The 69656-nt window shown below is 57.0% G+C and overlaps 6 protein-coding genes across 6 annotated transcripts; 2 read left to right on the top strand and 4 right to left on the bottom strand.

The window, feature by feature from the left end:
• Positions 1–1417: 1417 nt before the first annotated feature.
• Positions 1418–7761, bottom strand: VOLCADRAFT_118962 (uncharacterized protein; the record flags this gene model as incomplete). The annotated part of the gene is made up of 14 exons (XM_002955092.1): positions 1418–1511; positions 1978–2135; positions 2548–2619; positions 3039–3131; positions 3583–3684; positions 4019–4162; positions 4748–4977; positions 5570–5722; positions 6207–6255; positions 6632–6721; positions 6931–6999; positions 7173–7200; positions 7312–7337; positions 7514–7761. Coding segments are annotated over 14 exons (1554 nt in total), but the record flags the coding sequence as incomplete, so codon positions are not given.
• A 1190-nt stretch (positions 7762–8951) lies between these two features.
• On the top strand, positions 8952–12688 carry VOLCADRAFT_33691 (uncharacterized protein; the record flags this gene model as incomplete). The annotated part of the gene is made up of 8 exons (XM_002955034.1): positions 8952–9009; positions 9442–9514; positions 9933–10064; positions 10604–10646; positions 10861–11001; positions 11787–11870; positions 12488–12508; positions 12674–12688. Coding segments are annotated over 8 exons (567 nt in total), but the record flags the coding sequence as incomplete, so codon positions are not given.
• A 12744-nt stretch (positions 12689–25432) lies between these two features.
• Positions 25433–30222, bottom strand: VOLCADRAFT_65498 (uncharacterized protein; the record flags this gene model as incomplete). Its single annotated transcript, XM_002955093.1, has 10 exons — positions 25433–25531; positions 26170–26310; positions 26548–26755; positions 27010–27062; positions 28000–28077; positions 28615–28755; positions 28876–28993; positions 29100–29212; positions 29747–29884; positions 30100–30222. 10 exons carry the CDS (start codon positions 30220–30222, stop codon positions 25433–25435), a joined length of 1212 nt encoding a protein of 403 aa, XP_002955139.1.
• A 3437-nt stretch (positions 30223–33659) lies between these two features.
• On the bottom strand, positions 33660–56980 carry VOLCADRAFT_121384 (uncharacterized protein; the record flags this gene model as incomplete). Its single annotated transcript, XM_002955094.1, has 34 exons — positions 33660–34699; positions 35139–35742; positions 36128–36376; positions 36623–38605; positions 38946–39941; positions 40313–40639; positions 40860–41105; positions 41275–41487; positions 41643–42116; positions 42492–42617; positions 43092–43202; positions 43312–43521; positions 44149–44705; positions 45158–45293; positions 45620–46000; positions 46371–46550; positions 46753–47040; positions 47524–47628; positions 47771–47917; positions 48165–48215; positions 48390–48587; positions 48776–48811; positions 48995–49276; positions 49644–50018; positions 50362–50616; positions 51569–51652; positions 51885–51974; positions 52181–52228; positions 52366–52507; positions 52878–53203; positions 53500–53547; positions 54047–54271; positions 54719–54825; positions 56935–56980. 34 exons carry the CDS (start codon positions 56978–56980, stop codon positions 33660–33662), a joined length of 10686 nt encoding a protein of 3561 aa, XP_002955140.1.
• A 9080-nt stretch (positions 56981–66060) lies between these two features.
• Positions 66061–67287, bottom strand: VOLCADRAFT_47320 (uncharacterized protein; the record flags this gene model as incomplete). The annotated part of the gene is made up of 3 exons (XM_002955095.1): positions 66061–66215; positions 66435–66546; positions 67183–67287. Coding segments are annotated over 3 exons (372 nt in total), but the record flags the coding sequence as incomplete, so codon positions are not given.
• A 1748-nt stretch (positions 67288–69035) lies between these two features.
• On the top strand, positions 69036–69476 carry VOLCADRAFT_96019 (uncharacterized protein; the record flags this gene model as incomplete). The annotated part of the gene is made up of 1 exon (XM_002955035.1): positions 69036–69476. The coding sequence occupies one exon, from the start codon at positions 69036–69038 to the stop codon at positions 69474–69476; it is 441 nt and encodes a 146-aa protein (XP_002955081.1).
• Positions 69477–69656: the final 180 nt, after the last annotated feature.

Genomic DNA, 69656 nt, shown 5'->3' on the forward strand with positions numbered 1-69656 from the left:
ACCTGGCGTGACATGAGGTGGTGGTGATTTTCGGGACTTTCAGCTTGGCGGCATTGGCTGCGGTGATGGCGCTGCGGCGCCGCTGTGATGGCTTTGTTGATGATGCTGGTGGTGGTCGTAGGGTGGTTGTAGGGTAAAATGCAATGATGGTTGGCTTCATGGTGTGTCTGGTAAGGATTACCGCTGTGGAGGCTGAAGGTGATGATGATTGTGGTTGTTGTTGTTGTTGTGGTGGTGGTGGTGGTGGTGATGGACTTCGGTTGCTGGGGCTGGCGGTAGACGGAGAAGCTCATTTCAGCTTCAATAGGACCACAAGGAGCGGCAGCAGCAGCAATGGCAGTGGCAGCAGTAGTAGCAGTAGCAGTCACAAGGGGGGTTTAGTAGTTAGGAAAGGGCTACACCAGCTGTCCCCAGCCTTCCTTCCATTCCCCCTTCCCTCCTGTTCATCTACAGTACCATCCTGCTACCGGCCACACCAACTAAGACACCGGAAAGTGGGTCTAACACACAGACACAGGTTGACACCACAACGCCAACGCCAACAGCTTTGCAAGTAAAATTATAACACAAGCAACGAACGAACAAACAACCAAACCAGATACACTAACGACTCCAACAAACTGCAACCACCAGCCGTCAATCATCAGCGACAACCCAACACGTGCTGCACGCGGCGGCCAACATCCCCCCCACAACGGCTCTTGCCCGGTGTTTCGTTGTTGACAGTTAACAATAACGGTTCGTTAGTTAAAACCCGGGAAAGCCCCATCGATCCCTAAATGTCACTCTAACCTTTTTAAAGTGGAATGAAGCCCTTTGCATCGTTTTGAAGTCACTTAGTAGGGGGGAAATTCAAATTTTGAGGTGAGCTGCCCCAGGCCGGGTTTGGAACCTAACACCTCCCGAATTGAATAAGCCGTGTGAATGTTGGGAGGAGGACAGTGCAACACACGCATCTCCAGGTCCTACGGGTCCGTGTTTGAAAACATCACATGACACAGGCACCCTCACACCGACATACATATGTACATACGCGCACACGTATGTGTGTATGTATGTCGCAGTATGAGCGACGGGTTGCAGCTTGCAGACATACACACAGAGTCAGACACATGCGAGACACACCAGCATCTGCGCTTCCTCCGAATACTCCCCTAAAACAATGAGACGCGCCCTAAACCCCTTAAAACCCTAGGCATCCCCCGCCGGGTTTTCCCCTCGCTGATTCCCCCCGTTGCTGTTGGGTTTTCCTCCCGTTGCTACCTTGGTCCGTTGGGTAACAGAGGGTCACGTGCAACACCCTGTAAGTGAATCCCTTCAGGATCCGAAAAGCTACAGCCCCTACTCGCGTAGTGAGTCTTGTTGTACCCCTTTGTTCTGCCCCTGCTGCTGCTACTGCTGGTCTGAGTTTTGTTGGTCAGGCGATGAAGGCGGTAAAGCTGTCGGTGTCGGTGGCAATGATGGTGATGGCAATGATGATGATGACGACGGGGCGGCGGCCGGGGTGGCCGCTGCGGCCGGGGGCAGCCCCCCCGCCACGTCGACGGAGGTGAGACGCAAGACGCCCACAGCGCATGTGAAGCCGTGGAGGTGTGTGGTGTTGTCCACGCGCCCAATCTCACCTGCGGGCCGCGCAGCGACCGCGGATGCACCCGGAACAGACCCATGGGTCAGGAGGCCGCAAAGGTAGCCACGGAAGGCGCCGCATTGACAGAGACCCACGGGTCGCGGTGGATACACATCTCCTAAGTCCCACGATCTCTAAAACGCACTGGAAGTGAAGACGGGACGATGGACCCATGGGATTGCCCGAGAAGTGCCAATGTATGACGCAAAGCTGGACAGTAACGCCTGCTCGTCCCCCAGCACCGCAAAACTATTAGAAAGGAAATGCGGTAGTGCTGGTTAAACCACATGGTCAGACACATCCCGTCTCCGCAGTCCCCCCCTGCCTTCCTCTCCCTCCCCAGAACCCACTTCCCACCATTGCACTGAAAACCCGCGCACGGCACCGGCACGTACGACGACATTGTACGGGCGTCGTACGAGTCCTCGCCGTACAGTCCAGACCCGCGGCCGTTGCATGTGAACATGAACATGCCGAAGGGCGGTGGGGGCTGCTCCGCAGCGCCCCCCTGAAGCATTGCCTGAAGGAATAGTTTGGATGTATGTATGCTTGTATATTTGTATGTATATATGTACGTATTATGCATGTATGTGTGTGTGAATGAGACGAGAAGCAACGAATTAGGACACCACCATTTTGCGCCGGGACGGGATGGGACGATCGAAAGTTCACTAGAAGGTCCCAGCGACCCTCAAATCAATACATCAATATAAATAGATTAATATCATTATCAATATCAGTACAGGCGGCCTAGGAGTCATCCGGAAGCTCCCGCCAGAAAAACCCAGAACCCACTTCACACCCCGAACCCCCAGTGCAGTGTCGAAACCCCCCCGGTCTTACCCCCGAACCCCCCAACCTTCCCCCCTTGAAAAGGCAAAGGAAACGCAACACCCTGCACGGGGTAATGCCGTACATACCTGCAGCTGCTTGCGCTTGTACGACAGGCCGTGCGAAGTGAGATCTTCCTGAGCGCCCTGCTTGTCTCGTACCTGCACAAAAACACAAAAATGTTGCTGCAACAACAAAAACAGTCGCCACCACCATCATCACCCCGACTACCCGGGTGTTTCCTAGTTGAGGGGTTTGTTTTTCAAAAGCAAAAACGTCCTATCAGCTGGCTGAATGTGGTTGATAGATATTTTATATCGGAGGAGCTGAGGGGCGGGGAGATGACATGGCTGGGTAGCTGCTGCTTCAGAGCGATGCACCATATACATCACAGCGATCCCATTCCCCAGGGCCACAACTGAGCCCCGTACATCAGGGGGCTCAGAAAGGTAAGTTGTGTAATCATGGGGCTCAGAAAGGTAAGTGAGTGCAGGAGGTGATGATGTGATGAGCTTGTTGGAAAGGTGATGTGCATTAGCCCACGCGTACGACGATGCCGTACGCTGTGCCGTACACCCACCATGAATCGTATTCTCTGTCCCACCCTCAAGTACTCCCCCACCACCAGGCTCTGTTCGGAATCAAATCCGCGAAGCGCCCGAATGAGAAAGTCCTACGCTCGTACATCCGTACGCACGTCCGTACAGGTGCGAGAGGAGCGGTGTCGTGTGTGTGTGTATGGCGGGGGGGAAGGAGGGGAGAGGGGCGGCGGGGGAAGCCATGAAGGAGGTCGTACAGCGGGGGATGGTGTCAGGGCTCTCCAAAGGCAAGAGACATACATACATACATACAAACATACATACATACAGCACACCCCACGGCTCGCAATTACGAGGGTAGAGGTCGTTATGAGCCCTCCAGGCATCACCACGTTATCCCGGCTCCCCCCCCCTTAACCCTAACACATCACGAATATCGGCAAACCTCCAATCAACACCCCCGAGCCAAGCCCGCAACCCCTCCCGCCGTCCCCCCGCCCTTCCCCCCGCCCTTCCCCCCGCCCTCCCCCCCCACCAAACTAAGCTTCCCCCCCATTACACACATACACGCACACGCACACCCACGTGCGGCTCCAGGGAGGCCTTCAGCCCCTCCGGGGCGACTCCCACCGTCAGGTTGGCCACCGTCTTACGAAGCTGAGCCTCGCTCATACCGCTGAGCACGGACTGAGAGCAGGGGGGGGGTTGCGGGGGGAAATGTGCGGGTTTGCGGGGCTGTTCATATGGTTCCCTAACTCCTTGCGCGCATGTATGCGTGTGTGTCTGTATGTATACCTGCCTTTGTGTGCGTGACACGCGGCGCGTGGTGTGTATGTGTATGGATTCTACAACCCTACCCCCCAATGCAACACCCGCGGGTAGTGCGGGGGGCCCTCCCCCTTCCCGCACCTCTCCCCATCCTCCTCCCCATCCTCCCATCCTCGCGAATTTCTATTTTCCAACCCTCCCCTTCACCCTGACGACCCGGCAATGTACGGCACGGTACAGCAATGTACGGCACCTGCAGCTCTATTTGAAACGCCTCCAGTGCCCTTAGCGATCTCCCCCGGGCTACACTCGGGGCGGACAGCGCCGTGACGCGGGAGGGGTTAGCCGGGTCAACGTGGTCAACGGTCCAGGTGGTGGAGGTGAGGGGGCGGCAACCCTGGAGGGGGGGAGGGAGGAAATACACATGGAATGGTGGGGGCGGGGAGGGGAGGGGGGAGGGAAGGGGAGGAGGGAGGGGAGGGGGGAGGGAAGGGGAGGAGGGAGGGGAGGGGGGAGGGAAGGGGGGATGGGAGGGAAGTGGGGAGGAGAGGAAGGGGGGAGGGGAGGGATGTGGGGAAGAGAGGAAGGGGGGAGGGGAGGGAAGGGGGGAGGGAAGTGAGGAGGGGAGGGGGGAGAGGAAGGGGAAGGGGAAGTGGGGGAGGGGAGGGGAGAGGAAGTGAGAGAAAGGCGTTGGCAAGGGTACGGGTAGAACGGGGAGGAGGGGGTGAGAGGGCAGGGCGGAGCGAATGGTGGTGCGCGGGACGTGTTTTTTTGTGTGTACGAGGACACGTACGACAAGTTCTGTCAATGTTTTAAGGCATCCACCACCACCACCAGCTGGCCCGCTGGCTCTACTTTTCACGAGTCTGCCTACTCTCACTGTAACAACCACACACACAACCACACACACACACACACCCCAAAACAGACACCAACACGCCCACACACCAACACACACACACACCCCACCACGACCACCTACCTGTGCAATCATTAGGTCCATCTGAACCTCCCCGAAAATGGACATAACGACTACGCCGCGTGTGAAAACCCCTATACCATCACCACCACCATCACCACCACCACCACCACCACCACCACCACCACCGCCGGCTCTGCTACTGCTGCTGCTACTGCCGGGCTCACTGGCGGTGTCAATGGTAGTAGCGGCGGCGGTGGCAACAGCAGATGTGGCAGGTAGTGCCGTACTTGCTGTTGCGGCGGCGGCGGACCAGCAGAATGTGGCTGTACGGGAGCCCCCGAATGAGGAGGAGGAGCTGAGGCCACCTGGCGGGTTAGTTGGTTGGTTGGTTGTTGGGTTTCTCTTTTGACAGTTGAGTTAGTTATTAGACGGTTTGTCGGTTAGTTATTGAAATTGTACGAATGATAAAACAATAAGGAAGTGGCAGTTGAGGTTACTGTGGCTATTACTGTGGCTACCATTCACTGGTATATGAGTGTCGGTCATTTCCAACAATGGCCGTACCGTGCCACGCAAAATGCCGTACAACCCAACACGAAATTTCATCCTGGTCCCCAGGATGGTCCCCAAACTGTTGTCCCCTTCCTCCACCTCCCCCTTTACGTGTATATAAATATAAATATAAAATAAATGAAGTAAAAAATGTATGTATGTATGTATGTATGTATGTATGTATGTATGTATGTATGTATGTATGTATGTATGTATGTATGTATGTATGTATGTATGTATGTATGTATGTATGTATGTATGTATGTATGTATGTATGTATGTATGTATGTATGTCCAATGCCGCCAGCGCTGTCACGGCACCGCCCTCACCAATCTTTGCGGCCGTGGGAAAGGCGAAATCCAGTCCCCCCAGTAGATCCTGTACGGCAGCGAAGGAGGGATCTGACAGCACCACCAGCGACAGGGGGCTTTCCGGGAAGGCGGGTACTCCGAGTACGGCAGACCAGCGATCCGGAGGCGCATCTATTCGTATGTACGTATGTATGTACGTATATGCGGGAGGTGGGTGGGTGGGCCGGGTAAAAAGCTGTTAGGAGATGGAGAAGAAGGATAGGAACGAAGCCGTACGTACGGCGGGTGGGCAAGGCGGTTATGACGGTTAAGTGGGGAACGTCAAATTATACGGGCAGCGAACGTCAAAGAAGAACAAATGCTAACCGAAAGCTGGAGATAAATAAATAAAAAAAGGAGACAGACTGCCAGCTGGCCCAAAATAATAGTAACAAACAAATAAATAATAAATAAATAAATAAATAAATAAATAAATAAATAATAATAAATAAATAATAATAAATAAATAAATATACCCAACTGGCCCAAGTAGCTCCGGAACCTTGAGATGGGGATGGAAGGAGAAATTGCCGTCCCAGGGCCCTATGACCCCTCTCCCGTGCCTCAGGGCCCCCGGAGGGCCCTATGACGAAATATGCCGAAAAAAGGGCCTTACCTCCGTCAGGTACGTTCGTCTCGTCCAAGTGCCGTACAATCACTTCGGCCTGCGCGGAAGCAAGGCGTCGCCTGCTTTATATATGGGACCATGATGTCCGCTCGCTCACTCTCACTCCCCCCACACACGCGCAAAGACAGGACAAAACTACAAATACCGAAGCGCACACGCACATACATATATACTTACAAAAACGCATGCACGCGCACGCAGATGGGGGACATAAGCGCGGAAGAGGGCGATTCGGGAAGTGAAAGTTCGAAACCCTAAAGTTTGCCCTTCATTATTACTAATTACTAATTACGAAACGAAATTAACTTTTAGCCGACTCAACTGAGTCCAATTCAAACACTCTAGACTAGAATTTAATAATAACACAGCCAAATTCAAATTCAAATAACTTGAGGGGAATTATTCGTGCCTACCTGTGGAATGGATACCAGAGAAAGGCTGAGGGCGGGTTGAGCCTCAACCTCCAGAGCACCCTCCTCATCCACCCCGATGACTCCAAAACCCTAGAGAGAAGATTACGAATGGGTACGGCAATCAATGTACGACGTACGACATCACACAATAACGCCGGCTGGACCCACCCGGGTTTCGGACCGGGTTTAGGTTTTCTAATGGTACGCGAGCACGAAGCTGCCCCGCGGTGCCGTACAATGTACGAGCGCCCCCGAGTACCATGTCGAGCCCTCAATTCCCCCCCTCTCCCCGAACCCACCGTACATCCAAACACGTTTTTGAGGCCGGGTAACTCCGCCCGCAACGCCTGCACAAGAGACCCGAAGTCCTGCGGGGCGGTGTGTCAGGTAGGTGTGTATTTCTGGTTGGGGTGGGAGAGAGGGAGAGAAACACGTGCACGGAAGCAAGGAACTAACTATTGCCGCCGTCCAGAGTTACATCGGGGGGGGTGGGGGAGGCCAGCAACACCAAAGCCAAGGAAGGGCAAACGATGCCACTGACCGGATGTCCCAAAAAGTTGCAAAAAGTGCTGGAGGGGGGCCGGGAGGGAGGGGGGGAAAGAGGGAGGGAGGGGGAAAAGACGAACCACACACGATTGAAGCTGCTGCCAGGGCAAGAGTGTATGAAACGTAGAACTGACCGAAAGGCGTCCGTGGCGACCGCGACCTCGGGAGGGAGGGGGGAGGGAGGGAACGGTGCGAATGGTGTAACGCGGGCGTTATGTCATGACCTTGAAGACCACGCTTGTGTCGTGCGGGTGTCCTTACACGGAGATGAGGCCAAGACGGCACAGGAGATACCGCCGTATTGCCATGCCGTACATATGGTACGGCATGCCGTACCTCCAAATATTCAGAGGAGACGTACACCATGGCCACGTCGATGACGTCAGGCAGGGGCCCTCCCTGAGTGCGAATATGCGTCAGGCAGTCGAAGAGAGCCTGTAGCAGCAACGGCTTGCGTGAAATGTACGTCTTCCAGAAAGGAAGCCGGGCAGTAGTGCCGGAGGATGCGGCGGCGGCGACGGCTGTAGCATCCGAGTTTGCGGCGCTTGCGCAGGCTATAGAAGCGCGTGGTTTCAGGGCTTGTTCTCGCGGCGCGGGAAGGGAAGAAGGGATGGGGGGGTGGCACCGGACGTAGAGGTGTTGTCGTCGTCGCTGGCTGGGGCGGCTGCTACTGCTGCTGCTGCTGCTGCTGCTGCTGCCGGCGGCCGATGCTGCTAGGAAATGCTGCTGCCGTGTCGGAGGTGGGGAGCACGGTTTGGCGGCAGGCAAGCCGGCGGAGGCGGAGGAATGTGTTGGGAGCAAGGCCGAGAAGGTTCTCTGTCGTTTGGCGGAGGTAAAGGCGGTCGTGGGCATCCAGCCGGGACGTGCGGTGTAGCCAATAGAGGTGGTAAGGAGACGAGGGCTTGCGCCAGGCCTGGAGAGCTGACCCAGATCGGTTCTCATTATGTGACGTAAGTTTAAATTTTATAGCTGGTACATGCGCTAGACTTCCGGCCAGGTTGTTGCGCGATGAAGGTTGCCAGCCTTTGGCCTGCAACGTAGCCACGGAGCGGAAACCCTAGGTGCTAAAAAGCCATCCAAATAGAAAGCTCGTATCTCCAGTAATAAGGTGAGTACAAAGCCACGCGTAGAGCCCATTCTGGCGTGCGATAGGCGAAAGTCCGTGCATTCCGTACAGGCTATTAAACGCAGTAAGCGTACAACAATTCAGACCATTGCGCATCAGTTACAATCGTTTCCTTTTTAAACAACTGACTGTTAACCATTTCAAAATTTAGGATTGCACATTAGAGTTCAGTTGATCGCTTGACTGACCTCAACCGCTTTTAACGAATTACCAGAGTATCTGATAGCCGGATAATAATCTAAGCTGAAAGGTTACTTGCAACGTGTATTTGTATGTGCCGGTTCCCAACCCTGGATGACTCCGGTGTTAAGGCGCTGTCGACTCTCCTCTGTGTTCAACCTCTATATTGGACTCCTAGACTCTTATGAGGGCTCACAGGATTTGATGCGGTCTTTGTTGACCGCATCTGGCCCAGCACCCGCCAGCACGAGCCGTCACACGCTTGCCAGGGTCGTGGAGTTTCAAAGCCGGACCTTTGCTGCCATCGCCCAGCCAGAATTGGGAATCTTGCGGCAGATGGAGCCTCAAAGCGCGCAGCAGCAACAACAGCAGCAGGTCCAGCAGCAGGCCACCATGTATGAGCCGCTGCAGCAGGGCATCGAGGTCGCACCCGCGTCCCCGCAGCGGACGTCAACGGGTTTTAAGAAAACATTTTACAAAAGGAAGCTGCCCTCTCCACCTGCCATAGAATTTTCCTCGCCGGAAGGTGCGCAGCCTAAACCGGCCCATGTGCCCGAAAACGAAGTCGACCTTTTTGAGTATTGTTGGAAGTATGGCGCACGGACCAGAAAAGACATATAACCCTCCTGCCTTCACGCATGATATTCTCTACTTACGACTTAGCTGCTAAGGGAAGGAGGTCCACCTGGACCCACCTGAACCTTTCAGTACATCCGTCATCCGGAAGGAAGAACACGCAGTTGCATCCACCATCGTGTTTCGGCCATGTAATTGCTCTCTCTATTTATCTATCTACCTATCTATCTCTCCATGTCCATCTCATTTGCTAAAAGTAACTTGGGTCATTCGCAAACGAGTTGTTCTCTGTCTATTTCTTATCTACGTTTGACGACTAGTCTGCGGATTTTCACTCCTCCATGCCTCTTCCCCCGTTCTCTCTTTCCTCCCCCTGCCCCAGGAAGGCAGCTGTTCCAGGAGGCCCTTCTGGAAGGCTCCATGGTGGGCTTCTTCAAACTTATGGAACAATTTAAGTGAGTGGTTTCGGAGCAAGGAAAGCCCAGATTCCCGGAAGCCCAGTGGGTAATTCTTCGCGGGCGGGTGGCGGTTGGGGAACTAGAATCACGGGGCATTCATGAGTTGGGGACACTTAAAAGCTGACCGGAGGGAACGGGGTGAGATGGGACGAAATCATCATCATCATCATCATCATTATCACCAACGCCACCACTAACACCACCACAATGTTTCATCACCATCTTCATCATAACCACCATCATAACCACCTTCATCATAACCACCTTCATCATAACCATCACCTTCACCATCTTCACCATAATCATCGTCATAAACACCATCATCCTGTAATGCCCCCCCTCTTGTACGCTCTTGCCCTGGCAGCAGCTTCACTCGTTCGTGGTTCGTCTTTCCCCCCCTCCACCCGCCCGCCAGTACGCAGGACGAGCCGGCCTTCTGCGGTCTGGCCTCCCTGGCTATGGTGCTTAACGCGCTGTCCATTGACCCCCGTCGCACATGGAAGGGCTCATGGCGCTGGTTCCATGAAGCCATGCTGGACTGCTGCAGGTTGGATTTGAAGGCGAGGGGCGTGAGGGGGCGTGAGGGGGGAAATGGGGTGTGTGGGGTAACTAAGATGTGTGCGTGTGTATGTATGTCCCTCCATCCCGTCAATCGAGATGCTTTCTGCATGTTGGGGGGAAGAGGGCCGGTCGGTGCGTTGCCGGTGTTGTGCATGCGGCGGCATGTGTAGCAGCTCGCTGTGCGTATCAGGACCCCCTGCTGCTGCTGCTGCTACTGCTGCTGCTACTGCTGCCGCCCCTGCTACTGCCCCTGCTACTGCTGCTGCCTGAGCGCTGGGGGACTCTGCTTCAACCTTCCCTCGCGCCGACTCGCCTCGCATTGTATAACTGGCAATGTTATCCTACATCCTACGCGCGACATACATATATACATACATACGCACATTACCTTGCGGTGTGTTTCGGCTTCGGCCCCCGGCTCTCGCGGCCCACAGTGTAATCTAAGTCATACATACATACGCACATCTTACGACTCAGTTTATTGTTAAGCACGCACTCACCCCTCCGTGCCGCCGGGCCCATCAGGCCGCTGGATGCCGTGAAGAAGGAGGGCATTACTCTGTACCAGGTAATTGGTATACGACAAATTGGGCGTGTGGGTTGCAGGTTCTGTTACTGTGATAGAGTTAAGTAATTGGTTCCTGTTACGGTGGTTATTGCCGTTGTTCGTTAGCGGTTGTTCTTTAAAGGTTACTGTGTTGGCGATTATGCTTTGGAGTTTGGTGATGTCTTGAAAGGTGCGAATCCTATGCACTCACACGTACACGTACACTCTCCCACAGGCTTCCTGCCTGGCTCGCTGTAACGGCGCCCGCGTGGAGCTGCGACCGTACGGCAGTACGACTTTGGAGCAGTTCCGTGCCGAGGTCCAGTCCGTGTGCCGAAGTGGGGAGGAGCACATTGTGGTGTCGTACAGCCGCAAGGTGAGACAACGAAACCCTTGTCCTCAACACGCTCTAACACATCATTGGACGAGATGGGGGGGGTGAGGAAGAATCCCGATCCATAACCACCCATGCACACAAACATACATACAAACATACATACGGCAGGCTGCTGGCAGAGGTTGAGGCCTGAGTTCTGCTCCCGGAGTGGCCGGGTTCAAATCCGCCTGCCGACCTCTCGGGTGTGTGGGAGGTTTAGAAATGGGAGGTGGCCCCCCATCTTGTGGACGGTGTAGGACGTGATAATATCAACTTGCAAGCTGACCAGGAACTAAGTTGAGGCGCCGTTGATCCGCTAGATTTGGTTGGATGCTGGTGGTGAGTTGCCGAACCCAACGAATATATTCTGAAATCGGATGGGGTGACGGATTAGGGTGCCCCTCTAGCAGGGGAGAGCAGCGAACTGCCTCGGGAAAGGGGGCCGCTGGTGAAGCTATACCACCCTGTAACAACATACATACATACATACACAAGTACACAAAACACATGACGTTCCGCTACCATGCAACTCATCCCTCTGCTCGTCCACCGCGGTCGCTCATGCATCATGCTCTATGCGTTTTTGTGTTTTTTTGACTCCTAAGCTCGGTTCTACAACTACCAACCCATCTATTCCCCCACGATACACGCCCGGGTTAAATGCTGTGGGCTTATCTCCTCTTCCTACTCCCCCTCCCCCCTCTTCCCCCCGCTTCTTCCCCCCTCCCCCCGCCTCAATCGTGTGTGGTTCGTCTTTCCCCCCTTCCCCGCCTTTCCCCGTTCAGGCCTTCCTCCAGACGGGGGACGGGCACTTCAGCCCCTTAGGCGGCTATCACCGTGACAGGGACCTGGTGCTGGTGCTGGATGTGGTGCGTGCGGGTGCAGGAGGGGGGGAGGGGGAGGGGTGAGGGGGGGAGGGGATGTTAGTGACGGCGTGTGTGTATGGGGGGATAGGGTTGGGAAAGTTGGAGGGATGCGGCAGCTGGGGGTTTAGGCGCCGCGTCGGGATTGGGCGCACGACTTGGGGGCTGGGGTGGGCGAGTGGGGGGGGGAAGAGGGGAGAGAACAGCACTGCATGGACTTATGGACCTGGGAGCTGTGCCAGTGCTGGCTGATCTGATTTAACCACGTTGTGTGCTCCGGGCTGGTTGGTTTTACCTGATCTGATGCCTCACCCCTCACCTCACCTCACCTCACCTCCCATCACCTCCCATCACCTCCCATCACCTCCCATCACCTCCCATCACCTCCCCTCCCATCGCACGGCTCTGTGGAATGTGGTCGTGGAATAATCCAACCCGGGCTGCTCGCATCTTCTGGCTGGCTGGCTACTGCGGCTACTGCGGCGGCTGCTACTTCTACGGCTTGGGGCATGTCGGCTCTGTGTATTACTTCCCCCTGATGGCGGCGGCTCCCTCCTCCCCCCTCTCCCCTCTCCATCCCCCTCTCCCCCCCTCTTCCCTCCTCCTCCGGACTCCCCCGTCAGGCCCGATTCAAATATCCGCCGGTAAGACGGACTGACATGCTGACATACTGATTGCCAGCTGTGTGTGTTTTGTTACCGGGGTACACGCCTTACACGTACGACACCCTACGACATGTGTCCCTCCGCGCCCTTTCCCTTTCTCATGTTCCCCCCTCCACCCCTCCGCGTCCGCGCCGTGTTTTGCAGCACTGGGTGCCGCTATCCGTGTTGTACGACGCCATGTCGTACATTGACCCTGAGACGGGTCGTCCACGCGGCTACATGCGGCTAGCCTCCAATCCGTTGTTGGACTCCGTGCTGCTGACGTTGGACTTGCGGAGTGACGGGTGGCGTCCCGCCGACCGGTTCGTGCGGGTGGAGACACCTGCATTGGTGGAGGTGGGCGGGTGTGTGTGTGTGAGAGAGAGAGTCTGTTGTTGGTTGGTTGGTTGGTTGATGTTTTGTGGGTATGTAACAGACCGCCGCCATTATTTGATTTCTGCGAACCGTTGTTCATCCGGGGGGTGATGACGTCACTTTTTACGTAGCGGTACGACGGAAACTGTTTCACCTCCTGTTTCACCGGTCCCCAACCGCCACCGTCCCCATCGCCCCTCTCAAACGCTTTATCACCCCGCCGGGTGCCCCCTCAATACACACATACATACACACGCACACACATACATCATTCCAGGCTTTGGCAAATCAAGGCGATCTGACAGGGGAGGATGTCGTACGCCGGGTCGTTGATGCGATGCCGCTGGCCTCCCTGGACGCGTTCCTGATTGTACGGTCAGGGGCGCCGCTGGCGGCGCCGGCGGCAGCTAGCACGGCAGAAGCCTCCGCTGCTGCTGCTGCCGCCGCCGCCGCCGCCCCTAGGGTTGCGGCGCCGCTGGCCCCCTGCGCTGCCCCGCCCGAAGCCCTAGCCGCCGTAGCCGCCGCTACCGCGTGTGCCGCCGCAGCCTCCACATCCCGTCCTCTTTCGCACTGCGATGGGGATGTGGCAGCGGCTGTCGCCACTGGGGCTGCTGACGGTACGGCAGCGGCAGCGGCGGAGGGGCCGAGGATTCGGATCAGCCCCGTGGCAATATCTGCCGCCGCCAGAAAACGCTGTGGTGGCGGCGACGGCAGCAGCAGCGCCGCGGCCGCCAAGTCTTCCTCCTCGTGCGGCGGCAGTTGCGGCTCTAGTGCACCTGACGGCGGCGGAGCTGACGGCGGCGGCGGTGGTGGTTGCGACAGCAGCAGCAAGAGCAGTTTGATGGCGGCGGCAGCGGCGGTGTTCACGGCGCAGGACCGTTGCATTCCGTTGGCTCAACGGCAGCAGCTGTTGGACGAGCTGCGGGGAATGCCGCTGCACTCTCTGATTACCACCCATCTAGCTGCTACTGCCGCTGCTGCCGCCACTGCACCTCCCAATAGCAATACGGGGCCCTCAGGCCCACCACAGCAGGATGCGCCGCCGCCGCCGCCGCTACTGCCGCCGCCACAACATCAGCAGCGGCAAGATTATCAGCAGCAGCTGGGGCAGCAGGGGCATGTTGCGGCGGCCTCGGTGAACCTGGCGGACAAGGTGACGATGTCGCTGCTGATGCAGCAGCGCGGCGTGTGGCCGGTTCCGGAGCGGTGGCGAAACCCTGAGGCTGGTCGGCAGTGGTGGGCCTTACTTGGTCAGGGGGGTTACACTGTGGTGGAGGCGGAGGCGGCGTACCTGCGAGAGCAGCTTCAGCACATTGACGAGGTGTTACAGGTGGGGCTGTTAGGGGTTTAGGGGTTTAGAGTTTAGGTAGTAGTTGGTCGGTAGAGGGTGGAGGATAGGATAGGGATAGGGAAACGTGCCCTGTCTTGTCCTCCCTTTCTTCCCTCCCACCCCGCATACGACCCCTCATCGCTTAGGACTCACTCACTAGGGGCAGTTTCGGACTTTGGACGCCTTCCGGCAGGCAGCAGTTCATTTCTGGTTTCGTTGCTTATGATCACCTCCACCATCACCACCACCACTACCACCTCACGCACAGTCGTGTTTGCGCATCTCCCCCTTGTCCCCCCCTCCTTCCTTCCCCCTTCGTGGTGTATCTTCATTTCCTTCGAAACCTCTTTTACCACCTTCCCTCCACACCACCACCATGCATGTAAGTGTCTGTCTGTCTGTCTGTCCTTCGTTCTGTCCCGCTGATGGCGCTGCAGAGTGGCGACATGGGCGGTACGTGTGGCGAGCACAGCTCCCGTCTCGACTGTGCAGCTCACGGACACTGACTGGCTGACGGGGGGTTGGTTGCGGAGGTGGGCGAGGTGCGGCTGCGTTGCCCTCCAAGGGACGTCATCGCCTCGTGTGCGGTAGGAGGCAGCTACCTACATACATAGACACACATAGACACACACACGCACACACACACACGCGCGCGCGCACGCACAGAGAGAAAAGTAGCGGCACACGCAGTCGTTCCGAACATTATTTTCCACAGCGGCAGAGGCCGCTGGCCTCGGCATACCTCCCCATCCAACGGTCTCTTCCCTCCCTAGGGCGACACACCTCTTTCTATAGGTGCGCACCGCTTTACGCGCCAACGCCCCCCCTGTTGTGTGTCGTACCGGTGGGTATTTTTTACCTGTTTCCGTACCTGAGCTGAGCTGCTTGGGCAAGGCGTTTGGTAGCCGGCGAAGTAGGTAGCGGAATAGACTGCAGCGGACAGAGCTGGGAAGATGAATACGCCGGGAACTAGTAACGGCTGACGCGGCAGTGGAACGCTTTCCTTGGATGTGATGTGATGTGGGGGGGGGGCCAAGGAGGTGGCTAGATGGATGCGTATGTGTGTGGGGGGGGGCCCAGCAGAGGGAGCGGATACTGGGACAACACTGGGGACCCGCTCAGTATTCGGGAGTAAGAGAAACTGAAGAATTGGTTTGGCCTCATACATGAATGAAAAACACACTGTCCTGGGATACTCTGCTAGCCTGAACTCCTAGCCCGCTTTGCCAACCCCACCCCGCTGCCGTTGCCTACCTAGAGGGTGAGGTAGAGCGAGTAATGCCGTAAATGTTGTGCGGAGCGTTGGGGAGTTTATTTATGAAGTGAGTGATTCATCCTGTAGAGCTGCTTGGAGGGTATATGGACCCAATGTAGCCGAAATAAATAAAGGAGGTATGAAGGGTGGGATAGGGAATTGCTGTTTAGGTTTTTAGGGTTTTACGTGTGCTGGTCGCGTGCAGGGGGGCCAGGGACCGGATGCAGAGAGGAGGCTGTTGCAGATAAGGTGTGGGGTTGTGTGCGGCGCAGAGCACAACACAGCGCAGCGAGCGCGGTGCGACGGAAGGCTCTCTGGCACGCGGCGAGACTGGTCATGTGGGGTAGCGGCCTGGCTGACGCCGCTTTCATCAGTCGTATGGTGTGGCGGGGCACCGGGCGCTGGCACTGAGAGGAAAAAAAGGGGAGCTGCTGCTGTTGGCGTGTGCTGTGCAGTGCTGTGCTATGTAAAGTTGCCTGCGCGGGGACGTGCTGGGCTCAGCCGGCAGTCCAGCCGCGTGTCAACCTGACTCGGGTGCCAGCGGGTTTGCGGGTGACAGTGGTGACAGTGGAGCTGGCTACAGCCATTTTTTGAGAACGCGCACGTGCGCACGTTTGTACGAGAGCAGGACATCAGGTCCGCCTTGGATGCGAAGGATGCGGAGAACGAACATGCCATGCTCACGACGACGACTCCTCTGACATAAATATACTTAGTTGCACCCTACTTAAAACCTAGGACTGAGCGCGGCAGTCAGTTGTGGGCCCCGATCGATGGCCCCCCACCGTAGGGGGTGATCACGCTGCCGGGGTATATATTCCCTTGGGATCTATCTGTTGCTCTTCTCGCTATAATCCGCCTACTAGTACTACTACTAGTTAGCAAAGCAGTTTATTAAGTAGCGCTGCTGGGGCAGGCTGGAGAGCACGTTTGAGAGCTGACCACGCATGGAGTTGACTTCGCCAAACAACAACCACACGAAAAGGAAACAGAATACTCTAAACTGAGGACGAATCGGAGGAATGCGATTGTGCAAGGTGGCGTTATTATCATACAAGCCATTGAAAGTGCAAAAGGAGTTACGTGGGCCCACATGCTGCACTCAATCGGGCTATCGCATTCTTTTCTGAAGCGTGCTGGCCTTAGCCGCCTATCAGGTTGCTGCCTATCTAGCCTAGATCGTCACCATATCATCATAATTATCATCATCATTATTATTATAATTGCGTTATGCACTGGGCAGTTTGGAAAGGATAGCCTTGGTGACCGCGGCAGTATTCTTGGCGGAGAAGGCCAGGAAGACCTGCACCACGTTGACAAAGTCCGCCTCGCCGCCGGCCAGGTCGGACAGCGCGCGGATGACCAGACACTCCTTGGCCGCAGAGGCGCACACGTGCATAAAAGCCGCACCCTCCATCTCGAACGCCTGAGAAATGCCGTACATATATGCATCGATGTTGGTGGTTCGAAATCAGTCAAACAGGGCAAATAGGTGCCGGCGTCGTCGAAGCTGAATAGAAATGGTTGAGCTCCCTATCGTTATGCAAAACCTACGTACGACAGGTGTTTGGGCTCTCTAAACAGAGACAGAATCGTCGCCAAATTCATTTGTATATCATGGTACACGCCAGCCAGGATCAATCATTCAGTGCAAATTAGCATGCATGGTCAACCACCTGACGTTGTGATCGTGCCGCGCGCAGGGCTTGTGGCTGGGTGCAGCGATGTGGCTTGAATTATTCGCGCAGCGTGGAGCGGGGCCCAGCCGCCGAAAGGCCTCTCGCAAATTACGTTTCGCATCAAACAATATTTTCACAATTACCATGAGGTGAACTCATAGTCATAGGAGTGACATTTAAGTGATTGGCTTTGCGGTAGTCCAGTTGGGTAGTCTACAGCTGCGACCCCATCTGCGCCTCACCTGCGCTCTGAACAACCTGTACAGTGCCTGGCGATACTCCTTGTTGTCTAGGAAGGTGGAGCTGGACGCGCCAGGATTGGGGGAAACCACCAGCTGGGGCTGATAGCCCAGATCCATTTCCTGCGTGCACATGCGTACACATAGCCGAGTTGAGTTAGCGAAAAAACATGTCATGCCGAATTGTATGGATGACGAATGCATTCCCTGCTGCCAGCAGCCGGCATGGAACCTGTCGTGGTACGTCTGTGCGTTTGTTAATGCGTCTGATGACCGTCTGATGTGTTTCTGATGGCTGGCTGGCTCGGTTGGATGGAGGGATGGATGGATGGCGGGATGTTTCATTTGTGTGCGTGGATGGCATGACAGCACAATGTTCAAAGAAAGTCACAGACAGATAGCGAGTTCTCAGCCAGCCATCAGCGCCTTCGCGAGTCCTTTCCTTTCTTTTTCTCTGACAATTTCCGACACTTTCTGACACAAAGGCAGACATAATAGAATTTCTTGCAAGACTTTCTTGCTGACTACATAGATGTTCACGGACCTTGCCGTTGATGACGGCGCTGCGCAGCAGAGGCAGCTTCTCCGCTTGCACCTGCAGCAGTCGTAGCAACAGTACAGTGGTGGTGGGGTAGTGGCGGCAGCAGCATCTCAATCATGCGCTCAAACGATGTCGTGTAACAACTGGCAACACATGACACCAGCAGCACCACATGACACAAGCAGACGAACACCTCCCTCCCCTGCCCCCCATTCATATTTCCATTCCTGCATACCCACCTGCTTGGCAATCTTCCAAAGGGTTTCGGAGACGGGCATGTAGAACTTTGTAGGTGGAAAGTCCTGGAACACATCGCTGGGGTCGATCAGCACCTCACTCTCCATGGGAATGGCGAAACCGGAATAGAAGCCCACACCAGGGATGCCTGCGGACGCATGGCGGGGTCAGGCCACGAGCGTTGAGCGCGGGTTGGGTTGGGTGATGGATGGGTTGGGTTGGGGGCGGGGTGGGGAGGCTGGGCAGGCAGGGCGGGCAGGGGCGAGGCGAGGCGAGGCGAGGGGGGAGAGGTATGTGGTGCGAGGACAGGGAAAGGAAAGGGGCCCCCGGGGGGAACACAAACGAAAGGGGTTTTGTGTTGGGCCGGGTTGCGTTAAACACATACAGTACACAGTACACAAACGTCTCACCAGCCACTGCAGCAGCTTCCTCATCGGTTGCAGCAGGCGCATTTGGCAGGGGGGCAGTCAGCGCAATGGGTACATCACTCTGGGTCACGAACTTGTTGGGGAAGTCGCGCCCCACCTCGTAAAAGGTCCTGCAGGCAGGCGGGTGAGACGCAACAGCGGCCCGCGGGTGGAAGGGGAAGCTCCACGCTACGGCAACAGCACATGCATGATGTGCGTGCTATGCTATATGGTATTGCGTATGTATTCGGTATGTATGTATGTATGTGTGCATGATATGGTACATATCTGAGCAGCGCGGAGTGCCGGCCATCAATGGGCCGCAGGCTATGTACGCATACCTCTTTTAAATGGTTGTCATCATATGCGGGACGGGGCAGATGTGCCGTTAGGGAAGACGAAGTTGGCATCATTAGCAGATACGATGCATTACATGCAATGTTCTTGGTGAACTCGGTCCTAGTGGTTAGCTTGTTGGAAAGCATTGATGACGTCCTTTTCATTGCGGCGCTGTTACTCGACTACTTTACAACCGGGTTTGCATCTAAGTGCGGGCTGTGGGCTGCATCACATTGGAGCTACTCGGCCGCCGGTGGTTCATAAGGCCCTCATGTGCGGCCCTCATGTGCAGCAGCCAAGACCTCGAGCTCCCTTTGGCGGGCAGCCGGGCTGTCCGATCCGTACGGGTGGCTGACGTACGGCTGGTACGGATGTGTCCTGCTGGGTTGATAAAAGTTCCTTCCCTCTGAGCATCCCTTTATCCTCTATTGATACTGTGCCCTCTTGTCCCTGTCCGGGTGAGCTAACTCCTCAGTATTGTGCATTAAGAGTATTGTGCAGAAGCGTGCAAGTCGTCGGTTTCGACAGCAATTATTCGACCCACATCATCAGCGTCGAGTGCGGTTTTATGCAGTGACGATTAGCGCGGCGATTAGCGCCTACATCCATTTCAAGCTGAGCACCAATGCCACACCTGGTGGTCTTGTTGTTTCTCTGGCTGGGGACGGAGCGAATGAGCTTCTGGTGGTGAATGTTGAACCAAGATTTGGGCACCACCACATCGCCCACACGGAGGGCGGGGTTCACGCCACCGGCCACACCCTGAACGAAATGATAATGTAAGCCAATCAAAGCGCATGGGCGACGCATGTAAGCCAATGATTGGCCCTAAAAACAGTCATACCAGGCGAGAGGTTTACTCGTCGCCATTGCTTGGCGGAATCAATCTGACGTCTTAACATTCGCCGTACGCTTCCCGTACGTTTATCGGAGGCGGGTGACAGCAAATGGTGTACGTCGACTGTCATGTCGTACTGGCAGATGCCATACATATGCGTCGCACGTACTGCAGTAGCTGGCCGCTGCAAAGGCCTATTTAGATGCTGGCGGAGCGCCTTGCGACTATTATTGGAAATGACCGACACTCATATACCAGTGAATGGTAGCCACAGTAATAGGACCCAATGGGGGTCCGGCGCTTTGCTGGTTTAACACAGCTGCTACAGCTACCTGAAAGATAAGGTACTTGACGTCGAACGTATCCAGCAGCATTTGGGTGGTCATAGCGGCGTTGGTCATGCCAATGCCGGAGGTCACCACAGCTACGCTGTGGCCGGCCAGCGCGCCGATGGTGAAGGTGCGCCCGAACCTGATTAATAGGCGAAGATCAAATTTGTGTGAGGTGGGAGGGGCAGGGCGGCAGGTAGAGTTGAACGTACGGATGTAGTGTTTCTGTACGTCTCTTCATTCCTTGCAAGACCAAAAACATCGTTCTGCTGTTCTTGAACTCGGTAGCTAGCTAGCAGGTCTATGGCTATATTCACAATTATAAACGTCTGTACATACGTACATACGTACGTACTTGGTGGCATTGTACGGCGCCGGCTCGGGATCGAGGGCATTGTACAAGGCTTGAAACTCGCCCAGTACGGCCACCACTATGCCCACGTCAATCTTTGGTAGCTCTGTTCCGCCACCAAGGAATCAAATCAATCAAGTGCAGCAAGCGGTCAAGAGCATTATACATACTTACAAACACATAATTGTGATGGGCGAGGAAGGGAGATGCGGTCATTGGCTGCTGATTGAAAGGATGCATGCACATGGCTTACATGCACGAGACAGCAGCTGACTGTCACACGTGCGTACGGGACGTACAATAGCAGAGGACGAAATGGCCGTCATGCGTGCCTACACACACATACATACATACATAATACATACATACATACATACACCCAACCAACGCGCGTGACACGACCGATGAAAGTATCGTGTTACTGTAACAGCAGCAGCGGATCTGCTTCACCTCGCTCCGAATACACACGCGAAGAGGCAAGTACCATATCCCCAAGGGGCAGCGGTTTTGCCGCTGTTGTGGTACTAATAGCCGAATCGAGGATGAAAAACGCGTGTTATTGGAATGCCCAGCCTATAATGAGATTCCTGCTGAAGAGGGATTCGATCATCAACAGAGCATGTTGGAGGCCATGGAATGGGAAGCAGTACGTCTGGCGAGGATGTTGGAACGTATGTGCGCTCATTGAAACTTAGTTACCCCCGTTGGGCGCTAGTCTGGGCTGATGTGCGGTGTTTCCTGCTCTGCGTGGCTTTTAGGCCTATAGATTTTGCCCTTGGGCCTTCGGCTCGTGTGGGTAGTTTTTCAGGTATGGGGTCACGCACCCCCAACCATGTGTAACACACACACACACATATACGTTCCTACCTACCTAACTAACTACATACATACACCCCACAGTTCATTAATTCACCACCTTCCTAGCCACTTACCCACACTCGCCAGGTTAATCATTTGCACTGCAGCAGCAGACCGCTGGATGAAAAACGCGGCACTAAGCAGCGCCATGGCCACGAAAGCGAACCGCAGCATAATAGCAGCAGGTGGCGGCGATGACAGTGATCTCCTCATCCTGCTTACTTGGCTATGTGGCAGGAGGCGGCGGCGCGGATACCGCAACAAGCGTAGGAGGGGGGTCACAGGAGGAGAGGGGGCACCGAGTTGCGAGGGAGGTTAGCGGGGGCAAGCCTCCGCCAGAGCTTTGAAGCAGCTTCACCTGGCTTGGAGCCCTGGGAGCTAGTTTGGCATCCACCAGGGTTTGTGGTTATGTGTGATGCTCCATGGCATTGCTGCCCAAGCACAGTCACATCGACACCACACGCACGCATTCGCGCCGGGCGCGCGCGCGTGGCACACACAACTATAGGTCTCTTCAGCATAGGCAGAGGCATAAATGGTATAAGGTTTGTAATAATTGTTCAGACCCAATCACTGTGATGTGTGTGGCTTCGTTTGCCGGCTCTGCGGATATGCAGCAGAAAGAACGCGAACAGACAGCAGACTAATTAGGAAGCACGCAAATCACCCACCCAATGGTTAAATGGATGGTCAATCCTGATATCAGTAACTTTGCAGTTTGCGAGAATATATTCCTTTCTTGAGTTTTCCTGGAATCGAAATTTGGATGCTTGCGACACACGAGCGAGACAGTTTGACTGCCTCCGAAACAGATATCTACTCAAAATCTTTCAAACCAATAATATTAGCTTTGGAAATTGGTTTGAAAAATGCGGTTTGCAAGGCGAGCGTCTAGGATGCGTTTGGTGCAGTACGGATGGAGGTATTAAGGCGGCTTCGGGCCCGCCCCCCAATCCGGCGGGCAACAGGATTCCGTGCACAATAACGCCCTGTTTCCGGCTCCGTAGAGGTAGCAATCCTTTGTTACTACCGTTATGCAGCCACCTAAACACGAACTCTAACAGGCGTATAATAGCAGTCCGTAGCTAGAAAGTCGAGTATACGGAAAAAACCTGAGCGGCGATGAGGATTTAATCGCCACATGAGCTTGCAGCCATTAAGTTGATTTACAACAGAAATCCTTGTGTGGATGTTTTCTGAAAGCCATTGCAGGTGCACATGCGAATGCGTATTGGCATGCATGTACCGCCGCCATCGCCGGTCTCTGACGGAGCCACCACCCCAATGCGAGCTATATGGGGTTTCTGCGCTTTGTGACAGGGGTGCCGAATTAACGGCGAGATGAATCATTGGTGCTATGCACACGATACTGTTTGACAACGCCTGGCAGTCCAACATGCATTTTACGTGGCGGACACCTTGCCATAGCGCCGGTAGCGTCTGTCTACATTGCGATACATAATGCTAACTTTGTCTAAGCAAACGGTCTATTTATGAGGCTTGAACAGTTCCTCACAGCTAGGAGCGAGCCTCTGTCTGTTGTCTGTCCTGGGTGATGTCATCGACGTGCCAATGTTTTGTCGTTTCGCGCCGCCGCGCCGCGTCACGCAGCAGCACAAGACCTTAACAGTGAACTACGTGAACGCAAGTTGCGTGCCAGACCCAAGCCCTTAGAAATTTGATGTAAGCTTCGCATGACCATTTTTTTCTCATCAGTATAAACTTTCATTCATTATCACCTGACACCGGATTGGGAAGGTCAGACCCCTTTGACGAATTGAGTTTCCTCCAGAGCTTCTACTCAACGACTCCTGTAATGTTTTGCAGTTCGTTAACGCGCGCTTCTGAAACCATGTCGTATCTTCGGAGCTAGTGGAGCTTGAACTTGCGTGTACAACGTGTGAGGTTATGGCGCGCTAATATGACTATTTAAGCGGACCAAATTATGAACATTGTAAGTCTAAGTTGAGTTTGAAAACCGATCATCTGTGCCTACGCAAGTTTTTCGGCAAGTAAAGCCGGCTTACGCTTCCCAGTTGTTAGGTGTGGCCTGGTTCCCTTTCAATTGGTATCAGAGCCTAGGTGATCCTCCTCGCCGAGCTCTTCGTCTTCGTCGTCGTCGTCGCGCCATCGCGCCATCGCGCCATCGCGCCATCGTCTTCGTCTTCGTCTTCTTCTTCCCCGATGGCTCTCGTTCCCACGGACGCCAACCGCGACCGATCCCGTTCGCGGTCCGCGGAACTCCCGAGCAACGTCCACGAGTCTCCGTTTACGACGCTCACGCCCATCCCCACTATGGTCAACCCCGTCCCTACCGTCCCCATCGTCGACTCCGTCCCCACCACCTCCCGTACCGCAAGCCGCTCTCCCTCCCGCTCCCCCTCCCGCTCCCCGGCCCGCACCGACTACTCCAATCGCCAACGTCAGGACCACGACCGCGGACGCACCTTTCCTTCCCGCTCAAACAGCCCCCACCCGCGTCGCGATGGTCAGCACCGTCGCGCCGACCCACTCCGCCACCGCTCCCCTCGTCCCCGCTAACGTGGCCCTCGGGCCACCACCGGCAGAACAGGTTAGTCACAGCGTGCCGGTGCGTTTTGCTGTGCAACAGTCAACCGAGCCTGACACCCCGCCGCCGCCGTTCAACGTTTCGCGCCTCAACCAGATCGCCAGTAAGCCCGCCCGCCGTGTAGGTTGTATGCGTGCTCGTGTTGCTGCAGCCTCCACGACAAGACGAGCAGAAGTTATTCGAAAGATGTGTAAGGTGGTGCTGCTGAGTTTGTAGCTTGGAACTTTTTTGGCGGGGGCCGCAGCGCGAAGCGCGTGCGGCCGTGAGGCTGCGTTCGTAACGAACAAACGCAATATCTCGCACCACTAAAGCGCAATATTGAAAGCCGCTAACATTTTATATTGTATGGCATTTCGCCTGTAGCTGACAAAATTCATATGAGCACAAACATGTTTGGCTGCCTCCGTGGACCGAGGTCAACGTTTCTCGCGCTATATTTGGGTCCATACGATGTCGTGATCCCAAACTTAAGGACATGCAGTTGACTTCGACATGCGAATTGAACATGCAACTGCGCGATCATCTCTCTGCGACCATTGCGGCTTGCCGTGCCGAAGTGCGGTTTGGGAGGCTTTCGAAACGTACCAATAGACTGGAGTGCCGTAACCCTACCGTACAATGGAAACCTAACGCCGCAGGAACTTCCAGGGAAGAAACGGCCAACCCTGGGGCGACAGTTTCTCGGCAAAATTGGGTAACAGCAATGTGAGAGGATTTTCCTTTTCTGGCGAATATTTTCTTTTGTATTTAATATTAACGTGATCTTAATCCGGGGGGGCTGTGGGATGCCATTAGGCCGCCCCGCACATCATCGCAGTGATACGGCACTGGCGGAAGATAGGCGCCAGTGCTGCTGCTGCCGGAAGGAGTTGAACCTGGAATCATCGGAGGGCTTTTGATGTTACGGATGTGCTAGAGGTCTTTTCTCTCTGTTGGCTAATGCAGAGCAAATTGAACCCTCATCGAAAACTCCGAGACTATGACTCATCGGAAATAGTTGCCGCTGCTGGTGCCGCTGCTGGTGCTGGTGCTACTGCTGCTACTGCTGCTATTGCTGCTATTGCTGCTGCTGCTGATGATGATGATGATGGTGCGCACGCACGCCCAAAGCTACATGTGCATTGCACACACTCCATCTCTAAATGGCGGTCAGATCAACGTGACGACGACGTGACGTGACACCACCAGCTCACACACACAGGGGGACGGAGTGCAGCAGCAACGACATAACGTGTAGCATAACGTGTCCATTTCGTGCCCTCCTCCTCGCGCCGTCTGCCAGCATGTCACATCACATGCATTTCCTACAAGGGCACTCCATTCCCGCACTGGGTTCTCTTTCCTTTCCGTTCCTCTTCTTTCCGTGCTGCGATGGACTTTTCGATGTGGCCGCGACGACCTAACTCTTGTCCGTCCGTCCGTCCGTCCGTCCGTCCAGTCAACCTCGCCGTTGTCGGCCCAACTAGTACCATCGTCGTCGTACCATCCGCCTCGCTCTAGACCCCCCGACATCTGGACTGTAGCAGGTCTGTACGACTGGGTACGGCAGGGTTTGTACAAAAACATTAAAAGTTTTCTAAGGTTGTGCGTTTGGCTGCCGTACTTGCAGGCGGACGGCCGGGGCCCCATGTGCTTGAACCAGGGGTTCCAGTTGGTCCAGTTTGTCGTACATGCCCTGTTGACGGTGGTGTGACGGTAGTGGGAATTTTGCATGAACGTGGGGGGGGCCGGGGGGTAACCCGGCGGGCGGGCGGGCGGGCGGTGGTGAATGGAGACAACCCTCTCGTGTCGCACCCCGAGGAGGTCAAAGGTGTGCATCAGCGCATAAAGAAAAAAACCCTAAAATCCTGGAGGGAAGGAGGTCGGAACCTCTTGACCAAGAGGTTTGCTTTGCAAGTACGGAAGAGTTGGTGAGAAAAGGGAAAAGACCAAAGACCAGTCCCAGCCGTGAGGATGTATTTGCCCTTTCGACCCCTTGGCGCCTAACGACTAATTCTGAAGGGCCAGTTGCTTAATTAAAGCTTGCGGCAACATCGGATCTGACCCGTACATGTTACCATTTTGGGACAGGACAGGACTGGACAGGAAAAAGGACAGGAAAAAGGACAGGGGCGCCCATATCGAGGCCAAGCCCTACTACTACAGCCGTCTTCTTCCTAGAGCGCTGCAGCGCCCTCGACTGTGCTGTATCCTGCATGGAGAAAACCCTAAGGCTTCTGCTGAGTGCAGGGGACCCCAGCAATCGCTGGATGCATACAGAAATGCACATATGTACATAAACAGACATCCATACATACGTACGTACATACATACCAGCAGCCCGCCCGTGTGTACGAAAAGTACCGTACGGCCGCGCCATTCCTCCGCTCTGGCGCGGATGTCCGCCAGCAGCGCGTGGACGGCCTTGCCGCTGTACACCGGATCCAGTACGACACCAGTCGCCGCCGCGACCTCCTGCGGCGGTGCATGCGTCATACCACAGGAATTATGGTACGGCTGTACGGCATGTGATCCTAGGAGATATATCCCCTAGCGGGCCCATATTGGTCTTCTAAAGAATGTGCGGTCTTCCTTTCCATCACCACCGTCATCCTGATCGATTAACCACCCCAGGCTAACCACCCCAACGACAACCACAACCGTTAACCCCCGCCCCCCCCCCGCCCCAGCAGCCCCCGTGGCGGGGCCCACCTGCACGGTCCGCAGCTCAGCCTCCGTGCTGATGGCGTACCCGGCACCCCGGGCCTGTATCACGTACAGCAGGTCTCGAGCTCTCCGGCCCCCCAGCAGCTCCCCACCGGGGGCAGCCCCCAGGCCCCCCAGAAGACCGTCAATGTAGTCGTAAAAGTACTCGGGTGTGTCGCAAACGCCAAAGGCAAGTACTCGGCCGCCCAGTGGACTGTGCATGTATGCATGTATGCATGTATGTATGTATGCATGTATGTATGTATGCATGTAACAGGCACCGGGCACGTTGCCCACATGAGCATCAGCTTCACATTCAATGAGGTGACAGATCAACTAGAAACGCAAAAAGGAGGGAGACACACACACCCCTGGGGCAGGCAGCCCACCTCGGATCCCTCCTGCTGCTGCCAATGTCCAATGCCCCACTAAACCGCACCCCGGCAGTCCTCCCCACCCAACCCCTACCTTAACGCAGAGCCCAGCGCTAAGCCCGCGGTCGTCCCCCCACTGCCACACGCCTACAGACAGACAGACAGACAGACAGACAGACAGACACGCAAAGCCAGCCATCCAACAGGTTGCTGAACATGCAACTCTAATCTCCCCGGTGCTGGCCGTGAATTTCACGATTAAGGTTAAGTAATCGCACTCCCGCATTTCCAAATCGAGGACAGGCCAGCGAGGCAGCGGGAGATGAGCTGGCAGCACCGGGAAGGCCAGCTTCATTAGGCATCATTAAACCGGCCTAATTAACACCGATCGACCGACCGACTGGCCAATTAAAGGGCGGCCCCTGTCCATGCAGACGTGACACAAACCGCGAGGGCAGCAATGATATGTTGATGTAGGCGTGTACATGTGAGCAGGTCGGTCGGATTCCCTGGTCGGTCTGCATCGCCCTGGGTCGCGGCGTGAGTGGGGGAGTAACCATCGCAGGCCTTCACTTCGTTTATCCTTCGTTCCCGCCCTCATCCACGTCTGGCTCCCAACACACACACGGGTGATGAAGACGTTTGTAAGGCCCCTTCCCTCCGGGCCTCCCGGGGGGGCCTTGGGGTATCTAATGAGGAGAGTACTTCGCACCACCACATCATCGATTACCATATCAGCTGGCTGAGGCGCACCGGCAGCATTGCCAATGGCTGTTTAGAGGTGGGGCAGACCGTCATCAGCCGAACAGGTAGCGGAGTAGCTGGTCGCTGAAAAGGACTCTCGACTTGCTGGGAATGCGTCTCTTGCACTATAGCTTTATATTTGACGGAATGTGCCGTACTGTATGTGCCATATACTGTGTGCCACACAGTTGCTGCAGGCGGCCAATGGGGCTTAGGAGCAGTCCTAAGGGGAAACGGAGCAGCACTATTCCCACAGCTCTACAGCCACTCCCCACTCCCCACTGTGCTTAGTCGCTGCGGCTGTAAGGGCAGCAGTAGTTTTGCCTGCCATTGCACCCACCATCGCAATGTCCGTAATCATGGGAGCAGCTGGGTCGTCTCCGCCCAGCTGCAGCAGGTACTTCAGCTGCTGGCTGCTCTGCTGCAAGATCTCATTCACGGCCTTGCAGGTCGTGGGATCGAGTCGGGTCGGGTTGAGTCGAGGTCCATATGAATAAAAACAGAGGGGAGGAAGGAATAAACACCGAACAACAACATGTTGATGGTGGGTTTCACGTGCAGTGGGCGCTTATTTGATAAAAGGTATGATGGCACTCCCGCACGAAGGTCATCATGCACGGCTGGGCTGGGCCCCCTTGTACACGTACAGAGCAATACGTTGTGCTGGTGGACGGGGGCTCCCCGTGACAGGTTGGCCCTCGGGCTCTGGTCTCCGGCCTCTAAAATTTACCCCTCCGACGCAACGGTTGAATATTCCGTCAAGTAATCCAAACAGGACCTGGACGTAAGCTAAGTTACGATCATCATAGATACGTTTTCGGGCTGTTTAAGAGTTGGTGTGCCACACACGTGTGATGACGTGTGATGAGGTTGATATGAGATGGGTGATGGCGGTCCAATCGCAAGCGACTAACGGAAGTTTCCTAACCGAAACCACCCAACCGAAACCACCAACCTCCAGGTAGCCCCAGACACCAAGGGAGTTAGATCCGCCAACGGGTATGATGTACGGCTTCCTGCCGGTGGATTTCAAATCCGATCGCAGCTGCTCCAGGAGGGCACCGCTTCCTAGAGTAGCGTACTCCTCCTTTGTTACCTGTCCACAGTTGGAATCCGATTCTGGACTTTAGATCATACCAATCAAGCCATACAGCTAGCACCCAGATGCGCAGTCAGCCACACAGCCAGCCACACAGCCAGCCACACAGGTGCCCACCAGGTGGAGCTGCGCTCCCGCCAGCCTCTCCACCAGCAGGTTCCCAACAAGACCGGGATCTGAGTCCACTAACTGACGGCTTGTGCGCAAAATGAGATGGCAGTCCAAACCTAGATATCTGCACAAAAGCCAGATACACATATGTAAACGTGTGTGAAGTGTGTTTTTATTTACATGTATCTGTCCGTGTAGTTGCTACGGCCGTATGTCCGTCTGTCGGTTACCTGGCCGCCACGGCGGTAGCACGGGCATGGTTTGACTGGATTCCCCCAATCGTAACCACGCAGTCGTAACCCCCCTGGACCGCTTCCGCCATCAAAAACTCCAATTTGCGGACCTGCGTGCATTACATGCGTTACATCCAGATCGTGTGACGCAGCACCAATGTGGTGATGAAGGTGATGACGTCACAGCATCAGTAAGACCTTGTGCCTTGTTGTAATCTCGACACCTTTTGTGCACCTTCCAAGACCTACCGGCCGCAGCACCTAAGGACATGGAGCTGCTGAGCGCGTGAGCTACCTTGTTTATCGGTACCTTCCTTTATCGTAACTGTAACTTTCACCGATTTAAAGATTATTCTTCTCGCCGCATTTATTCCATCGTCGCTTTGTAAACGCTGCTTCGCTATGTATTCGCCTTACCGAGTTACCAGATCATCAGAGTTTTGGACAGGGCCGGGAATTAGGGTTTTGGACTTTTTTGGAAGTGGATCAGGATTGTGATGCAAGTCAGGGCTACGGCTCTTAGATGGTTTCCAATTTCAGCAAATGAAAATTGTGAGATGGGCATGGACAGAAGGATGGGAGAAAGACAGTTATCTAGCTCCTTGGTTGTAGCACGTCGTGCATGATCCCACGCAACCCCCCACCACCTTATTGCCGCTCATCTGCATCCCGCTCAGGTCGTCGCGCTTAATTAGGACACGGACGCCCTCCGGTAGGCCAGGCAGCCGCCATTCGTGGATGGGCGTGGGCAGGATGCCCAACCGAAAACGGTGGGTCGGCACCTTCACATGATGCATGACCGCAAAGGAACGTGTAGAAGGAAAGAGTTTACATTTTGAAAATATATTTGCCAACCCCCCATAGACACGAAGCCCTCATGCATTCCAAAGGAAAGGACTTGAGGCCAATCTGCTCGGCCAGGCAGGCCGGAGACGCGCTCACAATGCAAAAAGAACGTAGACTGTATACGGACGTCGATGAAGGTTGCGTCCCTCACCAGTGGAATGTGCGATGCCCAAGTCGGCGGGCTGTAGGGCTCCAGTTGAAGAAAGCTGGTAGAAGCAGGGGGCGGTGTCGCACCGCTTGCGGCCGCTGCTGCTTGGGATTGCCAGCCTTTCATATTCTCGAAACAGCTTTTAGTTGACAGATTTCTATATGTCAGGGATTTTTGGAATGGAGCTGGCGTATGCGATGCTGAGCTAAACTTGCGAGGCTGTCGGAGGATGCTAAACGGTTGTGATCCGAAAGCTCGCGACATACCTGTTTCAATGTGTCTATGTACGCTTGTGAACAGCTACAATGTTTTCGCGATGGCGAACTTATAACGCTTGTATAGGTAGATGCAAATGACAAGTTGGTATTATCGCACAGCGCATGTCAAGGCATCTACTACCTAAGCATGCGTTTTCTGATAAAAATGATGACGCATTCGCTTCGCGCTGTATTGGAATCAATGTTCCGTGTTTGAGTGCAACATGCTACATTGCGGTTAGATCCGTACACATGCTAAATCCGCATGTAATCCCAATGCGCAATGGGCGTCCTGCTGTCCCTGGACTAAACATCTCTTCACTTCCTGCTTTAGGTGTGTTGATATCTTCTTGGGTACCGCCGATGGCGTTCTGACCAGAAGCTGGCCAGGGTTCTATCTGCTGATTTGCGCTCTAGCATCGGAGTCACCTCTTCAATCACTTTCTTCCTGATCGTCTTCACGAGGCCTTTACAATGTGCTTGGAGATTCTCGTCGAGAATCTCTCCCAGCACCTGCCTTTGCTGTGCAGCATCCCTTAGGCAGCGGGCAGCTAGACACCCTAGCTGCCCATTCACAGCTCTCAAAAGTACAGCACATCTTTGAGGCACCGCCCATAACGAGTATCCTTGGTTAATGTAGTCCAAAAGGATGCTTATCATGCTTTTTGCATGAACTGACTCGAATCTTTGATCACTAGTGAAGGGGGAAACCCATGTTTTCACTTCAAATCGTTGAAAAAACTGCTGGATTAGCGCTTTTCCCAGCCGCAGCTGCTGTGCATGCATCCTTTGGGCAGCAGGCAGCTAGACAACCCTCCCCATTCACAGCTCTCAAGGGGCCTCCATGCCTCCCCTCCAGCTCTTGCTTAGGGAGCTTGGGCAGATGTCGTTGCAGCTGCACTGGGCCGAATCCGTCTTCCGTGTCTGGAATAGCCTGGTGAAGGATACAAGCAACGTCTATTGTAGTTCGTTCACACGCAAGGAAATGATATGGGCACTGGAAAACGGACATGCAGTGCGACGGTTGGGGCGCTCAGGTCATTCGGGTTCTCGACCACCTGGGGAAAGTCTGGGGTGATGAAACGATAGAGGGTGTGGCATCGACACGAAGGTCAGGCGCAATTCGGCATGCTAGCTCGATGTCGAAGCGCTGATGGACACCATCCGGGAACACGTCGATGACGACTGTGTTGTAGTGAAAGGCTAGCTGTGTATCCAAAAGCCTTTGTAACGGATGACAAGAAGCCCGGTGTGTCAAATGTGCCGTGCCGTTATAAGGACAGGATGGGGCCGTCGAAGCAATTTCGCGGGCTATATTTCAGGAGGGCTTCGTCCCCTGGCTCGCTATCGGTCTCAATAAGAGATGCTGTGAAGAGTAGCTCAGGATTCGGTGTGCAGCCTTAGATATGTGCGTGGATAACGTGCGGCACTCCTGAAATGAATTTAATTGAACCTACCGCTACCAGGTGTTCGATAGGACCGTGAGTATCGTGTGCGACCGCAACCACAACTCACACTGTACGGGCCAAAGCTAGTAGACCGCATCAAAACGAAACGCACACAACCGGCCATGGAGACACGGCACCACGGCACATGGCGCTGTATGATAATCCTGAGACGTAACCCGCCGGTGGGCACGGGAGGTCAGCCGCAGGGGAAGTCCAGGCAACCCAGACCACAGCACAGGACCAGATAGCCCGGCAGCCCGCCAAAGGGAGCTCGAGGTCTTGGCTGCTGCACATGAGGGCCGCACATGAGGGCCTTATGAACCACCGGCGAACCCGGGTTTTCTTACGGTGATACAGGAGCTGAGCAGTAGCATGCGCCATGCAGCATGCCTCGTGCATGCAAAGAAAGAACAACATCGCACTACAGAGGAGGTACTAAACGTACCACCACCGAGCAGGAGCGAGACCACCTTCAGCTGCCTCCATTACGCATGAGCAGAGAGCATCATACAAACCCTTTGGTCCTGTCCATGCAATTTCCTGTAAAGCAGGCACACGTCTAAGCCAGACGAGCGCGCATCCGTATGAAAAGACGGAGAACGGAGAAGCGAATTCGCACCGGGAGGTCCAGAGCAGTGGCGGCTGCAGACCGGCACCTTTCGAAAGATTGCGTTGTGAGCTTGATTTGACCCCTTACTCTCCCTTGCTCTCCCTTGCTCTCACCGCCGCGCCCTTGCCACGTCCGCTGAACCTCCCACGAAGACGACGAACGCCGGCGTAGCAAAGCAACGGCAAGCACGACTCCGTTTCCGGTTCCGTGTTTTGGACTCCTCATTCTTCATTCCCATGCGGCTACTAAACTATGCAAACCTCCCGGCCCCGACCGCGATGCGGTTTCCACTACGTGAGGCCATGGACACACACCATACGTATGTTGGGTGTAAGCTCCACCAATCACCTTATCTTCCAATACTATGCACTCAAAGTCACGGCTGCTCGCTATTGCTCACCAAAAATCAGATACAACACCCGAAGCGGCAGTCAAGCTGTGTTGTACAAGAGCGAGCGGGCGAGTGTCAGACGGCAGTGGCCGCGTATGGCATGGAATCGCAAAATCAGAAGTTTTCCGTCCAGCGTTAGCAGATTGGGGCGCTGGCCTCTCCTCTGCATTCCGATTCCAGGGTGTGACGCGCTGGCGCCCCGAAAGTAATCGTCATGCTGGACAGAAGACGCATATAATAAAAAGATGTGTCCATATCAGGCTGGCTGCCAGTTGCCTGATCAGACGATAGCGATCACCAACTGACAGCGCTTGTAGCGTTGCCCATGATGCCGTTGGAGCGCATGCATGCATGCAAGCGTGCATGCATGCATGCACGTAGAGCAGCGGCGCCACCGCCGGAAAAAAAAGCCACCGCCGGAGCAGCGCTTTACCACAGTCGTATGGTCGACGTGGCGGTCAAGTGCGGTCATAACTTATGACTCATAAGTGCGGTCGGTCAAGAGTTCTACCTCGTCATGCAGTGCAGTCAGCCTTGACTTGGCCTTGACTTGTTTTTCCGCTCCCTCACTTCAAGCTATACCTCTTCTGCATCCTTATAGCCCCACCGGATGGCCTTCAAAAAAACCTTTTTCTCTTGTACCCATCGCACCACCCCAGAGAGCAAGCAGTCCTCCGTCGTCCACGCCTGCGCCAAGGTGGGTCCTGTGACACCTGTGCAGGGCCCTACAGACACTACAGGGCCCTTCCTGGACACCTCCCTTCACCTACTTACGCTTGGGATTCACACACCGGCAGTGTTTCACTTGGCTTTGGGACCCCTAATGTCCACTTGGTTCTAAAACCCACCAGGTCATGTTAGCTGTGCTTTTGCATCTCCCTGGCAAGACTCAGCACCTGCTGCAGCTGGTGTTCGATGGTACGGCGCTGCGGCAGTGACTCATCGCGGCCGGGCCCCAGCGCCGCCCCCCTCCCACTCCGTGATGGTGGTTGCTGTTGCGGCGGTGCAGCGAACGTCACCTCACGTCTAAACTCCGCCTGATTCGCGCGCTGTTGCGGCTGTTGCGGCTGTTGCGGGAGTTCTGATCGCCGCGATTGAAGCAGTCGTACAGAAGTGGGCTGCGAGCCGACGGACGAAGGCAATTGCCTCCGCTGCGGCTGCGGCTGCGGCGCCTGTTGCGACAGGTGCTGTTGCTGCCGTACATGTCCAGGCGCTTCTCCGGAAGCGGTCGGTTGCACTTCTCCCGAGTGCGCAGCATCCAGGGACGCAGCCAGGCTCTGGGCGGCCTTAGCGGGCGGGCCCCGCCGGTTGGCAGCAGCAGCAGCAGCCGCAGCAACTCCGGCGCCACTGCGCTTCGCCCTGCCATGCACATGCACATGCACGTGCTGGTGGCCACATCCAGCGTCATCCAACACGTTTTCGACGGCTGCGAGCGGCGCCCTGCCACTCAGCCCGGATGATGGAACTCGCCCTCCGCCAGCCGCCAGTGATGACGCGCTTTGCTGGTTCGCTGGCGGCGCATATAGGTTGTTCGGCGGCGGCGGCGGCACCATGTGCACCGCCGCCGCAGCACCGTTCCTCTCTGCGTCCCTGCCGCCCTGAGCCGGACCGTGGTGCCAGGCGCCACCGGCCGCGATGGAAATCGCTGAGTGGCCAGGGCGGTACGGCGACGACGACGACGACAAGGCGGCAGCAGCGGCGGCGGCGGCGGCGGCGGCGGTGGCGGCGCGAGGACTGAGTGGCTGAAGCGGAGGCGGAGCCGGAGGAGGAGGCGGCGCTGCCGTCGTGGCTATGGCTGTGGCCGCGACGTTGCATCCGCTTGCCATGCGCATGAGACCGCTCAGCTGCTCCTCGGCACTGTTCCACAGCCGCTGGAAGCCCTCCTGAAGGAGCTCCACTGCGCCGCCAAGTGGAGGGAAGGGGGGGACATGGCAGAGTCATACAGGCGGGAAAAACGGACGGACAAGAGAGCGCGCGAGTTTGGTCCGTGTGGTTTGGGTGGCAACACGCACACTTCGTTTTCCCGCGACACCCCCAGGAAAGAACTTCCACTTACACACACGCCACGCCGCACGCCTCAGGACCTTGCCCAGGGCCAGGTCCAGCCCGCCGCCAAACAGACCACTAACATCCTGACTGCGGAGCCGGCCGTCAATCGGTCACCTTTTCTGGACCGACAAACCCCATATCGCGGCATACGAAATGAAACAACGGAATGATGTACGATCTGCGTGTTGTATGCTGCCGCTACGCGGCGTTTACTTCTTGCACCCCCCCGTGATTCCCCGCGAATAAAAACACCCATATCCCCGGCTTCCAGCTTGATGGCCCCTCACCCGGCAGCTGCTCCCCCGCCTCCATGGCCTTGAGCGCCTTGCTGAACTTGCGTGCGCGGGTGTGCAGCTGCATGTACGCCCACTTAACAGCACGCTGAACCTCTGAGGGGTCGGGCTGTTGTTGCTGCTGCTGCTGCTGCTGCTGCTGCTGCAATGGCTGCGCGGGCTGCTCCATTCCGTTCCGGCCTCGGAACGAAGGTGCCGGCTCCATGGCCTCCCCCCGGCTTGCCCCCACGGCAGCAAACCTCGACGATGAGGGATTTGCACAGGTGCCGCCGGCCCTGCCAGCAGAAGACCAGGACTGGTAGCCCCTGGCGCCCTCGTCGCCGGGCCCTTCGCCAGGAAGGTTGCCCAGTCCCGACCTGAAGGCTCCACTGTGGCTCACTGGCGGTCGGGGGCCGTCGCGCCAGGGGGCTGTTGTAATGAGCTCTCCTTGTTGGGCGACCCGTGGGTCGCTGGTGTCGGTTTCGGCTGCGGCGGTGGCCCTGGCGGCGAGGGCTATGCCGAGCTCTGTGACTAGCGGGCTGACGGCCCCCGCCAGGGCCTCGGCTCGGCCGCAGAGATCCGCCATGCAGTTGAAGACCACCTTGACGTGTTGAAGTACCTGAGGTGGTTGGGTGGTTGGGTGGTTTGGTAGTTGGGTGGTTGGGTAGTTGCATTTGCATTTGCAATTTCAAATCTCGCACTGGGTTTGGTCGCTCTGCTTTCTAAGACACCACCGCACCCCACTGTATGTATGTATGTATGTATGTATGTATGTATGTATGTATGTATGTGTGTATGTATGTATGTATGTATGTATGTATGTATGTATGTATGTATGCATGCATGCATGCATGTATGTATGTATGTATTAATGGGGTGTTACTACAGGTACCCACGTAAGACGTAACACAACGCAAAGCTGAGTTGGGGCGTTGGGAAGACCCCCACCCAGGGATCGCTCCGGAAGAGCCGCCACCCCTGGACCCACACTTCTTTGGACCCACCTGCGATCCGACGCCGCTGGGGTCCTTCGTCGCTGCCTCCGTCAGGTTCTTCAGAGCAGCATCCACTGCCCGGTGCGCCTGCAACGACACGCGCCCCAAGCGCAGCGCAACCAGGCTGTCGCGCAGCAGCGACTGGGCCTGCTGCACGTCCATGAGCAGGTCCGCGCGGATGCCCTTCAGCTGCTGGCAATCGCTCTCCAGAGCGCTGCGGGTGTCGGTGACCAGCGTCTTGTAGCGCTCGTAGCTTTCCTAAGGGGGGGGAGGAGGTAAGGTGGTGTTTTTTATACGATGTTATAGGTTTAGGGCGAGTGAGATTGGGTGGTCATGAAGGCGGGGTAGTTGGGTTTCGGTTAGGCGACCGGTAGTGCGGCCTTGAGAGGTTGACAGGGTGGCTGGCAGGGTGGCAGCTGATATGTGAGTATCCTGGTGGGCCGCGTCGGCTGTCTACCCATGAACCTGCGGCGAGATGTAAAGCAAAGGAAAACCCGCACGCACGCGTCTTAGACTAAAGTAGGGTAAAACCCTAAAGCGAAGGTCCCATAGTAGCACCTCCATTTCCCATAGCGCGTCCTCCGCCTGGCGTTGCAGCGACTCGCACAGCGTCGACAGCTGATGCTCCCGCGCCCGTAGCTCCGCTACGCGTGCTGTGCGTGCTGACGCAAGCGCCTCCGCCTCTGCTGCCTGGCACCGCAGCGCCGCCACCCGCGACAGCAGCCCCGACTGCTGCTGCTGCAGCTCCGATAGGTGGCTGGCGGCGGCGCTGACGCGGACCATGGGCACCAACGCGCCGTACTCTGGCGCGGGATCCGTTTGGCAGGCCACTGTGGCCGTCTCCGTCGAGGCGAAGTAACGTCTTGCGGCGCCGCCACCGGTCCCCAGCGCCAGCCCAGCGGCACCGGGAAGCGTGGTCATCCCGGTGGCAGTAGTGCCTCGTGCATGGCGCCGGAGCAGCCCTAAAAGGTCATCGCGGAGCCGAGTCGCTAAGTCAAGGCCTTCCATCAAACTAATGTCATTGGCAGCGCCGTCCTCAAAGCTCGCAACGTCATCGTCATAGTCGTACTCGTCCCCGTCATCGTAGCCGTACTCGTCGTACCGCCGCGACGCTGACTGTGATCGTGATGATCGTGACTGTACAAAAAACCGTGTCTGCCCCTCCTGCAATCGCCGCCGGGGCCGTCGGCGATGCATGCGACCGCGGCCGTTCTGTAGGCCCCGCCTGGTCCCCTCCACATCGCCCTCGCCCTCATCCGCGCTTAGACTGCCGCCGCGGCCGCTACCGCGGGTGGCGGCGTCGTCAAGATCCGCGGCCCTGCGCCGAACACCCACCAGCAACGCCAGCACACGACGGACCGCGGCCTCTACCTCATCCGCGCTGGTCTGCTGCACACTGCGCGCACTACCACCATTTCCATCCGATCCCAGCTGCGCCGTCACCTCTCTGTCAAGCATGTCGCCGCTGCCGCCGCCGCTGGTCCCGCCGCCGTCGTTGCCTGGCGGCGGCGGCGCCGCCGCCGGCGGCCGTCCGGACCCAGATCCAGACTGCCGCCGCTGCACGGGGCTCCGCTTCCTCTGCAGCTCAGCCTTGGCCTGCTCCAGCTCCGCACGTGCTTGCCCCAGCTCCTCCCTGGAGCGCTCCATCCTCTCCTGGGTGTCCCGCAGCTGGCAGCGTAGCTCGCAGAGCAGTCTGGCATCCGCTTCCGCTTGCTGCGCCACACGGGCCTTGAGCTCGTCCGCTTCCGTGCGCTCGCGCGTCCGCAGCTCCTCGGCAAGCGCTTCGACCTGCTGGACCGCCGCGGCGTGCCGCGCCTCGACAGCCGCCAGCCGCGCCTGCGCGTGCTGCAACTCCTCCTGGTGCGCTGCTCGCTGCCGCTCAAGGGAGGCGACCTGACGGCGCAGCTCTTGAAGCTCCGATTCCATCACCTTCCGCTCAGCTGCAAAAGCGGCAGCGCCGGCGGATGGTGCTTCGTCGTGTGGCGGCGGCGGCGCTGCTGCCTCCGCTGCAACAGGCGGAGCGGCCAGTAGCGCCAGAACCGGCTCGGCCGGTACTGCCTGTGCTTGAGCCTGCAGCCGAGCACCTGTTCCCTCCGACTGCGTGCGCTGCGGCACTGACACACCGCCCGCCCGCAGATGGTGAGTGCTGCCGCTGCCAGTGCTGTTGTTGCTCCGGCCGCTGAACCTAGCCAGACCGCTGGCACCGCCCCCGCTGCCGCCGCCGGCCCCGCTGCCGCTGCCGCTGCCGCCGCCGCTGCCGCCCCCGCCCCCGCTGCCTCCTCCTCCTCCGCTGACGTCTGCAGAGTACAAGCCCTCCTGTTGCAGCGCAAGCACTTGGGCCTGGTAGGTCGCGGCCTGCTGCGCGGACTTGAGCGCCTCCTGGACGGCTTCGGCGATCTGCCGCTCGGCCTCCCGCAGCGCCTCCTTGCAGTCCCGCAGCTCTGACGCCGCCTGTGTCGCAGCTGTCCGCGCGCGCTGCAGCTCCTTCTGCTTGACACATGGGGTCCGAACGTGTGTTTGTGTTCGTGTAAGAAGGGGAGAGAGAGAGGAGAGGAGAGGGGGACAGACGAACCACACACGATTGAAGCTGCTGCCAGGGCAAGAGGGTAACAAACGTAGAACTGACCGAAAGGCGTCCGAGGAGAGGGGGACAGAAAGACAAAATCCGCCGACTCAAATGGGTCGATAGGCAAGAGTGTGTCGTTGCAGGATCGGTAAGTGATGTGATGCCCCCCGTAGCAAGGCCATGCCTACCGGGAAGGGGAAGCCAAACACGGCAAGGCAACCCTGCTCTGCCCAGCCACATCCCACCATGGCCGACTCTTACTTGCAAGTGCTGCTCCAGCCGTGTATATTCTTCGCGGACGTCCTGCAGTCGTCGCATCTCCTCGGTCCGCAGCTCCCGCAGCTTCTGGCTGTGCTGTCGCAACTGGGTTTCTAGTTGGGCCTGCAGCCACGCGTGCGCAGAGGCCTCCACTTCCGCCAGCTGCTGTCGCATCCGGTCAAACTCCAACTCCACCTCAACGACCCGCGCAGAGAGGGGTACAGGCAGCGGCACCTGCACACCCAGCGCTGGCGCTGGTGCCGAGGGGGTGCCGTCCGAGCTACCGGTCAAAATCAGTGAAGCAGGCGCCGAACATGCGGTCCCGCGTTGGGAGCCGCTAGGGGATGAGTTGCCGCTATTTCCTGCAGCTACGGGTCTGCCGTCCCAGCTGCCCGGACGGACTGAGCGTGCTGCCCGCGACGGCGACGGCAACGGCCGCGGCGGCGACGGCGGCGGTTCCCGCCGTATAGTGGCATCGTTTGCTGCTGCTCCGGAACCAGAGCCAGTCAATGACTCAGCAGGCGGAGCCACCACCAGCATTCCGGACCGCTTGGCCTCCGCCTCCGCTCGGCGCTTCCGCTCGACCTGCAATCTGTCTCGCAAAATCTCCAGCTTGTCCGCTGCACCTGCTTGTTCTTCCCAGGCGGCGTGTAGCACCTGGCGCATCCGCGTCTCCGCGTCACGCGCATCCGCAAGCTCGCATGCGAGCTGCGCCTCCCGGTCCTGAGCCCGCATGGCGCGCTCGTCAGCGGTAGCTGCGTCCTGCTGCGACCGCTGCAGGGAGGAGGTGAGCTCCGCGACTTGGCGACGCAGGTGCGCAATGTCTGCTGTTGCATGGGCTGCTGCTTTCGCCGCTGCGTCCGCTGTGTCGCCGAGGCGGGTGCCAGCATCCGCCGCTGCACCGGATGGCTGCTGCTGCAAGCGCTTGAGCTCCGTTTGTAGAGACATGACCTCGTCTTCTAGCTCAGATTTGGCCGACGCAGCTGTCTGCAGCTCTGCCTGCAATCCGTCCGCAGGAAGGCACACAAATCCGCATCCCCATTCAGAAGCAAGCCTAACCCCGTTTCACGGGACCAGTTCAACTTCCCACGCTCGAAGGAGTAAGGACGTGCACTCCACTACGTCATGCAAAACATTCGGCAAGAGCAACAATTTGCTGACACGCAAAAATACGTGCTGGCATACGAACGCGCACGATGGAAAAAAGGGTGCTAGACGCGGCGTCGCGGCGACGTGTTTGGGTTGAAATGGCCATGAAATGGAAAGGCCATGAGAGGAGTTTTTCTAAGCACGTTATACGGAAGGCCACCTCGCAATCGTGCGAATTTTAAAACTCGCATGCGCGTCAGCATGATGCTTTCCATATTGACCTGCAGCTCCGAGACCTGACGCTCCAGGGTGGCGTGGTCGCTCAGCGCCCGGAGGAGGACGGTGTAAGCTGCTGCCTCCATGGGGGGTGCAGATACAGGGGCCACACAGTCCACTCCCGGACTCCCCCGTGCTGCCGCGCTGCCCGGATCAGCGTCTCTCGCGTGGGCGTGATCCGTCTGCGTTGCCTGGCACTGCTGTGCACCCCGATATGTCGCCGCCTGCTGCTGTAGTTGCTGCTGCTGCTGTTGCTGCTGTCGCTGAAGTTGTAGGTGCTCAACCGTGGCTGTAGCAGCAACTACCAACGTTTGCAAGCGAGCCACTTCCTCCTGTAGCCAAAGGTCAAGCAGCACACGGGAATATTATACGCAAGTATTCGGTCGCTAAGCCTGCGTTGTTCCACTTGCAGCAAGGCACCCGTCGCAGTTACGCCAACACGCCATGGATCCCCGGTGCTTGGCGGCGGGGGGAGGGTAAACCATGCAAGAAACATTTTCCCACCTTGCTATGCCCTCCGCCGTCCCTGACACGTGTACCAACCCCACATACTTTGAGGTGGTCATTTATTGCACCTAGCTCGCTCGCTCGCGCGTCGGCGGCCGTCAGCGCGAGTGCCGCCTGCTGCAGCTCCGAAATCGCGGTATCACGCTGCTCTCGGAGCGCCTTGCAGTCGGCCAGCAGCTGCGCCATGGCCGCGTGATGGATGCTCAGCTGCTCGGGGGATGGCGGAGAGCTGGTGCCCGTGGCGGTGGCGGCGGTAGAAGGGTCCGGCGATCTGCACACCAGGCTGATCTCCTGCACCGGCAAAAGACGGCCTTTAGGGGAAGAGGATGTAGGGGATGAAGAACTCCAGGGGAACTCACGCCTCGACCGAGCTGACCGGGAATCAATGCGCGATCGCGAGGACAAGGAAAGCGGAAATGCAGGGCGATCCATTGGCCGGGAAAATCTATCCACACCGCACCTGCTCCAGGGAATCCTCCTGCGGTGCTCGCAACTTGCGTGGCGTCGTGTGGCCGCTGCGTTCTGGCGATTCGGCAGCAGCAGCAGCAGCAGCAGCAGCTGCTGCTGCTGCTGCTGCTGCTTCTGCCTCCGATAGCCGCACCTCCAGCTGCTCAGCCCGCTCCTGCGCGCGCCTGTACTGCTCCTTCGCCGCCTCCAGCTGCACCTCTGAGCCCTGTGACGCGACGCGCAGTTGTGTGTAGGCGTCCTCCACGATCCTGAGCCGGCCCGCCAGGTCCTGTGCTTCTGCCTGCAGGTCCGCCTTCTCGCCTCAGCGGCCGCCAGCGCCTGTGCGCTTCGCGCCGCCTCCGAAACCATGACCACGCGCACCCGGTTTGCCTCCGCCAGCTGCTCCGTCAGCTGTGCAATCTGCCCGTGCAGCCGCTCCGCCTCCGCGCGTCCCTCCGCCAGGCTCTGCCCCGATCGTGCGATCTCGAGGCACAGATGTTGCTTCGCGCCTTCCTCATCCGTCAGTTTGGCCGTCAGCCTTTGCACCTCCGCCTGCAGTGTGCTGATCTCCGCTCTGGACGCTTCAAGCGCCTCCGACGCGGCGGCGCTGCGTGCCTTGGCCTCCTCAAGCGCTGCTTCCAAAGGTGCCATCTGCGCAACGTGTGCATGCGCTTGGGCATCCAGCGCAGCCGCGTGCGCCTGCGCCTGCGCCAACTGAACGATGCCGTGCTCCTCTAACTGCTGATTTAAACGATCAACGCGCTCTTGCAGCTCATTGGCGTGTTGACGCTCCTGCTCGCAAGCCGCCAGGGCATCGTCAAGCCGGACGGCTTGCGCCTGCACTTGCTGCGCAGCCTGCAGCGCCGCGCGTGAAGGCAGAGCGCAGGAGGGCGAAGGAGGCGTGCGGGCGGACGGATTTACGCAGCACGAGGAGCGGGAGCGGGAGGGTTGAGGGGTGACATGAACGAGTCTGGTAACCGCGATGGACCCCTGGAGAGCCAAACGAATTTGAAGTAAAGACTGTTGTTTGGAAGCAACGAGGTCCAGGAAGACGACAAAGGTTGGATGACCATGTACGGCCGTGCACTGCGAGCAGCCCGGTCCCGGCCAGGCGCCAACCCGGCACGCCCACACAGCCTAGATGACATCATATACTGACCCAGAATTCAAAACCGGCACGTCTCACATGCACTCAGCCTAAAGCTGGCGGGGCCCAGCAACAAAACCCACCTGCTCCTGGCTCACCCTGAGATGCTCGTCCATGTGCACCAGCCGAATACTGGCCATCTGCGCCTGATGCCTTGCATCCGCTTCGGCTGTCTCGGCGGCATGCAAACGCTGCTGCAGGGACCGAACCTGCATACATGCCGGATACGCCCGTGTGGAGTTACCGTTCGTTAAGACGAGCGCGGGACGTGTACCCCATGTGTGTGTGTGTGTGTGTGTGTGTAAACGTTTTGCAAAAGCCCAGAACCGCCAAAGCCGGTTGGGCACAAATGTCTCCTGCACCCGCGGTGCAGGGATGGGCAAGTGGCCGAGCAGCGGCTGCACTCGCTGCACTGTTCGTGTTCTAACATACATAAGAAAAACACGCCGCGCTTTTGGATGAATGCCAAAGATACAGGGGGTTCCCCCGACACGATGGCATGAACCTCCAGGCTGGCTGCCGTACAGATGCACAGCAACTCACTCCACACTGGCTGCCGTACAGATACACAGCAACTCACTCCACACTGGCTGCCATACAGATACACAGCAACCCTAGAAGCCCACTACCGCTGTTGGACCAGTGCGGTGTGACCGTCGTGAGCCTGACAAGGTTCGACCCACCGCATGACGGAGATCCCCAAGCTCAGCGGCCGCGTCCGCAGCAACCCGTGCGGCGGCATTCTGCTCTATCTCCCCTTGCAGCGTCGCCAGGTGTTGCTCTGCATCCGCAACCTGCGACCATGCAATCAAACCGTCTCAAAGTTACAAAGACTCACAGCTCCAAGACTAGCTAGACCTTGCCATGCCTGCGGATCCACGCGCCAGCCCAGCGGTATCTAACCTGCTGCCTAACGCTGGCCAGCTCTTGCTCTGCGGCCGCCTGGTGCCGCCTGGCCTCCGCACATGCGGCCGTCAGACGCGCCTCGTCAGCGCTGGCAACCGCGATCCTTAACTCCAGGCCATGCAGCTCCCGCCGTGCTGCTGCCACCACATCCGCTGTAATACCGCTTATGGTTCCCGGCGAGTCAGCCAACCTGGCGGAAAGCGTTGCCTCTGCCACGGGGGAGGCATTTGCGGATGTGGGTCCAGCATCGAGTGCGCCTAGCGCACTCCGTTGCCGTGACGAGGAGGGGGACGTAGCTGTGGCCAAGGAACCGGGGCCTGCTGCATGATCCGAAATAACCGAATCGGGCCGTACTGGAGATCTGTCGTCGGCCTTGGACGACGCCTGCAGTAGCGAGACTTGCGCCTGCGGCGAGATGCATCCCCCAGGGCATTACCATGGTCGTCATAGTTCTTCAAAAAAACAACACAGGATGGCCAGGATGGGATCATCACGGGTACAGCCAGCAGACGTGTCATCTTGCAAAACGCAGCAGGACATGCCAGGCACGACATTTAGTCGGTAGCTCCTCTACCACCAGGCCACCGGAGCGACTACCCGAGGTGGTATACACCAACTGGGCGAATAATAACAAGCTGCTCTTAGCAGAGGCTATTCGAGGCAAGGCGCATCCTTCTAAAATGTGCGTTGTTATGTTTAAATGGGCCTGAGGTAATAAAGCCATGGAAATCCTCAACCCTTGCCGTCATGTTATGCGAGGAGATGCCACACAAAGTGTGAAGCAACGGTCCGCTAGATACGCGGCATCTTCCCCGCGCAAGCTTTTCCCACTACCTGAAGCTTCTCCAAGTCCTGCTGCAGCCGGGCCGTCGCCGCTTCATATGACGCGCGGACCGTCAACGCCGCCGCCAGCTCCGCCTTGCACTGCTGCAGCTGGCGGCGCTCCTCAGCCAAGCTCGCCCCGGTCGCCTCCTGTGCCTGCCTGACCGCCTGCAGCTGCTGTTTGAGGCCGAGCACCTCGGCCTCTGCTGAATCCTCCGCATCCAAGCCCAGCTCCCGCTCTCGTGGCGTGCTAACGACGCCGTCGCCCCGCCCTGACCTCTTCCGCCGCGCCGCCTCGGCGGCGGCCTGCGCAAGGGCGCCATCGCGCTGCGTCAGCGCAATCGAGAGGGCGCGCTGCGCGTCTGCCAGCTGTGCGCGCACATCCCGGAGCTCCTCCTCAGTGCGTGTGACGGCTTGCTGCAGCGCGGATGCATTGCTGTGATGGGCGATGGTTTGCTGCTGCACCTCGCCCAGGCGGTTGCGCGCCTGCTGCTCCTGTAACGTCAGCGCCGCGATGTGCTCTTGCAGCTCGACCTTCTGCACCTGAAGCGACTCCACCTTGCGTTTGCCTGCGCAACGGGGGAACATCACACTTCATTTCTATAATAAAAACGATAAACGATCTAGCCAAGATGATGGGACGTCTGGGTTGCAGAGGCGCTCTATCCAGTCGCTCTATCAAATGAGAGGCGAACTTGTTCCCTATCCCCTAAATGGGAACAAAGGGGACAGTTTGTTCCCCTATTTAGTTCCCCTTTCGTTCCCCTTTCGGGGATGAAGGGTGAATTTTTAAATTGGCACGAGACTTTCCTGACTGGGCTGGTGCTTTGCTGTGTGGACCGTGGCGGAGTGTGCTTCTAGAACACCTTAGGGGCAGCTGGCTATGCAGGAAGCCAGGACAGAGGGGTCAGGTATGCGCCTCTCCGCATGGCATGATCTGTGATCCGCGCTTCTTCTTGGCGACATCGACATCCCCGGGCTGCATCCCCGGGCAACGCGGGGGCCGAGCGTCATTTCGTACCCTTCTCAAACTGAGCCCGCAAGGTGATGAGCTGGCTAGCTGCCTCCTCAAGCTTCGACTGCATCTCCTCGCCGACACGCTGCAGACTTGTGTGGCCCTCCAGAAGATCTTTGTTGACCTTCTCATGCTGTACTATCTGCGAGCGGGGGGAAGGAGAAACAGTCATTGCGCAAGGCAGCATCCAAGGCAGCACCGCCAGCTAACGCACGATGATAACAATTCAACATGACAACTGTTATATCCTTAAGCGGCGATAACAGTACCAAGATAGGCGTGATGCAAGCTAAGCATGGACTAGCATGCAGGCGCGTGGTCTTTTGCGACACGCCTGCGTCGCAGGCCTGTTGTGATTAGGATGAACGTTGCAAACTAATGGGCGGCTTCTCAGTCGGTGGAAGGCAGGATGAGTGGAAACGTGCTAGCTGAGGAAGCACGTCTTCCACTCCGTGCCCAGTCGCCCACCTGCGCCTGGATCATGCGTAGCTGCTGCCTTGCCAGTTCGACTGGGCTCGACGCCAACGCGCCTGTTGACGCTCCTGTTGCACTTCCGCTGGTGGGGCGAGGCGGTGATCTATGCAGGTTTCCTGCTTGCGGACTTCCGTGATGACTGCCACCCGGGCTTGTATTACGCTGAACACGTGAGAACTGATCAGCCTCTTGTTGCTGCAGTTGCTGCTGCTGCTGCAGCAGTTGCTGGCGTTGGCTAGCCAACGCGGCTTCGGCTGAGCGTAGCTTCATGTTCGTGGCCTGAAGCTCATCCTGAAGCGCCTCAACCTGCTGCCTCATACGGCCAGACACAGCCCTTTCCCGCTGCAAGGTCTCCTCCAAGCTGCTGCACTCCTCCTGCGCCGCTGCCAGGCGCGCTTTGTAGCGGCCCAGCAGGTGCTGCGAAGACTCCACCTCCTGGTGTAGCTCATCAATCTGCATCCAAGGCAAGCAACTGCTACTGCTTGAGGTATGGCGGTCTTCTCACGGACACGACATGCCTCCAGCGAAGCATGTGTGCGGGTTGCACAACAGAGAGAACCTATCTTCAGCAGCACAGCACGGGTGAGAATTCTTGAGGTTGCCATGCATGACGCAATTTTCTTGACCTACGGCTGAGCTGTACGAGTATGCGATGCGCCAAGACATTGCGTTTTACTTAAAGGCCTAGGCTCAGCGCATCGGAAAAAATGAAAGCGCATATTACTGTTTCCGGCCGGCCGCGCACCTTGATCCTCCAGATCTGACTCGCTCCCGAGGACGAGGACTGCGCATCGGTATCCGGGCGGAATGTCTGCTGCACGCGCATGGCATTGAGCCGCGCCTGGAGCTCGGTGCACAGCTGCTCTGCGTCAGCTGCTCGCTGCTCGCCCAGACGCTGCCGTGATTGCGCCTGAACCAGGGCGACCTGCGCCCCAAGCAGCGGTGTCGCATTACAGAGTTATATACGGTAGCAGCCGAGATATACCCCACACACTTGCCGACTTGCGAGGCCTCTAAGTTCTATAGAACCAAAGACAGGCAGTAGGGTAGACAGGCAGGCAGGCAGGCTTTCCGCAGACTTTTCCAACACGCTGCATTCCCACTCACGCATGCACTCGTCACACTACCTGCAGGGCCTCTAACTCAGCCTGGAGCTGTAGGATTGTCGCAAGGTGGGATTGCCCCGCGATAGACCCGCTATGCAAGGCACTATTGAGCTGCGCCGTCGCTGCTGCGAACGGGCCCAGGCCAAGGACTGGGTTAGCGACAGCGACAGCAGCCGCAGCAGCAGCCGGGTTGCTCGTGTCCACGGGAGCTGCTGCAAAACCGGCGCCGCCGAACGACGCAGCGCCAGTAGCGGCACTTGCCAGAGCCGCAACCTGGACCGCAGCGTCCGCGAGCTGCTGTTGAGCCACCTGCATTTGTTCCCGAGTCGCCTGGAGGTCATGTTCAGTAGCGGCGGCCCGGCGTTCTGCAGCAGCAGCCTGTTGCCCTTTCCGCTCAACAACGCTTTCCAGCTCCTGTGATCCCAGGCGCATCAAGGAAACAAAAAAGGAACTTCAAAATCACTTCCACGGAAGGACGGAAGGCAATACGGAGCCGTGTGAACCTCCTGCTGCACGTTCGTGAGGAGCGACAAAGGAGAAGGCGATATCGAGGAGTTGGAGAGAGATTGGATATTTTTCAAGATAACCCGAAGCCGTGCCGTGCCGTGCCGAAGCCGTGCCGTGCCGTGCCGAAGCCGTGCCGAAGCCGTGCCGAAGCCGTGCCGAGATAACCCGAAGCCGTGCCGAGATAACCCGAAGCCGTGCCGAGATAACCCGAAGCCGTGCCGAGATAACCCGAAGCCGTGCCGAAGCCGTGCCGCCTACAAAAGATCTAATTTTGTCAAACCGCACCTGCTGCTCCTGCCGTAGCTTTGAAAGCTGTTCCTCCACATCGCGAGATTCCGCTTCTCCCATCTGCACCTGCTGCCGGGCACGCTCCAACTCCTTCAAGCACACCTGTGCCAGCAGAGAGGCAAAATAACCTAAACACGTGGAAACGGTATCTGCGGCAGAGCTCAAGGCACGCTAGGGCAAGGGCGTAGCATCACAAAAGCAACCATATCTGTCAACCTCAATAATTTCTGAATCACATAGGTACCTCGAGCTCGCGCTCCAATTTCTCCTTCTGCTCGGTGCAGGCCAGAACCTGCGCCTGCGCGGCATCGAGGTCGTCCTTAGCTGCAGCGGCCTGGCGCTCCACAGCATCGGCTTGCTCCTTGCTCAGTTCCACAGCCCTCCGCAGATCCTGTCGAATCCAGACATAGATCCCAAGAAAAAAAATTTAAGGCTCGTTTTACTAAAACTGAAAGAAACCACAGTCGGGGCGTCCTTCCTTCCAGCAAAGCACCGTTTATTACGGCTCCTGGCCGTTACAGGGAAGGATTAAGGAAAGTATTTACGGCAGGGTACTGTCCGGCAACCATCGGTGTCTGGGTGACTTCGCAATCCTGGCAAACTACCAGCCGTTTCTTCATTCGCTTATCCAAGCTCACCCGCAGCTGCGCCTCCATTTCCTCTCGGCGCCTGGCAGTAGCCGCCGCTGCCTGCGAGGTGTCCGGGCGGCAGAGGGACACGTGGTAACCTCGTAAACGAGACCGCGCCTTACCCTCATTTGGCTTTCACGTCACCGTCGCAAGCCAGCGTAGCCCTATCGGGCAAGGAAGACCAAGCGGCCAAGGCAAAACGCTCACGTGCGTCACGTACAAGCATACCCTTACCTCGGCGTCCCGCGCGCGGTCTTCCCTTGCAGCTGCCACTGCGTCAGCCAAGGAGGACAACTCGGCACGACACTCCACCAGTTTCAGCTGAAGCCCCGCCAGCTCCTCCAAAGCCTTATCACGGTCCCCGCGGGCCTTATCCATCTCGGAGGCGAGGTCCCTCGCCGCCGTCCGAACAGATGAGCCCTCGCGTTCAGCCTAACCAAGGTTGGAGGAGAGGGTAAACAGGGTAAACAGCCCCCATGGACTGGAGCGTGAGATTGAGGTGTTCAGGGACCAGGAGTCCATGACCCGTACGTGTCACTGCAACCGTATCCCAACGTCCAGCTGTGTCCGTACATTACCCGTACAAGCCTCCCACCCGATGTCGTATCCCAACCCCTCACCTGCTGCGTCCTCTGCAGAACCTCTTCCAGCCGAGCCTGCACGATAGAGAAGCCAGGGCGCCGCCGTTGTTAAGTGGATCACGTACAGGTGTACGTATGTATGTTGTTACAGGGTGGTATAGCTTCACCAGCTGCCCCTTTTCCCCAGGCAGTTGTATGAAATCCTGCTGCAAGGCAACGCAGCGCAATGCAACAAGACGCCGCCACTCCGCCTCTCACCTGCAGCTGCTGCAGAGCGTGCTCGGCAGCTCGACGCGTCTGCTCCGCAACTTCGCGGGCATGCTCCTCCTGCAAGGCGCGGCGCTGCACCTCCTGCACACGCTCGTCCTGTTCCTGAACCAGCTGGCGGCGCTGCCGCAGCTGCTCCTGCTGCTCCGCGAGCCTCTCCTGCGCGTGCCGAAGCTCCACCTGGGTTGCGGCCAGCTCGGCATTCAGGCGCACGGAGCTTAGCTGGATGGTACCCGCGGCGCGTTGCGCTGCCTCGGCTTCCTCCCGTAGCGCCTGTGCGGTAGAGCGCACGAGCCAGCGATGTGCACGTGGCAGAAAGAGACCAGACAAGTGGAAAAAAAAATCACTTCCAGACAAGGCAAGATCTGCAATCGGTAAAGTAGTAATACCAGCGCCCCTAGCCAAGCCCCTGGCTGCTGCGGCCGACGACGCTGTCCAGCCCTGCCGGCAGAGCACGCACGAAGGGTGGGCGCCGTTTGCTGTCGGAAAGGCGTCGTTAAGAGGCAGCGTCGCCGGACCACTGGCGCTCTCGCGCGTGACTTTCCCAGCAAGGTGGAAGGAAGTCCTGTCCATAATAGTCCCGTCTATCCTGCCATCCCATCATGCCGCCGCGTTATGAAAAGCGCAATGCGCACCGCACCTTGAGCCGCTGCAATGCCTCATTTGCCTCCGCCTCCGCCGTCGTTTTGGCGTGCAGCGCCGCCGACACCTGGTGAGCCAGCCGCAGATTCTGGGACTGCAAGTCCAGCAGGCGCTGGGTCACGTTGGCGACATGGCCTTCTAGCTGTTCCAGGTCCGCGGCGGCCTCCTCCATCACCTCCTCCATGCCAGACATGGCGGCTGACAGGGGCCGCTTCAGGGTCGTGCCGGAGCGGCTGCTGGCGGCGCTAGCGCTGGCACCGCTACTTGTGGTGATCCCCGCCACTTGGTGTGCGCGCAGCCTCTGGCGGAGTGTCATGACCTCGCCCTGCTGCGACATGCTGGTGTGACGTTCCTGTTCCAGCTGGTGCAGAACCTACGGATTGATTGGCAAACGTCAGATGTCGATAGCGACAACAAGGATGTTGAGACTTACATGACGGCCGGGATGGTAGGTGAGAAAGCATTGGGGTGAACGAACGGCCTGCGTACCATGTACAGCTCGAGGTCTGCAGACCGCAGCCCCCTGAGGCGACGCACCCTCCCATCCTCCCATCCTCTTTGGATGACTTTGGAACTCTTTTGGATTGAAGGTATGCTGTATTGTGGAAATGCATGCCGTAGCTTTACACTGTCTATATATAAAATTTGATGAAAAATGAGGAAAAACGTCGTGTGAAATGTGTACATGCGAGCGTGGCAACAGCGGCATGCCGTACCTTGCTGTGTTCGGCTGCGAGCGATTGCAGCTCCTTCTGCAAGGATACGACCTGCTCGAAGACGGGGGAGGATGCATCATGGGCGGGGTCCGACAGGCCGGCGGAGGCTGGCGCGGAGGCGCTGGTCTGCCGGCCGGCGGTACCCACCCCTGCTGTCGTGCCGTCCCGCTCGACAACACTCTGCTGTCCGGAACCCTCAGAGCCCTCCTTCGGGTGCGAGTCCAAGGACTGAGAGCTGCTGCACTCAGGGTGCTGCTGCAGTTCCCCGAGCACGGGGGAGAAGTCAGAACAGGACCGTGACCGCCTGCAGATGCGGTGCACATACACCCATATAGTAGTTTTTTCGAGCTTTGCTTTGCTTTGCTTTCAAAGAAGATTGCGGAAAGGTGCGGATGTCGCACCGTCGCCTTGCGAACATGGGGTACTGCAGGTATGGCAGCCGCGGCGGACAGGTTTCCGGGCTTCCCTGGGACACACAAAATGGAGATGCAGAACTCAAAACGAAAACTGTAACCCCAAACTAGGTCACGACGCGCGTGCAAGAAGACACAGCCCCGTAGCGCGAAGTCGCACGTTTGCTTGTGTCAACATAAGAATCGCAAAAAGTCGGCATCTTGACGAGCTCGACGGTGGATATTACTAAGCGCCCTACCGACCTGACAGATTGATGCCTCTTTACTTTAAGTCGGGTGCGATGGCCAAGACCTGAGCTATACGCTTCTCCTGTCACCGTCGCTGCATGAGTTGCAGCAAAAGATGATGGTGAGGATGGTCCTGCCGATGATGCTTTAGCAGCTGCCAGATCTGCGACATGGGCTTGCATTTCGGCCAGCTGCGCTGCGCTCGCCTGGGGACGGATAGGCGAAGAGGAACGGAGCACTGTCTTACCGCATTAGCAGGTGGCAGGCAGTGAACTGACTAATCCATGCGCTTCTCGTTGCATGTATTATGCACGCACGGTCACATAAGTTCCTACGTGCGCAGGTTTCCTTGCACTGCACACAAACGCACATACATACATACATACATACATACATACATACATACATACATACATACATACATACATACATACACGCACGGGGATAATGTGCTTGTGCGTGTGATACCTCGATTGTGTTACCTAAAGAGGGATAATGGTCATGTGACAAAACCGCACACACATACACACAAATACACACGTCCAGAGAGTTACCTCCGGCCCTACCTGACACAGCGCGTCCAGCTGCTGAAGCTGTTGCAACTTGTCTATCAGGCGCTGCTCGGCAATTTGGCGCTGCTCGTTCACGGCCTGCCGGACGAGTCATTCACCATTAATACATTCCAACAGCAGCGAGTCAGGAGAGGACAAAGAGCCTTCAGGCTACGTACAAGCTGTCACCAGCGGCGCAAAACACAGGCTGCAGCGAAGTGTACGTGGGTCTGGTTTATCAGCCATTTAGCCATGTTAGCGCAAAGCGCAGACGGCTAGCTGAACGAACGTGAGTACATCGCAACGCGTTTTATCGGGATGCGCTGCATACCACGATTCGCTGCTTCTCCGCCTCCAGCTCGGACTTCGCTGTTTGAACCTCCACCTTCACGGATTCCAGCTCAAAGATGCAAGTAGTGACCTACGCGCGGGGCAGGCAGACAGGAAGCAATTATTAGTAGTACGGCGTCGCTGAATCGAGCATGGCTGCTGCACCAACATCAAAAACATCAACATCAACGCAGTTTTCAGCACCAGCACCAGCAGCCGCGCCTGATCCAGCGGGCCGTGCGGAGAGGTAACGACACACCTGGATGGGAGAAAGCTGCTAGCGGAAGGCAGACTTACCCGCGACGACGTGTCTGCGAGTGTCTCAAGCAGCTCCTCACGCCTCGCCTGCAGCACGTTGGCCCAAACAAAGACACGCATACATACATACGCGATGTCTATTGGATGTGGATTGGGCATCACAGACAAGAGCGATGGCCCCCACCCTAATCCCAAGCCCAAGTCCCCCGTGTGCATGCACATACCTCCAGTTCGTAGATGCCACGCTCCAACGTCCGAAGTTTTTCCGCCTTCTCCTCCAGATCCTCATCAACCAAGGACGGCGACTGCGACTGCGACTGCGGCAGCTGGCTGCCCGTGTCTTTTCGTGGTGGCCTAGGAGATGCGCTGATGCGTACACACACACACACACACACACACACACAGGGGAGCTGCGATCAGCGCACTCGTCTGGAGCATTCCTAACAGATAGCACATGCCAACTATAACAACACCATGCAGCATGCCATACATGAACAAACCTAGCTGCTGGCAGAGATACCATGCATGTAGTCAACTACCATGTAGCCGGCACACCATCCCCTTTAGTTCTTCCCTAAAGGGGAGACACAAACCGCCAAAACAGGGCCCATCCCTTCCAATCCCCCCCGCGGTCCCAAAGCCATGCCGTGAAACCTACAGATGCAGTCGCGAGGGGGAATGCCCACCGGCGGCGGCCGCAGCACCGCCAGCTTGACCAGCCATCATGCGTGCCGACCTTGGCAAAGCTTCTTTCGCAACTGAAAATCCCCGATCCTCCTCCGCGTCTTCCGCGTCAATCTCCTGTGCGAACATCTGGCGGCTGATTTTAGACAGCGCGGGTGTGTCGACCGCCCCTGAGTAGGACACACCGCCCTCCGTCGAACCTCCATCGCCGGGCCGCAACCGAGGCGTCCAGCTGTCGGAATCGTCGAAGCGCCCCAACAGCGGCGAGCTGGCGGTGCCTCGCTGTGGAAGGTCCTCGGGCCAGATCCCTATCGTTGCGCGAGGCGACGGCGACTGTAACAGAGACGTCTCCGCCAGAGCGCGCTGCTGGGCTGCCTCCTGCTCCGAAACACCGCGGCACACGGGGGGAAAGGGAGGGGAGAGGGGGAGAAATACGCGGGACGGCATTTTTTTTCAAATTCGAAATGCTTGGGCGATTTCCATGTGTGTTCATGTCTCAGGAGGAGCTATTTACACAAGGGCTGTTCTCACAATGCCAGGCAGGGAGCCTCGATTTCGCATTTTGCCCTGGCAGGCTGCAAAACCTTTCGAGTTTCTCGAGTCACGAGGGCGCCACGAGGGTAAAATCCGTAGGTCAGGGGGAAACGACTTTGCCGCGCGCACACACGTCTTACCTGCAGGACGCGCAGCAAGGACGCGATCTCCGGATTAGGTGAGCCTGCCTGCGCTCACACAACAATCGGAACACAGGGTCAGGATCAGGTCCTGATCAGGAAACCTCCAGCATGACCTGACGCACAGCTCTAAGGGACCATTCTGGCCGCATTCTTGACCGCAATGGGCCCCAGCATGGGTCCTGAATACCCGGAAGGAAGCACAATGCCAACACCCCAGCGCGGCACGGAGGACAGTACCCTAAAGCTCCCTTACCACCTTGCCACGGGCGGGGCCACTGCCCAAATGCTCCTTAGTATTTGCAAGGGAGCCAATACTACAATAATATCCACTGGGCCACCTTTATAATTCTTAATATTTTTTTGTATTCGTATTTATAAGGAGTTTTTTTTTATAAATACTGGGCACTTTTAATTTTTTACTGATTGACTGCCGATATCATGGCCCGGACTGCTTTGCACATCCCGACAGCGTTTAGCGTGTTGCGTATATTGATATGCAACCCCAGGCCCTTAGTCCTCAGGCCCTTAGTCCGTAGGCATTCACCTGGAACCTGATTGACACGTCTTCGGCTGCTGGGTTCCCGTACGCGCCTTGCACAGCTGCCCCCTGCGCGCCGCTCCACCCCAGGCGCCGGGGGCTGTCGGTTCCAGGGGCGGACTTGCGTGGCGATACAAGCTGTTGCAGGAAGCCGACATGGGCTTTGGCTGTAGAAGCGGTGCGCCTGGCCACGTCTGCTTGCTGTGCGAGCTGGGAGAGGCCACTGTTCAACTGCATGGCATGGTGAAGCAGGCCACCACAGGCATGAGATCACGACGCAATTCCCATCTGCGTTGCAGAAATGCTGTTTAGGCAAAAAAAAGTAAAAGTCCGATCAGACCGATCAGGACTTGCTGTGCGTAAAGGGGCTCCGAAACTGAGGGGCATTCCTGGCCCTGTATGCCCCTCGCCATCACCGACTGTTCTCCGGTGTTGCGGGTTTGGGGAGCAGCAGCAGCCGTCAACGAAGCCCAGCTGACAGGCATCGACAGGCTTCATTGAGCCAGGCAGGACGGGTCCCTGCTGGTTTGCGGTGTAATCAGCTTTCAATACATATAGTCCATGGCCTCCCGGCTTTGACGGAACCCCCCCACTCGTGGGGCACTTGTAACTTGTTTGCATTCGGGCCAAGTTTGTGCTCTTGCCATGCGCACCCATAACAGTCCCGCTTTCACTTACATCGTACTGAAATTCTGAAAGGGTCCGATTTGCTGCGGATAGCGTGCCAAGGCTTGTCTCCACGACCCGGGGAATTGCTGTCCGACCGCCTGGACTTGTCTCCCACTCTAATCGAAGGGAAGCAGCGACCGGGAGAACGTGTCAAGGGCCAGTACCAGCAGTGCCAGTGAATCCACATCATACCTTGTCCCGCAGGCAGCGGGCCGCCAGTTCCGATGGCATGGGTATCGCCAGGGGCTGTGCCGATCGACGCCTGGGACGCAGCTTGTCGGGGTTCAGGTAGGCCGGAATTAACCGACATCGGGCAACCAACCTGAGCCGACGACTCCGACAAGCCTGCCGAGCTCTGTTCCCTAACGCGATTGAGCATATCAGATACTTGTGCCAGAGCCTCTGCGCGCGCTCTATCCGCTGCCGCGAGGTCCTGGCAGTCCTGGCCCAAACGTGCTGTTTCCTCATGCAGAGAGCTCTGTTGGTTGAATATGTGTGACATAGCTTCTGGACATGGACTGGAAATACATTAACGGGCCGCTTCGCGTTCGATTTGCCGGTGCGAAAATCAGGGTCATGGTCAACCAACGGTGGAACGCCAATTAGGAACGTGCTTCATGTCGTGTATTACAGGCTGTGCTCAGTAACTGGTAGTGTCACTGCACGTGCGACTGTTTTTTTCACGGCAGCTGGCTGGCACTTTGAATGAGTAACGGTCGCGGAACGACTGAGGTCCTTGACACCAGTTTACCAGAAATATTATGATCATTGGTTGCAATGCACCTACTGGATAGCTTACTAACCGTTGGAGGGGCTCAGTTGGCCAGATAGTTTAATGCAAGGTTTCTCGACTTCGCACTGGCAATAAAGTACCTGGCAATACTGATGTAACATGCCACAGTTATTCTTAATCCTTGAAGAGGGCAACACCGCCTTGCTCACAAGAGCCTTGGGAGACATCCAGACACCTAGGTTTGCATCTCAGGGACTTCTCAGCACCATTGCGTCATGGTGTATGGAAAGCTGCGGACATGAGCTTCGGGTCATATCTAGCACCAATGTGCGGGTCGTCTATCGTCGGTGGGTGATTGAGTCGGGAGATGGGTTTCACGACAGTGCACACTGCGGGTCCAGGTCAAGAATTCTGGGATGCCTTACTGGACGTGAGCTCCTCCACAATACACCCGTCCCTTACCTCCTCCTTACAGATTTGACAACCATCTACTATTCGTGTTAGTCACGAGCAATTTACTCCTCCACACGCAGCTGCTGCAGTTGCACCTCGAGGTTAGTAAACCTCGCGGCCCGTAGGGAGTGCCACAAGATTTATAATCCACTTACGCCCAACAAAAAATACACTCTCCTTTCCGCCCTGACCTCTGAGATGCAACTAATCGCTGCGCAACTAGCTGATATCGCTGTGGCCGCTAGCAGCTGCGCATTCCTTATCCTGCCTTATGCCTGCCTGCTGTACACCACATCCCAACCTACCATCGCAACCATCGCCAGGCATATGTTTGTAGGCTTATCCTTGTTTATGGATATTGACCGTCCATGGCCCCCTCCGCGGGGGCTTTTACGAACGCGACAACCCCTCTCCCCCACCCGCATTTGTGCGGAAGTTGTAACCCCCCTCCCCTCGCTGCTTGTTGCTCTGTGGTCGTCACTGTTTCCGAGCTCAAGCTTTTGGCCGCGAAACCGTCATTTTCCTCCCTCCATGCCCTCTCTCCAGACGCTGTACGATGTACTGCTGTTACTCCTTGGCTCGGCAGCCCTTGTTTTGGACACATCATCAAAGATCAGCGTGTTAAGGTCGAAACTAAAAGGTGCGTGCGCGTGTGTCAGCCCATCCGCTCCCCCGCCGCCCGACCGACGGCCCCATTCCCAGCTCCCTCCATCGCTGCTGCCGCCCCTCCTGGTCACCTCCCAGAGCCCACCCGGCACACGCCAACCCCGTAACCACCATCCTAACCCTCCATCGCGGCCCCCACGCGAACTCATCACGTCCTGTCGTACGCTATGATGCTCTCCCAGGGGGTAGCCCGCGGCCGCGGCCGCGCCCACAACACCACTAGTGCCCCCGCACACGCACCCTCAACCTCCGTTTCGTCCTCGCCCTCGTTCTTCGGTGCCCTTCATGTGCCTTCATGGCGTTCTTATACCCTATTCCCCTCGTCTCCCTCCTCCTTCTTATGCGTCGTCATGCGCCGCCTTCGGCAGCTCACCCCTCTCCTCCTCCGCGCCATTGAGCGCACTGCCTTTGCTGTGCATATGAAGTACCCACCGCACCCGCTTACCGTGCTGCGTCTGGGTCCGCTTTTTGTTGTCGTTGATGGCGATTGTGAGTGAGACCCTGCCCCTGGCGATTGTGAGTGAGTCCCCAAAGGATGACGATGTGGGCAACCACACCGCCCCTGCCCTACCCTGCCGTGTTCTGGCCTTGACACCCCGTTGCACCTCTCTTTCCTTGCGGATTTGCACATGTACGTACACATGCTACGAAACTGGCATGTCGACAGCCCCCGATGTGCAACGGGCCGTGGACTCCCTGATTGCCGATGACACGCTCGTGCCGTGCATCCTGCTGCCGGTGCCGCAGGTGGGTGCCACAGGGCAGGGTAGGTGTAGACTTTGACTTAGCTAACTGTGCTCACACACAACTTGTGGTGTGCTGTGGTATGGTGTCGCAGCTTGTGGGTCTGGCTCTGCGGGATAAGGCCGCCATGCAGGGCGCCCTGGCCAAGATTATCACGACCCTGGGCTGTCAACATGCGGCCGTGATCAGCGAAGGCTACTATCTCTCCATGTCGCATGGTAGGCAATAGTGTAGGGCATTGTGTGTGTGTATGTCTGTGTGTCTGTGTGCGTGTGCGGGGCCGCTTCCTTCTTCGCCTCCTGCCTCCCTGCGTGGTTGCGGACCCGCTGTGTGTGACAAGACAGCTGCAGAGAGTCCACGCTCCCGTGGCATCCCCTTTGCACCATACGCCCCCGCTCTCTCCGGCACGATGGTTTCGGCCGGTGACCGGAACCAGCGCCGTTGCGACCGTTGTGACCGTTGTGACCGTTGTGACCATCGTGTCATCCATCGTGTCATCCGTTGCGTTATCCGGCGCCCTGTTATCGCCCTCCTCAGCCTCGCCGTGCGGTTCCTTCGAATGACCTGATGAAAGGCTTTGGATGTGTCGGTAGTGCCGATTCCTTTGCTTCCTTGCACGTGCATCTGGCTTCCCGCACCCGGGGGAGTGAGCACCCGCCGGCCAACCCTTTCAACCCGTTTGCGTCTCTCGCTGTTTCCCAGATACACCCAGATTACCGTACCCGTCCGTTCCCTGTACCCGGCGATCCTATCAATTGAACCTGTGCTCCCCGCCCCCTCCCCACAATCATCAGCAGCTCACTTCCCACCGAATCGCATATGCTTTCCCCCTCAATCATCCGCTGTGCGTGGGCCCCCCCCTCCAATTTCTCTGCTTTCGGAACTAACGGACAGCTACTCGCGCCATAGCTTTGAACTCCTGCTGCTGTTGCCCTGGGCGAGGGTCGAAAATTGGTGTCCTCCTTTTGATGCTCGCATCTTGGCGGGGACCCCGCCTCCTCCTCCTCCGGCGTTCTGTAATTCCCCTCCTCTTCCCCCCCCTCGTGTTGTCAGGCTGGTCGACCCTGCTGTCCGCGCGGGAGCAGCTCCTGGTGCAGCACCTGGCAGCGCAAGCTGCCAACCACCATGTAAGGCATTGCCATGGGAAGGAGGAGCCGGTAGCGCTGTTGCGGGACAGGGCGGGCCATGCAGGGGCGGACCACCTGGCCATCTCTGCGTCTGTGGGCGGTGTCAGCTGTGTACATCGCCATCGTGCGCGTGTGTGCATGCCATGGCCCGCCTGCAGTATCCTGTATCCATGGCTTTGCAATGTAGGCAAGCCTGGCTCTAAACCCGCTGTTTCCGCGTTACGCGGCCTCGTTTGTGTGTGCGTGTGTGCCTGTCCTCTATCCCCTTTCTGTGGATGCCTCTGCGTGCATTGCAAATGTTTGATTTCTCGCATCCGCTCCCATTCCTATCGGCACATGATGTCACAGCCCGACGGGTCGGCCCCGGAGTTGCTGCTCCATTTGGCGAAACGCCACTACCAGGCGCCGCTGCGGCTGCGGCTGCTGCGGCTGGAGGAATGTGGGTTTATGTTGGTGGTTGCTGTTGATGAGGGAAGGGGTTGGGTGCGGGGTTGGGTTTGGCCGGTCGGATGGCGGTTGGGTTGCGTGAGGGGTTAGGATCCGTTGAGACGACGCTGGCTTGCGCGGGGGAGTGGGAGGATCTCCGGAGTGCAAGGTCAAGTCTTGCTTTCCCCCTGCTTTCTCTCTCCCCCCCTGCTTTCTCTCTCCCTCTTCCTCGTTCTCCCGCTAGCGCAACACTTTGAGGGACCTTTCAGACTTCAGTAGGATGTTAGCCACCCTCTTGGCTCCATCAAACACCACACACCACATACCACACACCACACACCGATCCCATCACTCGTTCCCACTGGAACGGCGGAAGAGCCTTTCCATGTCATGCACGGGGGCCAACTTGGACGGCCCACCTCGGGCTACCTGGCATTATTCCGTACGCGCCGTACCATGCCATGGTATGGCCTCTGACAGCCCGTGCCGTTTCGCGCTCTGCGTGCAGCCGTGCTTCTTGCAGTCATGTTCGAGTCGGGGGGGCCGCCTCCGCCGCCGTTGCAGGTAGGGGCTGCCGTGGCAGCTGCTACTGCTGCTGCTGCTACTGCTACTACTGCTGCTGTTTCTACTGTGTCTGCTGGTGCTATGCTGCTGTTGAGCACGCGGTGCCAACACCTCCAAACAAGCCGTACAGTTCGTGTGGTTTATTCCCCGAACCCTCGTCGCCATCCCCAGCCCTCCTCCAGCTCCTGTTCCCATCCTTAGCTCAGTTCCTGCCGGACCACTACCTCCCTGCCCATGCATCGTCTCACCCGCACCAGCTTGAGAACCGGAAGGCGTGGAAATCCGCACTTGCGAGCGCACAGGAACCCGCAGCACGTGGAAGCGCGTGGCTTAGAAACATGCAGCACTCTTCATTCATTCGTTGCCTCGGCGACGTCTTTTATTCGGCCATCCTTGTTGCCCTGTAGATGTAGTTCTAGTACATGCCGTGCATATTGCCCTTTCCTCACTCTCCCGCCGATGCGCTGGCGGGCGTTGGAGCAGGCTTTTCCGGCAGCCATGCACCCCGCCACGCCCCAAAAACCCCTCCAGACGCTTCCGAACGCTTCCCCCATGTCCCACGCTTCCATGAATACCTGCATGTCTAGCTCTATTCTCAACACGCGTAATCCGTAATCCGTGTCCTTCGGGGTTTATGTGGGAATACTGCGTGTTTAGGACTACGAGGACAAACTGCGGTCGCACCTGCTGGGCGTGAGTCATGCACTGGAGGTGAGTGACATGAGTGAGGCTCGCAAGCCCGGCTAGGCGGGTGTATGTGTGTGTGGGTTTTATACGGTCCAAAAACCCGTGAAGCGCGTGCGGGGGGAAGGGTCGGCGGTCTAGAGGACATTCCGCGCCATCCGGAGAACTAGCGCAAGAATCATTGTTGTTGTAACATCTAGACATCCCAATATGCCGGAAAGCACTGACGAAGACCCAAACCTGCCGCCCTGCCTGCCTGCCTCCCTCCATGTAACTGGACCTGGACTCGGGACTGTGCGGGTGGCTGCTCGTGTTGTTGCTGTTGCTGTTGCTGCTGCGGCGGCGGTGGTGGTGGTGGTGGTGGTGGGTGGCGGGTGCGGCGGACGGCGTGTGTGTGTGTGTGCGTGTGTGTGTGGGTTTGATGTAGCGGCCGCTGTGGCTCAACTCACCCGTGCCGCAGTTCTCGACCATCACATTCGACCTGGCGCTGGTGGTGGTGCATTCGCCACCATCAGCGATGCTGTTATGGGGGCACGGTGGCGGCTCAGCCGTTCAACAGGTGCTTGATTGCGATTCATGACGAGCTCGTGATTCGTTGATGACAAAGATGACCTCCCCGGCTGGGAAACAGTTTTCAAGTCCACGGCGAACTCGAATTCGATGTTGAGAACGGGGATGAAGGAGAGAAGGGAGCTTAGGGGAAAGGGCCTCTAGCAGCACGAGGGGACCCGTGAGGGACGTGTGCATCAGGCACGAAGACCAACTTCAGAGCGAGAACATTTCTCCACTGGTCCATGACAAGATGCGCGAATTGCCAGTGTGAGACAAATAACGCTTCCGTCCATACGCGCCAAAAGCATTTGCCCCAAAAGCTTGTTTGCATGTTTGCCAACGTCCATGCCCTCTCCATTGCCGTACATACCGTACACCCAGGGCTTCAACCCGCTGGTGTCACCTTCATTGCTGAAGCAGATCGGCAGCTCCACAAGCCCCATTACGGCACGGTTGTCGCACAGGTACGGCGTCAGCGGCGTCAGGAACCCGACCCTTCCATGACCGCCTGGGGTGTGTGTGGGGGAGAGAGGCCGCCCGCTGCTTTCCTCGCACGCCTGGGTTCCATCGTGATGCCTTTACCAGAGTATTGGTTCTCTCCCATTTCATGCGCTTTTCATTCCGCACTGGGGTTTCGCCCGTCACAGTACAAGTACGGAGCAACACCGGTGACCGGAGGGAGACCCACCGTCAGCCTTCCCGAACGATCCCCCACTTTGCCTGATCGGTGTGGACCGGTGAATAAGTTGGTTGACTTCACGAGCTCCTGATCCCCAACAAGACGCAGCCGTATACACCCGGTTTCCTAGTCCTTGCATTTATCTCCCCCGTGCATACAAGCCGCCCTGCTGGGCTGTAGGCCCGGGCCCCCACATAAACACCTAGGCTAAACGGTGTTTAAGTGCGGAGGTGTGTATTCCATGCTGTGATGCATCCGGGGGGTTACAGGAATGGGGGTTTATCCAGATTGTACAGATGATGGTGCGTGCGGCATATAGATTGTACAGATTTAGATTGTACAGATGATGGTGCGTGTAGCATATGCCAGTTACTCGTTTTTTCCCCACACCCAGGCCGCCCTCGGTGCATCGTGAGGAAAACCAGGCGGCCGGTGGGGACGGGTTGCAGCTCTTCTTCCGCTCCACGCTGGACGCACTCCTTTCCTTCGTGCTGCAAACCTGGCCGCAGATGCCCGCCGCGCTGCAGGCTGCCCTGCAGGACCGTAGCGCCGCCAGCGCCGGCAGCCGTGGCGGTGCATGTGGGCCGAACTCGCCAGGAAGCCCGCCGAAGGCAAGTTGTGATATCTGCTTTTTGGCGTGAATATCCTCCTCCTCCTCCTTGTTTGCTTATCTCCTTACGCTCTCTTCTTCTTGCTGCTGCTGCTGCTGCTGCTACTGCTGCTACTTCCTTACCGTAGCAGCAGTCGACGGCGGCAACCACAACTACCACAACTACCACGGCATTATCCCCCCAGAGCTTCGACCACCGCCAGCAGCAGCAGCAGCAGCAGCAGCAACAGCAGCAAGCTGCCCACGGCCAGCAGCAGCCTCAACAGCGCGCTCCACACTCCGCACCGCCAGCTGCCGCCTCACAGGCGACGCTGCCGTCACCGTCACTGACTCAGAGTCCCCGCCACGGCACCTCTCCCGTCTCCCGCCTTGGACTCAGCGCCATCCGCCGCATCTCCTCAAGCGCACTGGGCAGCTCCGTGCCCGGTGCTGCGCGCCTCCAGGCGCTGCTGTTCTCACGCAGCAGTAGCGCCAACGCGGCTGCGTCAGTATCGGGAGCCCGCGGTCGTGGCGTTGGCCGACAAACACCGGGGGTTCCGGAGCCCGGCGATGCAAGTGTGGTTGCGTTTGGTCAGGAAGGGGAAGAGGACGAGGAGGAGGAGTCGGCGGAGCTGACGGATGTGCCGTACGAAGAGGTACACGCCGTAATCGAAGGTAAGACCTGGGGAGCAAGAAGCCCACCCGGGGGGGGGGCGCCCGAGCTACAGCCCGTAGAGCGCGGACGCAGACGTACGCATACAAGAAATACAGGAAAACACACAGGACACTGCCTTTTGCCTTGTGCGTGTGTGTGTAGCGTGTCGGGTATGCAGGTAGGGCAGGGTAAGCGGGATTGGGTAGACTGGTACACGCGGGGGTAATGGGGGTTGTACGTGGCATGGCGGATTGTGGCTCGTGCATGTGAAGGCGAGGGGATAAGCAGGCGGCAACGCCATACTGGAAAAGTGTTAAAAAATTTGGGAATTTTATTTTTCGAATGGGACGAGGTGCTGCGGAGTTCCCAGTTGCACCGCATAGGGTGGCGGATCGAACCCCGGGCACCTTGTCTTTGTTTTGTTTTTTCCATGGAATCCCTTAACAACCGCACGCCTGCCTGGCACCGCCGCAGTACCGCACGCCTAGTTAGCAATGGACTACGGTTGGTCTTTCGCGCTTGGCGCCCGGGCATTAGCCGCTGTTGCTGCTGCATCATCTTTTCCCGTCCGTCCGTCTCGGTATCGCTGCACCCGCCGCCAATGTCGCCGCCCAATGCATCTGGCCCTTCCTTCCCTGTCACTGCTGCGCACCCTATCCGCTACCGTCGCCGTCAACGTCACCTCCACCTTCCGCTAGGTTCAAGGCTGCTAGCCCTCTTGGATCGGAGCAGCAGCAGAGCTGCGGCCGCCGCAGTGGGAGTCTCCGGGGGCGCCGGCGACTCCACCGTCATCGCACAGGATGTCGTCGATGTGTTCGTGGCCTTTCCTAAGCGTGTGGGCAGGATGGCGGCACTGGAGGCGGCCAACACCCTGCGAGCCACGTACTTGATGGCCTACCATGACGATGACTAATAAAAACGCGGCCTCTTCCAGCACCTTCCGCAAAACAAAGTGTGCGGAGGCGGCGAAGCCGGAAAATTCTTTTTGCTGCGGCGGTGGCGGCCGCGGCGGTGTGCAGGGGGCCGGAGATGGCTACCAGAAGTACTAGCAGTACTAGCAGTACTAGCAGTACCAGCAGTACTAGCAGTGCCAGCAGTACTAGCAGTACTAGCCGTACCAGCACTACTAGCAGTACTAGCAGTACCAGCAGCAGCAAAAGGGTCGAGGGACGTGGAAGATGGTATGGGTCCAATGACGAGGTGGGAGACGGAGGTACTGTCGCTGGATGATGGCGTCTGGGGTCCAGTGCCCATGGTTCCGATCTTGAAGTGCTGGCAATGGGGATTTGGGTTCGCGTCTTCTACATCGCAAGTGAATAGCGTCGGTAAAATGAAATGTGTGGATGAGAGGGCAGAAGTGCTTGTGAACCTAGCTTAGAATTCAGTTCCTCTCTACTGGGGGCTTCTTGCCTTGGAGGTAGCAGACGGTGGGCGTTAGGACTAGTAAGGTTGGTAAGGTTGAGGCTGGTAAGGTTGAGGCTGGGTTGAGGGTATGCATCTTAGGAGTTGGTGATGTGATGAATTAGGCCTTACTTTTGGCTTGGGGTGAACGCCGTAAGGGGTGCTGTGTGGATGGTGCATTAATGGTGTTGGATAAGGACGGCACGTACGATTACGTTTATGATCGTGTAGGAGGTAATCTGCTTCTGATTGCTCCTCCGAGGGGTGAGGATAGTGGAGATGTAGGAGGTGCTTCTGACGAAGCGTACCTGGGTACAAGCAGAACAGACTTACAGATACACGCGAGTTACAAATTGGTGGAATAGAGTGTGAAATGTAATCTCGCGTACAAGTCGCGTACAACTGTAACGTACAGGGCCGGATCGGGCTTGCTAATGCGTAACTTTTTGATTCACCAACAGCGGCGAGCATCACAAAGTAGAGGAATTGGTCCGCCAAAGGGGCAGTACTCTTGGAGTGTGTGACGGTCTCCGCCGCACCAGCCCGCGTAGCTTCGTTGCAGTGTATTATAACGCAAGGGTGTATGACAAAAGTCGGCAACAAGCAATCACGAAAAGCCAAGAGAACTGGTTGCGTAGGTCAAATCTTGGGGCACAACAACTGGCAGCACCTGGAAGCACCGGCAGCATCATAAAACATTACCGGAGCAAAGAGCTAGGCGTAGATCTATCGCTTTCCTCTGGATACATAAGTGCCATATATATATTTTTTACGAGTTGTATGGAAATATGCTTAGGCATTGACGTCCCAAGACATGGGAAAACTGAGTGCGATGCGCGCAAACGCAGTTAGGGCAACGGCATCGCGCATTACATTACCATAATCCAGCAGGAATTTGCTCAGATGCGTACTTATACAGGAAAAAACATATATACTGTCACTACGCTTCGTATTGGCGGGCGGCGGGAATGCGCAGCTAGTGCGAGCACGAATGGCCTGTACGCACACGTTTTGCCCAGGAGTCAAACATACGCAGCCAATAGCAAATTTCAATAGATTTTATTACATAGCATTACAATAATATAATTAATGATTGAGGATCCTATTCATACTTTTACAAGGGCTAACTGGTGTTCCGTTGATTGTCAGACACGGCTTCGTAACTTTATGAACCGGTACTTATTGGTATCGTAGAAGCTTCATCATCATAGCCCATATAAGCCCCTAGACAATAATAAATTCTATATTCCCAATAGGATTGAAAGCCTGGTAAGGGCGACTGGGCCCCAATACATTATTTCTGCACATCGCATCGCAACACCCCTCAACAACGTGGTGGACCAGAACCCGCAGGTGATTTGTCCCACACCTCACCATGAATACCGCCTGACCATCGATAAAGCAGCATCAAGAGGTTCATGCTTGCGCTCTGCTCCTTTCTGGTCCTTTCACGACTCTTACCAACTCTTACCAACTCAACCGGACGTTCTGTCCCGCCTTTCGCGTGCGCAGGTAGAAGTTACAGGACTCAAATTATTGAAGATATGAGGATTCTCCCGAGGCACATACCCTTAAATGGGCTGCTGTTCATCACGCTTGTTGCAGTCGTCGCGTGGACACGAAGTAAGAGAAATTGCGTGCTGCAGTTTCGCAGCATAAATCTTTCCATAGTTTACACTTCAAATTATCCGATGGGTGATTGTATCAGGTGCTAGGAATTGCTAGTAACCATTTGTCACAACCTTACCTTAAAAGGCACGTAACCAAATGAACCCACCTGCGCGCCGCATGCCTCAAGGCCATCCTATATTCGATGTTCATCAAAACTCAAATAACATAAAATTCATTTCTCTCCATTCAAACCTCTTGCTTGCAGGTTTGCCTGCAAATGGGTTGTCCGCGCCACACTCTGGCCGGGAGTTATTGAGCAAGGGCAACGACCGCGGTGAGAAGAGACCCGCCGGCGCCCCGTACCCGAAGCCTGCTGACGAGTCGAGCGAGACCCGTCCCGACCGCAACAGCATTCCCGCCGAACGTCCTGAAGTGTTTAACGTCACTCGCCCAGGATTCAACGGTACATGGCATGATGATGACTTGAACGGCACTCGCTCCGAATACAACGGCACGCGCTCCGAGTTCAACGGCACGCGCTCCGAATACAACGGCACTCGCTCCGAGTACAACGGCACTCGCTCCGAGTACAACGGCACGCGCTCCGAGTACAACCGTACAGCTCCTGCCAACGCCACCCGGCCAGCATCCCCCGGCCGCAAGGAGTCAGGCAAGGGGCGCGGTCGTGACCTGCTAAGCAAAAACGAGGGACGTGGCGGCAGCGGCGCACCATCCCCCCGGTCACCAGAGCCTGAGAATGACGACGCGGATGATGATGGTGATGACGATGGTGATGACGATGGTGAGAATGATTGGGAGCACCACGCCTCGACCCCCGCACCGCCTAGGTACAATGGTACATGGCATGATGGTGACTTCAACGGCACTCGCTCCGAGTACAACGGCACTCGCTCCGAGTACAATGGCACTCGCTCCGAGTACAACGGCACGCGCTCCGAGTACAACCGTACAGCTCCTGCCAACGCCACCCGGCCAGCATCCCCCGGCCGCAAGGAGTCAGGCAAGGGGCGCGGTCGTGACCTGCTAAGCAAAAACGAGGGACGTGGCGGCAGCGGCGCACCATCCCCCCGGTCACCAGAGCCTGAGAATGACGATGCGGATGATGATGGTGATGACGATGGTGATGACGATGGTGAGAATGATTGGGAGCACCACGCCTCAACCCCCGCACCGCCTAGGTACAATGGTACATGGCATGATGGTGACTTCAACGGCACTCGCTCCGAGTACAACGGCACTCGCTCCGAGTACAATGGCACTCGCTCCGAGTACAACGGCACGCGCTCCGAGTACAACCGTACAGCTCCTGCCAACGCCACCCGGCCAGCATCCCCCGGCCGCAAGGAGTCAGGCAAGGGGCGCGGTCGTGACCTGCTAAGCAAAAACGAGGGACGTGGCGGCAGCGGCGCACCATCCCCCCGGTCACCAGAGCCTGAGAATGACGATGCGGATGATGATGGTGATGACGATGGTGATGACGATGGTGAGAATGATTGGGAGCACCGCGCCTCAACCCCCGCACCGCCTAGGTACAACGGTACATGGCATGATGATGACTTCAACGGCACTCGCTCCGAGTACAACGGCACTCGCTCCGAATACAACGGCACTCGCTCCGAATACAACAGCACGCGCTCCGAGTACAACGGCACGCGCTCCGAGTACAACGGCACGCGCTCCGAGTACAACCGTACAGCTCCTGCCAACGCCACCCGGCCAGCATCCCCCAGTCGCAAGGAGTCAGGCAAGGGGCGCAATCGACGGCTCCTGGGGAACGTCGCTGGACCTCTCGCTTAGGGCGTTCCGTACACCTGACCAACAGACAAACCTACATGCAAGGTAAGCCCCAATCTTCCTCCCGTCCTGGTTATTATTCCGTTCTGTTTAGTTTGGATAATGACTCTGACTGTGTTCCTGCATGGTGGTAAGATATATACTGCAACGTCGGCCGCCGTGCTAACTTCCGGGCATGCCGAATTATGTATGTGTAAGTGTTAGAATTTGTGTCGCGTCAAACGTTAAGGATGTAGCAAGCGTGTGCCGTTGTGCAGTTGCAAGCCCGGGAACTGAGAGATTGCTTGGCAATTAGAACAAGCTAGATGACACGACGTGCACAGCTGTCGGACACACTGTACTGCATGGCCAAGCGTAATCTGATGCTCCATTTATGCATGCATTTTCTGCTTTTACTTCAGTTCACCGTCGCCATTTTTGCTGAGGACAACCGTTTTCATCATACTCGTTTTTTTCAATTCATGGCCGCAGGTGTTGGTGATTGCGGCCGACGCCGCCATTTGTACATACATATCGAACGAGATCATCAAGCATCTGGCGAGGACGTTGGGAATTGTGCCGTGCATGCATAAGGGGCTCGGGCATTCCCGAAGCGCCCCATCATGGCGCCGAACACCTGGGCCGAACATGTTATGCAAATGTTGTCAGTGGGATGTGTATTAGAATGTGTAGTGGAATGTGTAGTGGTGTGTGTAGTGTGTGTGCAGTTGTAGTGGAATGTGTAGTGGTGTGTGTAGGCGGTATGCGCAAGGGCACCAGTGCTTGCACCACCCCGCAGGCGGCGACGGACACATACGCGCATCTTGAACGAACGTATTATTCGATGCACCTCGTCGAACGTGGAGTGTGGCGTTTAGTGCATCTGTGCATTTCGCTATTTGCCGCCAGCGTTATGATTTGCTGTTGCTTTTAGTTACTGCGTGCTCAACGCCGTTTTTGAAGCTGTAGTGCAGAGTGCACGACCAGGTGGCCGCCTGGTTGGACGATGGTTATAGGTTGACCAAAGACCTTTTAAGAGGAAAGATATGCACGTGCGGACGGCGCATGCGCCTTACCGAGAAACCGCTTGCGTGCGTCGCTTTGTGGTATGCGCTCGTATGCGGTAGATAGCCGTTCGCGAGGAGGTTAGCGTGCTACATCAACTTACCTAGTGTGCAATGTCATTATCTTATGTTATCCGGATGCGGCTTTCAGCCTTCATGCGAGCAAATTTAAAAGTCGTTAGTAACAGTTGGGCTTGTCCCTCATAGGTCCTGATGTGCAGGGATAAATGCTGAAGACCTATTATGGAGTCCTTTAATGAAGTAGGGCTGCCGGGGCCATTTTTTCGAGTAATCCAGCGTTCGTCATATGTCCGGGCCAGCGGATAACGTTTAAAATGTTTTATGTATCCTTTTAAGTCGGGACGCGTCTACCGCGCTCGAGGTTCCTTGCAGTTCCTTGCTGGTAGCACGCCTGGGTAGGGAGCTTCTGCGGCGTTTAAATCTTTTTTCAATCTTTTACATCCAAGGTGTGTGATTCGCTGGCCTGATCGTGACAGTGCTGGAGCATGTAACAATTTACGATCGCTACGCAATTCAAGCCGGTATATGCGCGGAGGTATCCACCTCAAGTATCCGCCCTACCGATGAACCCTGACGAACAAACCAATTTCTCTGCATGTGTAACCTATTCTGCTGCACTCATCTGTGTTGCCGCGCACGTCTTGCTTATCATGCTGAGAGCCACACGCTGCTTGCTGGCCGACATCTACTATCGCAGCATCTCAAAGGACCAGGGGACCCTGCAGAGGGCCGTGAGGAACATGGGCCGTGAAGTTGAGGCGGCGGCGCCTTCTTATGGCACGCAGACAGGAACCGACTGCGCTTATGTCTTCGTCTGTCCTGTTAGGTGTCAACAAAATCGAGAGTACAGCAGCTTGATAAGCACAATACAGTCCACCAACGTCCTATCGGGGGTTGAACCGCATACTTCATCACGTATGGATTTCCGCGCGTTGGTAATGGCCGTGTTTGTAGTCCTCCGCGTCGGCAAGGACAAGGAAAAATGCAAACAAGCCCTCGCCTGATACACGCGCATTACATCTATGTCATTGATCATGCACACTGCACTGTGTGGCATTGTGAGGACCGTCATAGGGTATGAATCCGAGCGCAATGAATCCGAACAGCAGCCGCGCCGGCATGCAGCACGCAGCACGCAGCAGCAAGCAATGTTATCAAGACCTAAAACCTTTACTTGAAGTGAA

This window comes from Volvox carteri (assembly GCF_000143455.1).
Source record: "Volvox carteri f. nagariensis unplaced genomic scaffold VOLCAscaffold_48, whole genome shotgun sequence".
Taxonomy (NCBI): domain Eukaryota; kingdom Viridiplantae; phylum Chlorophyta; class Chlorophyceae; order Chlamydomonadales; family Volvocaceae; genus Volvox; species Volvox carteri.